The 71,712-nt window shown below is 45.2% G+C and overlaps 1 protein-coding gene across 5 annotated transcripts; it reads right to left on the bottom strand.

The window, feature by feature from the left end:
- Positions 1-14,210: 14,210 nt before the first annotated feature.
- BLVRA (biliverdin reductase A) lies at positions 14,211-58,455 on the bottom strand. Of its 5 annotated transcripts, XM_023226416.1 has the most exons (9): positions 54,014-54,052; positions 49,598-49,696; positions 45,535-45,567; positions 34,028-34,149; positions 30,735-30,854; positions 29,296-29,393; positions 21,301-21,408; positions 17,727-17,898; positions 14,211-14,576 (listed from the first exon to the last, which is right to left on the bottom strand). In XM_023226416.1, the coding sequence occupies exons 3-9, from the start codon at positions 45,544-45,546 to the stop codon at positions 14,318-14,320; spliced, it is 891 nt and encodes a 296-aa protein (XP_023082184.1). In that variant the 5' UTR covers positions 45,547-45,567; positions 49,598-49,696; positions 54,014-54,052; the 3' UTR covers positions 14,211-14,317. The 5 variants fall into 5 exon arrangements, with proteins under 5 accessions (XP_023082184.1, XP_023082182.1, XP_023082183.1 ...); XM_023226414.1 differs by lacking the exons at positions 49,598-49,696; positions 54,014-54,052 and adding an exon at positions 58,328-58,455; XM_023226415.1 differs by lacking the exon at positions 49,598-49,696 and having other exon boundaries at positions 54,034-54,095.
- Positions 58,456-71,712: the final 13,257 nt, after the last annotated feature.

The raw sequence follows: 71,712 nt of genomic DNA, 5'->3' as shown, positions 1-71,712 counted from the left end.
TGGGCAAGGCAAAGAACAGATAGTCACCCCAGAGACAGGCCTGTTTAGCCTCCTTTAGGGCTCATTGAATGTGACCAGACAAATAAGGAGGGTTCTCTGAGTTGGGCCTGCTGGACTTCCATCAGCAACTCCTTCTGAGATCCCTTTCACATGTACAAACACACACAAAGACGAGATGGATAGAACGTCTTCCAAAGCAGATCCCTAACCAAGAACTCCAAGAGTATCCCTTCCAAACTATCCTCCTATTCTCCATCTGAGAAACCTTGAAATCTTTCTGATTGAGGAGAAGTCTCCCAAACCAGGACTCTTCCGACTAGTTAGAAAGAGTCAACTGAGACCCCCACAGGAGCCGAACAGACATCCCTCAATGGGGCTACAGACACAGAGACCCCAGGGTGGAGCCACAAACAGATGTCCCACAATAGAGCTACAGACACCCCACCATAGGGCTACAGAACCAGTCAGGAGAAGGGAGGCGGCATTGGCAGTGCCTAGGATACTCACCAATCCAGACACCTCGCAATGGGGCTACATACAGACATCCACCATGGGGCTAGAGACAGACACCTCATGATAGGGCTACAGTTAAGGGATGTCTCCCCAGGACTATTACTCCATTGCAATTAAACCCATGCACATTGGGTTGGCAGCACCCTGCCAGTAGAGAGAGTACCAGAGACAGCCCCCAGTCCAAGAGAACTAGGTGGCTGCTTGGGCTTGCTTCTGGATCCATCGCTGGAGGGGGGCCACTGAACCATGGGCAGGCAGCCACACAGGCAATGCTGGGACCAGGTGGTTTTAAGACTTTCCTGTTTCTTAGTAGCTCATTCTTATTCCACAACTAAAAAAAAGAAAAAAGAAAAAATCAAGAAAAGCTGGGTTTAGAGAATTTAAGGTACCTCTTACATTCAGGGAAAGTGCTGGCCTCAGATGTGGCTGTACACAGGGCTTCTGCACATGCTAGTCCCTCTACCTGGACTGCTCTCCCCATCCCTTGCCCACCAGCACCTGCTGAAACTCATCAATCTTCAGGTTTTAGCACATTCTTTAGGGAAGTCTCCCGACTTGCCTAGAAAAAACTCTCCCTAGTTTAAGCCTTTAAAAATCTCTTTGTAGGCCAGGCATGGTGGCTCATGCCTGTAATCTCAGCACTTTGGGATGCCAAGGTGGGACAATCACTTGAGCCCAGGAGTTTGAGACTATCTCTATAAAAAACAATTAGCTGGGGTGGCCTATAGTCCTAGCTACTTGGGAGGCTGAGGCAGGAGGATTGCTTGAGCCCACAAATTTGAGGTTACAGTGAGCTGAGATCACTCCACTGCACTCCAGCCTGTGCAGAAGTTTAGCTCTCTTGGGCCTCTTACTCCCTTTACACCTCCATCTCCAATGTTTCAACTAATTGACTGGGTTATCAAGGGATTTTCTAAAAACAAGCCTTTTCTGGAGGAACTCAGGTGTCATTGACTAAAGTGTAATACTTAAAAATTTTTGACTTGATTCCTTGAGGTGGAGGATCATGAAGTATATTTTTGGGATTTCAAGGTCCAATAAGGAACATTTTTTTCTCTCCTCCCAATTTTGGGGACCAATTAAGCTATAGATGCAAGAGAGAGAGAGAGAGAGATGAAGTTTTAAAAAATAGTTTTATGGTAAAGTTGGTTGGGGAATGTGGGGATCTGCAGCCAAATAGGTTTGGCTCTGTCTTAGGGTAACTCTGTCTTAGGGTAATGCAGAGCACCCGATCCTGTCGCTGTTTGGGACGCCACTTGTAACCTGCAACTTATGGCTGGAAAGTCCAGAGTGAGTTTAAGGTTGTAAAAGTTCTTTAATAAATAAACAGAGTAACCTTAGCTCTCTGGGGCTAGTAAACTGAGATTGAGTGACTGAATCATGTGGTCTCTACTAGACAGACGCTTTTCCATCTTTACCAGACCTATCAGTCAACAGTGTTAAAGCATTAAGTATGGGGGAGTGCAATACCACTTCAATTTGCCTTTTACTTAAAGGAATCCTGATTATATCAGGGTCATAACTTAGCAATTGACTGCATTAATCATTAAGATGGCAAGCTGAAATAAGTAACAAGAAGTTGAAAAAGAAAATCTGAAAGCATCTCTAGAAGCAGAGACTTAAATAATAAACTTTAACCATGTGCTTAAAGCCACAGGCAGAGTAGCTTAAATCTTGTAATTGAGTTTTCAGGCTGGCCAAGTTTATGGAGTTTAATCTGGCAAACAGTCTTGAAAACAGTGACTCACTAGCTGGGGAACTCAATTTAGAAGTCTTAGCAAGTACAAATCAAAGACTATCTGTAATCAGTGGGTTAAGATAGTCATTCATGCATAAGTTTTCACTACACTTACATACAACTTTTTTCACTTTCTGAGAAGGACACAACATTTTTACCTTCTAATTTAACTGTAGCAGGATGAGCTGCAGACAAAACCCCTCAGACACTGAGTTAAAGAAGGAAGGGCTTTATTTGACTGGGAGCATTGGCAAGACTCACATCTCAAAAACCGAGCTCCCTGAGTGAGCAATTCCTGTCCCTCTTAAGGGTTCACAACTCTAAGGGGGTCCATGTGAGAGGGTCGTGATTGATTGAGCAAGCAGGGGGTATGTGACTGGAGGCTGCATGTACCAGTAATTAGAACAGAACAGAACAGGATAGGGATTTTCACAGTGCTTTTCTATACAATGTCTGTAATCTATACTGTAATCTATAGATAACATAACTGATTAGGTCAGGGGTCGATCTTTAACTCCCAGGCCCAGGGTATGGCGCTGGGCTGTCTGCCTGTGGATTTCATTTCTGCCTTTTAGTTTTTACTTCTTTCTTTGGAGGCAGAAATTGGGCATAAGACAATATGAGGGGTGGTTTCCTCCCTTATTCCCCCTCTTTGAGAAGTTCACTCGTTAGTGGGAGTTCTCACTTTCATTCTCATTACTCATGTCTTCTTGCAAGACAAATCGATAGTGATTCATATAGTACACTTGTGCTAAAGCATTTTGGTGAACTAAGGTAGCGATGAAGCTTTTTATCATTTGAGGAAGTACAGGTAGCAAACAAGGGAGCAGTAAGCAGGTTCCTATTACTATTATGACTCCTATTATAATAGCTTTAAATCCTCCTAGTGCTGGGAACCATTTTCCAAACGTGGCCCCAGGATCAAATCCATGCCACACTTGCATGGACACATGTGCCAGTTTTGTCATATCTCTAACTATGTCTTCAACTACTTTCCCTTGATCAACTATGTGTAGACAGCAATTAGTAAGGTTAAATTTCCTACAGACCCCTCCTTCAGCTGCTAGCAAGTAGTTGAGAGTCAATCTATTTTGATAGATAGCATTTCTCATCTGAGTTTCTTGCTGGGCCAGAATAGTCAAGGCTCTGCCGGTCTTGTTAGTGATTATTTCTAAGAGAGCTTGTAACCGTATGATTCGGTTGAGCATGTAAATGGGGGTCCGGTATCCTCACGAGCAGTCTTGTGCCCAAGTACCAGGCCCATAATATTGTATGATTCTCAGGGGGCCATTCATCATCTTTCCAGTTTCCTATAGCTATGCTGCTCTTTTTGTGGGAAGCATAGACAGGGAAGCCCAGGAGTTTGCCTGTCTTTATGGGCAATAGGAAGAAAGATGGTTTAATAGTGCCAATAACATAACTACCTGCTCACTGGTTGGGTAATTTGGTGTAAGCTATATGCCCACATATCCAGTATAATCCAGTGGGGGCTGTCCAGTCCCGGTGGGACTCCAGGTGGGTCCACACGGTTTGCAACTTTGGGAATTTACTAAATGGATGTTTCTTAGTGTGGTTTGAACTCCACTAGGTGGCTGTGTTTGTAGTATTATTATACAATTTTTTCCCAAGGCAGCTGAGTCTTCCCACAGGAAGGGTGAAGTCCTTCCCCACTCTTGCTACACAGTATTGTCTAATGATTGAGGCTTTTAGGACCCAGAAGTTATCAGGGTGATTCTTTTAAGCCAGCAATTCATCAGGAACTGGGACCGTAGGTACTAATTCTCAGGCTTCCCATGGCCATTGATCTCCCATTACAGTTCCTCCACATACATAACGTGAAGTGACATTGAGAGACCGGGCTACATGCTCAGCTAATTGCAAAAAACAAATTTATTGTTTTTCCTGGAATTTCTGGTATTGGCACATTCAGTTCATTGTAGAAGGTTTGAAATACTGGCTCAGCAGAGCGTTTATAAACTTTTCCTCAAACCACGATATTTACTCAAGGATCTAGTCCAGTCCCATCGATTCCTAGGGTTACACACTCCCCTTTTTTCCAGCAAGGATCAAGGGGGTTGGTTATTACTAGTTTTAAGGGGTTACACTGACCACTGGTACAGGAAAGGCCACTTTTCCCTTTCTGAAGGTGGACAGGATCCTTTTCATTTTTTATCCAGTAGCCTAAATGATACAAGACCAGTATCCACATTTATTTCCACACAGTCCTAATTCATGACAAATGTACTTATTTTCTGCCATATAGCCTTTTTCCGAATTAAGAGAACTACATTTTATTTCTAACTTATTACTATTAATGACAGCACAGGCATTAAAAAGGTGACTTGTTTGGGCACCCCTTTTTCTTTTGTTTTGGCTAACACTTTACTCATATCATTTATGCGCCCCCACCAGTCCTCAGTCCTTAGTCTTATTTCAAAAACTGTGGTCATGGGAGGTTCAGATGGGTCATAATACACATCCAGTTGGTCATTTCCTGGGCTACATACCTTGTATAGAAAAGCATTATACAAACAAATTCTTTTTAGAGTCCTGGTAAACTTATAACCATAAAATAATGAGACTGTAGCAACTTTTTGTCTTACCTGAGTGACTTGATGTATACACTGGGAATAGTCCTCAGTCTGAGAAAGGTCAATTGAAGTCCTTACTGTACAAGTTCACATTTTAAGGAAAATGAGTCCCGCAATGAGTTTTCTCATACTTTGGCTGTGCGTGGACCAGTCAGCTTCTGGGTGTGACTGGAGCAGGGCTTGTTGTCTTCTTCAGAGTCACTTTGCAGGGGTTGGCAAAGCTGCTCCCTCCCATGTACCGCTCACAGTCTACTGATGTTCAAGGATGGCCTCGGAGGTTGGGCCCACTAGGATAAACTGAGTCCAATACTTCTACACAGTTGTATTCAACTGGGCTCTCTGATACTGGCAGCAAGGTGGCAGGGTTTAGGGTGTTGCAAACTTTAATGGTTGTGCAGGGATTTTCACATAGCAAGCTTTGGTACTTGGTTAATCTAGCATTTGTTAGCCAATGATGTCCTCTGGTATTCATCAGAGTTACCACAGCATGGGGTCCTTTATATTCAGGTTTTTCCCAAGGGTTAGTTTATCTGCTTCTTGTGCTAACAGGGCCATTGCTGCCAGGGCCCTTAGATATGGGGGCCAGCCTTTGGAAACCCTGTCTAGTTGTTTTGAGAGATAGGCCACTGGCCTTGGCCAGGGCCCCACAGTCTGGGTTAAAACTCCAACTGCCATTTTTTCTCTTTCTGACACACAGTGTAAAGGGTTTTGTCAGGTCAAGTAGCCCCAGGGCTGGGGCCGACATTAGTTTTTCTTTTAACTTATGAAAAGCTTGTTGCTGTTGGTTGTAATAGATGTAGTTTATCCAATTTATATTTTTATTAACTGTCACCCACCAAAGTATTGACTCAAATCCTGCAGCTATTTGATTTCAAGTTTTAAATTGATCTGGTATTCCCTGTGGTACTCCAATTGCGTCTAAATAGACGTGAGAGTTGAAAGACCCATAAAGGGCTTCTCGCTTTACGATGTCTTATTTTTCCTCCCTCTGGTTGATGAAATGCCAGGGTGAAAGGGATAGCCAATTGGACTAAAGCACAAGTGCCACTCCAGTTATTCAGCAGAGTGCCCAGTAAAGGTCCACCATGATACTGATTTGTTTTTCTAAGACCACCAGCACAGGCACAAAAGAACCAGCGAGTAGGCAAGGGTAGGAGCAAAACTGCAAATTTATTTTTGGTCACCTAGCTTCAGGGAAGAAGGTGGGTAGGGAGAGGTCTGTCAGCCTCCAGCAAAGGAAGCCAACAGAGTCACCCGGTGGAGCTCTCGGGCGGAGTTCCTAATGCAGTCCCGATAGGAGTGGGGGGGCTGGGAAGTCCATGCGGCGGGCTCGCTGGGAGCGGCTTTTCTGGGAGTGGGAGGGCAATAGGCGGGGCACGGGCGTGTCGGGGGGCGTTCCACAGGTGTGACCAGGTAAATCTTGGTCTCTTCGGATTGATGTCACCTGGCACATGCCCAGTTGGATTGCACCTTCCTGGGCGCTGGCTGCATTTTTGCATGCGCGGGAAAAGTTGGTGATGAAGAACCCGGAAGTGCGCCATCCTGCCTCCGTTCATCCAAACAAATACCACCACACATCCGCTCGGGGATGAACAAGGGCTGACTGATTGATAAGCTCTTGAAAATTCTTAAGCTCACTGTATCCCTTCAGGTCTCCAAGGAATGCTGAGTTTCCTCCCTGTCGTGAGAGACACGAAGTAAACTTAGTGTTGGGAGATGGAGGGTGGATGGCCCTTTGGGGCTGACCTGCAGGGTGCCAGACTTTGGGATATAACAGAGAGAACTTGGCATGACTTATTACTCCAGGCTGTAGAATCCTGGAAAAGAGTTACCATGCAGTCCACGCCTGGTCAACTGGAGGACCACCTTAGTAGAAAGGGGACAGTCTGGGCCTCTGGCCTGCCATGTGCACAAGCATAACAATTGCTTTTGTTTAACATGTGGATGGAATATTTGATCCATTCCAACCTGGCATTTGCATCTTGGTATCCTGTCTTAATTGCCAAAGTTTGTTTTAAGTCTTTAACTTCTATGATTCTCTAGTAAAATGAATGTATTATTTTAGGAAATTACAACAACCAGTTGGGGCAGTCCATCCTTGATCTTTAGTGATCCACAGAATGTTGGACCAATTACGGCATAAAAACTCTACAATGGGGAGCAAGATTCCTGGTTGACACTGCAGTCTTTATTGAAATTTCCCTGGATTAAATTGTTCTAATTTACTAATGCCCAGTCTGAGGAGAGTCAGGAGGGCTAGAGGTACTTTTCTGAAGTAGAGAGCTGTCTTTGACTTGGCAAGACCCCACAGGGTATAACAAGACAAGCATTAAATGCAATCGTTTGAGGCAAAATTGACTTGGTTATGTTAATAACTAGATAGTCAGCAATAGAGTGAGGAAAGAAGAAAGACTAATAGAATAGATGAAAGAGAGTTAAATTTTTCTTAGCTTTAGTTTGGTAGGGTTTTCCCCTGGGACTATGGCACAAAACTCTGGAGGGGGTGGCGCTTTCTTGACTTGGTTGTGATGAGTCCATCCTTTCTTTGGTATAGGAACAGCAGTCTCCGTGGTTAGCAGCACAAGGTAGGGTCCTCCCTAGGCTGGCTCAAGTTTCCTTTCTTTTCACCCTTTGATGAGACCGTGATCTTCAGGCTGGTGCTGGTTTACCAGAAATTCTAGGGGTGGTAACTGTGCTAAAAGACTTTTAGTTTTGAGGGAAAGGGAAGTGGAAGATAAACCCAAGTATATAATTTCTAGGAAATTGACCTTTTGTTTTAAATGTGGGGACATCAGCAGTGGACTTTATAGTCCTTGGTGCCTTTCTACTGAGAAATTTCCTTCAGCACCTATTTTTATTAGTCTTTGGACCAAAGAAGCCAAATACTATTTTATATTTGACAATGCTTCCTGTATGGTTTTTATACTAAATAAACTAAATTTAACCTTTATATTAGTGTGTTAGTTTTAATAAAACTTTGTGTACATATTTATTCAGTTTTTAATGTCAGACCATAAGGTAAGATTTTTATAGACTCTTTTTAACCTTTTATAATATTTGTTAAAGAGCAGGTCAGTGCTTTAAGAAAAATCTGTTGTGTTTTTACTTTAATGTCCAGTTCACAGAAAAACTGGATGATACCTCTTTAACTTTAGCTAATATGTTTACACACGACATTTTCTTTACAACTAATGTTTTAAAACTTGCTTAAACCTTTAAAACAATAATTTTTTAACCTTTTAATGTAGGTAAAAATTTACATTCTTATGCCTCCTTATAATCCTTCTACCAAAGGTATATTTTACTTTCCTTATACACCTTACATATAAACTGGTTTTTTGTTTTTTTTTCCCAATAGTTTTACATTCTGGGGGCCTAGTTACTTTTAAATTATACAACATTTCTTGCATAAATTCTTTTTTTATAACATTTTTCTCTTTCACAACTTTCGCAGACAATTCTTTGACATGCCTCAACTTTTTGATTTATTACATACATTTCTTTTTTTAAACAACCAGTTAATTTATTTCAGGACAAGAATTTATCATATAACACTTTTTTTTTACATCAATTCTGCCCCCGCCTTTTTTTTTCAAAGATGATAACCATTCTTTTCCAAAGCGAACTTCCTTTATGTCTGTGGACTAGACTGTCTAAGGCCACAAGATTAGAAGTTACTATAATACACGTTACACTGTTAACTTTTGGCAAGCTTTACTTTTGTTGAAAACCTTTTAAATTTGGGATTTTAATTATCCTTTGCTATTAATAAGAACTTGTTTTGTCCAAATTAACTTCGAATTGGTATAGATGGCTTTATTTTTTTTCCTTTAATTACCTGGGAGGAACCATCCTTCATCCTGTCCTGAAGGGAGTTCCTCCTAGGTCTGGTGGGACCTTTGTATGGTAATTAAGATTTAGGAAAACTTCTGGGTTAAGGGAATTTTCAGTGGTTAACGTTAAATCATCCTTTTTTTTTTTGACTTAGGATAGTTCTGAACTGGTGAGGTGCGCTCACAACGAGGTTTCCTCTAAAAGCTATTTTTCTACTTTGTTCTGCTAGGAAAGCAGTTGCCGCTACAGATTAAATGCGTTGGAGCCACCTATACTGGGTTAAGGATTTTTTATAGGAAAGCTATGGGGTTGTAAGTGGCCTCAGTGCTTTTGGGCTACGCCCTTGTTTACACTGACAACAAGGTGGTATTGGAGTGTTATAGGGTCATGGAGAAGACCTTCAATTATCAATTATAGGTTTTTAATGTACCGTGGCTTTTAAAGGAATAGGGTACACTGGTTTCTCTTTACTACTTCTATCTCTCTCTTTCTCTGACTTTGTCTCTTTCTCTCTCTGACTTCCTCTTTGTGTCTCTTCCTGTCTCTCTGTCTCTCTCTTTCTCTCTCTGACTCCCTCTTTGTCTGTCTCTCTTTCTCTCTGTCTCTCTTTCCCCTCTCTCTCTTTCTCTCCCCGCTACTTTCCTCTCTGCTGTTCTTTCCCTGCCTCTGCCAGCCATGTATGCTACTGTTCTCCCCTCTCCTTCCCCTTCCCCTAGGGGAGGGACCAGCAGGAGTGGAGCTCCTCTTTCTTCCCCTGAAAAGAGGATGCTCAAGATGGACATTAACTCAATCCAAATTTATAACTGAGGTCCTTTGATTTGGTCAATTTGGTCTGCCACTCCGTAAGGGTCATCTAGTAGCGGTTTAAGCTCCTTTTTAAAATTCTAGCCTTCTGAACTTGTTAAGGGAGCGTTTACAAAGTCAATTCCGCCCCACCCCCCTTGTGGTACCTCTTTCAAAGGGAAGAGGGTCAGGGCTGAACCCTTAGATACGGAGGGAAATGGGAAATTCTGAATATCCTTTTTTACATTGTTCTGCCTCACACTGGAGTCCTTTTAGAGAGGGGTATTTCGGTTGGGAGGGAACAGGCTGGTGGGACGGTAATTCCCAAGAGTCAGGGTTATAAGGAGGAGGGATAACGTGAGTAGAGGGAGGGATTTGGAACAGGATCTGAGGCAGTAGTGGCTGTCTGAGGGGAAAGATTGTGGACACTGAACGGGAAAAGATGGTCTAGGGGATCCTGTGCGCTGGAATTTTTAGGCATGAGAACTGGCTCTCTGACTTTTCATTTTAAGGTGCCAAATTGGGTTCTTCCCTATTTGTTTTTAGGGGCAAAAGGAGAGCAGGTCCTTGCCTCCAGCAAAGGGCATAGCCTAATTCTTCTTGAGATACTGGACTTTTATCATTAACATATAGGATTAGAAGCTGACACATTACATCCTCATTTGACCCAAACTTTGGCCAGAAGATCGAGGATTTGAGGGTGGGTCCCTGAGTCCAAATAAAACAGCAATATTTTTATCATTTGTTGCTTTTTCCTATGTTTTGTCCTTTCATTATCCTTCCAGTATTTTAACATGAGACCTAGGGGGCTACCCAGGGGGATATCTTTGTTACCATCTTTATTTCTCTTGCTCCCTGTCTTGCTTGGGGTATTTCCCATCTTGATGGTTTTGGGGTAAGGTTCAAGGTTCAATTTCCCTTACTGGAAACTTCTTGCCTTTTGGGGTGAGGCTCAGTTTCCCCCACTGGAAATTTCTTGCCTTTTGGGGTGAGGCTCAATTTCCCCCACTGGAAATTTCTTGCCTTTTCTACTACTGGGGTTTGTGTGAGGTTCAACACCCCCCCCCCAACAATGGGGATGTCTTGCCTCTTTTTAACCTCTATGCCTCCCTGACCAAGGAGTACTTCATTGCCCCCTCCCGACCCCTCCCGCGGCTTTCTTACCTTGGCCCCGACCACCAAGGAAATACTTTACTGGTTCCCATAGTATCTTTTCCTCGGTCCATGCACAGACTTGCATGGCCGTTATGGAGGATCTTTTAAGCTACCTTGCTGGCCAGTTTCTTTCCACGTTGCTGAGAGCTCTGGTTATTCGTTGCACTGGGTGGGTCCTAATTTCTCACCCTTAAGGCCACCACAAAGGGGTGGAGCGTGCCTCCTCATGAGAGAGGAGCTGAGACCACCCCTGGAGGGGAATGTAATCACAGGCAAGCCCCCCAATTGTTATAAGTGAAATTTTGGTGCCGCAAAAGAAATAGCACTAGAATATAACATTTTCGTTTTAATTCTCAGCAAGTCAATGTACTCCTATAGAAGGGTGCGCCCTTACAGATGGAGCAATGGTGAGCACACACTCAGACAAGGGAGGGGAAGGGGGTCTTATCCCTGATGCACATGGCCCCTGCTGCTGTGTCATTCCCCTATTGGCTAGGGTTAGACCACACAGGCTAAATTTACTCCAGTTGGCTAAAGAGAGTGACGGGGGTGAGTGGTTTGGTGGGAAAAATGGTTATGGCAGAGCAGGAAATTGGAATGAGTCAGGGTGGAGCAGGTAATCGGAATGAGTCAGGGTGGAACAGGTAATTGAAAAAGGTTGCTTTACAAGGAAGTTAAGTTTAAAAGTAGAAGGCAAAGAATTGAACATACTGACACTGATTCTTTGAAGAGAAATTTAGAACTCATATCTAACAGACTGATGGCTGTGGCATATCCTCTGTCCTTTTTCCTATCTATTGGAGGAGGAGGCTTAGGTCAGACCTTCGTTTCCTGTTATTTTGACCTGGTGATATTGGGGTTGGGGGAAGAGGAGGTGATAAGGCAGGTGACATTTTCTCCTCCTTCCTCTTTTTAGGCTCTTCTGTGTGTAACTGAGCCAGGGCTGCTCTAATTAAAGCCCATAACATTAAAGATTTTACTGGGACTTGCCTTTGCACCTGATGTTGTTTAAGATTTCTCCCCACTTGTTCCCAGAGTTCTACATCTAGCATTCCTTCCTCTGGGAACCATGGGCTTTGTACTCTGTTACTGACCACGTTAGTTTTTAATTCCTTCAACAACTGAAATTCTAGTGTGGTGTGTTTGTGAATAAACTGCTGTGGATTATTTGGATCAGGCCTTACGGAAATAGGAAAAGCGCAAGGTCCTAGGGGCTCTCCAGGTGTGACAGCAGAGTGTAAAATTCTTTGTATTGGGGTTTCTATTTCTAGAAGGAGGCGGTACGGATGTTTCTGCAATTGGAGGAGGCAGTATAGGCCAATTTGTATCCTCCCTCTCCTGTTTTTTATTTTCAGTTGGAGCTGTTGGTGGGACAACAGATTCTTTCAGATTTTTAGATTCAGCCTGCTGTCCCACAGAATAATGAGGAGATAATGGCAGCAGTACGAACTAAACTCTAAGTGGAGAAAACAGAAGAATCAACTAAGACTTTTTTGATGGGCCTGTTTTAATCCTTCTCCTGCTTTGTCCCAATTTTCCACATCAAGAGTGCCTGCCTGTGGAAACCACGGGTTATGCGTAATAACCTTTTATGGCTCCTGCAGGAGGTTAGTTTGTGTCTGCGAATTAACCTGAACTCCAGACTGTCTCAACAGAACTTTAAGCAACTGCACATAACGTTTTTCTTCAATAGACAAATTCTTCCCCTTATTACCCTGATTCAGAAAACTTCCTATTTCCAGTATTTCTTTAAAGCACTGCTCCCAGTACCTCTTTATGGCACTGATCAGTACCTTTTTAGGGCACTGACCTTCTATCTGCTGCCGCAGACTCGTTTCAGGGTCCCCATTCGCCTTGTCAATTTCAGTTCCTCTGCTCCAGCAGAACTTCTTCATTCATGTCCTCGAAGTCCTGTGTTTTCAGATACCACTATGCAGAGCACCTGATCCTGTTGCTGTTTGGGGCGCCACTTGTAATCTGCATAGACCTTGGGGGACTGAACAAAGGGGGGCGAATGTGGGAACAAAAGACAAGAGACAAAAGAGTGTATTTGGAAGAAGGGGTCAGGGGCATCTTGCCTCTAGTGGACAAGGGCCCTGAGCTTTACACAGCCCTCTGTATTTATTAGGCAAAAGAGATAAAGTGGGAGGATGGTTGTCGGGTAATTGTTGGTCAGTCGTTTGGTTCACAGCAGGCTTGCGGGACTGCATCCTTTGAATAATAGGCACTAGATTTCTCAATAGATAACTTCCAGGAGCCTGGCGCCAGAGTGATGTCCCTCAGCAAACCTTTTGGTGGCAAGGCAGTGTGAGTTTGCCCACATCCTGCATTCACGATAAACAGTTTGCTGTTTGATCATATAGCCTCCAGCGGAATGCTGAGTTGGTCACATCCCATGGGCCTTTGGCTCCCTGCAGAGTAACTCTGTCTTAGGATAACTCTTAGGCTCCACCTTAGGGTAACTCTGTCTTAGGTTAACTCTTAGGCTCTGTCTTAGGGTAACTCTTAGGCTCTGTCTTAGGGTAACTGCCCTGTCTTAGGGTAACTCAATCACAGCTGCAGGTCATCTACTTGCAGAGGAGGCGGCTGCCTCAGTCATCTGCCACATGGACAAGCTCGGGTGCATCCTAAGGATATCGGTTCAGAGGGAGAGGGTGGCTGGGTGTCACGTGCTTAGTCCCTCTTCCAGCTTCACCAGACAGGCACTGTGTCACTGCTGCCACAGGGAGAGGGGCTGAGGGGCAAAGGGCACCGCTGTGTTGACTCTTGCCTGGAGACACAAGGCCCTCCTGGAGGATCCCCCCAACACTTAGGAGCATTAGTACAGTGGGATTAAGGGCTTTTTTTTTTTTCCTTCAAATTTGACAGAGGGATAGATTGCTGAGGAATACATTTGGATTATTTCCTTCTGTGACACTCTGAAAGAACTGTGACTGGGGCATGGGGTGCCACTTTCAGAGGCAGAAGTGCTTAGGAAATGCCACAGTGGCACATGGCCTGTGTGGGCTCCAGCAGCAGCAGCAACCCCCAGGATAGAGAGGGCAGCTGAGAACACAAGAGTAGAAAGGCAGTGACTCCATCATCTCAGAGGGTTCTGTTCAAACAACATTTTCTAGTATACAGTGAAAAGAGACCTGGTGCCAGGCATGGTGGCTCATGCCTGTAATCCCAGCACTTTGGGAGGCGCTGAGGCAGGTGTATTACCTGAGGTTGGGAGTTCGAGCGAGACCAGCCTGGCCAATGTGGCGAAACCTCATCTCTACTAAAAATACAAACATTAGCCAGGCGTGGTGGCATGTGCCTGTAATCCTCAGCTCCTTGGGAGGCTGAGGCAGGAGAACTGCTTGAACCCAGGACGTGGAAGCTGCAGTGAACCGAGATGGTGCCACTACACTCAGCTTGGGTGACAGAGTGAGACTAGGTCTCAAATAAAAAAAAAGTCTGCTAGTACACATCTCATAGGGCTGTTAGGAGGAGTAAGTGAAATCAGACTTACAAAGCATTTAGTTTAGCTCAATCAACGAGTTCATTCTCGCCTTGTCCCCACTGCATAGCCCCTAACCCCAAATATCCCAACACAGCTCATAACAATAAGATTCTTGTTTCCCCAACATGTTTAATTGTAAGAATAGAGATAATGGTCAACTCTTGAGAAGAACCAAACTCTGGTGCCATCTTGGAAGTGCTGCATCACCTCCTTTTCTTACTTCCTTGAACAGCAATATTTCTGGATTTCTTCTGCAAGCCCCAGGCAGTGCAGGATGCGTTTCTTTTCAGCAGCCAGTTCCTTCTCAGAGAACTGGCCCAAGAGTTTCTGGACAAATATATTTTGATCTTTCAGAAATATGTTCTTATTCACTCCTACATTTGGCACATTCTCCAGGGACCCAGACTTGAAATGGAAGCTTAAATATCTGTTTCGTTTTAGACCAGGCCCTTTTTCTTCAATCCATGACAGTGGACTGCAAAGACAGAAGACAAAAGAATCATGTTAGAGATTACATAAGAGCACAAGTGGGTGCTTGCTGGCACCAGACTGCCTGGTAACAGGTCCTTGTCAGGTACCCATCCTCCTTGCAGTCATCGCCTCCCAGAGGCTGTGGGTGACTGTGTCAACCTCACAACCAAAAGGTCTTTCATTTAATTTTGCCATCAAGCAGGGGAATTCCTTCAGTGACTTTTTTTTTTTCTTTTTTTTCTGGGATGGAGCCTTGTTCTGTTGCCCAGGCTGGAGCACAGTGGTGCAGTCTTGGCTCACTACAACCTCTGCCTTCTGGGTTCAAGCAATTTTCCTGCCTCAGCCTCCCAAGTAGCTGGGATTACAGGCACCTGCCACCACGTCTGGCTACTTTTAAAAAAATATTTTTAGTAGAGATGGGGTTTTGCCACGTCAGCCAGCTAGTCTTGAATTCCTGACCTCAGGTAACCCACCTGCCTTGGCCTCCCAAATTGCTGGGATTACAGGCGTGAGCCACTGCGCCTGGCCTCCCATGACTAGTTTTAAAAGCTCATAGTACAGTCTAGCAAATGTTCTAGGAGATGGTAACAAAGATTAATTTTAATGCAATTTATTCAGTGCTTTATTTTGACACTGAATAAAAATAAACTTGAGGTATTCTACATAGTCTTCCTAAGAAAATTTCTCATGTCCTTTTTTGTTTTTTGAGATGTTTGCTCTTGTTGCCCAGGCTGGAGTGCAGTGGTGTAGTCTTGGCTCACTGCAACCTTTGCCTCCAGGTTCAAGCGATTCTCCTGCCTCAGGCTCCCCAGTAGCTGGGTTTACAGGCACCTGCCACCATGCTTGGCTAATTTTTGTATTGTTAGTAGAGATGAGGTTTCACTATGTTGGCCAGGCTGGTCTTGAACTCTTGACTTCAGGTGATCCAACTGCCTTAGCCTCCCAAAGTGCTGGGATTACAGGCGTGAGCCACCGTTTCCAGCCTCTCGTGTCCTTATAAATAATATGGAATCTTGGGATTTGAGGGAATGCAGAATGTCAAGATCTTTCTTGTAACTCAATTTTCTTACTAGTAAAAATAAGTAATGGTAATAAGTATACAGCTTTACCTATCCTGCTGTGACACTGTGAGATAAAAATGCAATTTGTGGCCAGGTGTGGAGGCTGATGTGGGTGGATCGTTTGAGCCCAGGAGTTTAAGACTGGCCTAGACAATATGGCAAAAATCCATCTTACCCCAAAATACGAAAATCAGCCAGTCTCATAACCTGGTCTCAAAATAAAAAAATAAGTAGATAAAAAACTTTTTTAAAATGCAGTTTGGGACATGGAAAGTACTATGATTTTAAGAAGTTATTATTATATTATATTAACTGCTCTCTGTCCCAACCCCTCATCTGATACTTGCCTCTCCTGTGCAAAAATGAGAGTCAGGGCTGGGTGCAGTGGCTCACGTGTGTAATCCCAGCATTTTGAGAGGCCAAGGCGAGCAAATCACTTGAGGTCAGGAGTTTGAGACCATCCTGGCCAACATGGTGAAACCTCATCTCTACTAACAATACGAAAATGAGCCAGGCATGGTGGCAGGCGCCTGTAATCCCAGCTACTCGGGAGGCTGAGGCAGGAGAATTGCTTGAACCTGGGAGGTGGAGGTTGCAGTGAGCTGAGATCGCACCACCGCACTCTAGTCTGGGTGACAGAGCGAGACTCTGTCTCATTAAAAAAAAAAAAAAAAAAAAAGAGAGTCAGCCTCTGCCTCCCCCACATCTTGCTTCCTCATTGACTCCTACTCAACTTCAAGACCAAAAACAAGGCACTGCCTCTCGTCAGAAGCATGAGCTGACCTAGTACAGGTTCCCCTTCCCTGTGCTCCTACAGCACCTTACAATATCTTTACCTCTAATTACGGGGTACTACAACTGTCTGTGTACAGGTCTGACCATGGCTGCAATCCTAACACTCACATGGCCACACTAGAGCCTGGGCCACCACTGTCGGTCATTCCATAGGCAGCACTGCTGAGTTCCACGTGCTTTCCCTTCATCTGCAAGGCCTCTCTGCCTTTTCCTAACGAAGAAGAAACTCCTCAAAATGGACTAGATCAGGCTTCATTCTGGGACTCAAATTCTTTTTTCTTTTTAAAATACCCAACATCTGCTTCTTTTACTACCACCTCTCTGGAAAGGCATCTAGAAACACTCTAAATTCCTTACTGTTCTAAATAATTTACAGAGCCCAGGTGCTTTGGGAGGAAAATTATGAATGTGTTTTTGTTAAAAAAGACTTGGTATCAGAAATAAGTCAGAACGTTTTGGGAACAGTGTGACAGGGTGACGGGATGCTGAAGCTGAAGCACAGAACCTCACACTCTGGCTCCACCGAGGGGTGAATGTGTGGCCCTGCAGGGAACATGAACAGTGTTAATGGCAGAGTCTAGGTGGATGGGTGTTTACTGAAAATTTCTTTCAACTTCACAATATGCCTGAAAACTTTCATAGAAAACACTGGAAAAAAATCAGGTCACAGAGTTAACATAATTTCTTTTTCTTTCTTTTTTTTTTTTTCAAGGAGTCTTGCTCTGTTGTCCAGGCTGAAATGCAGTGGCCTGTTCTCAGCTCACTGCAGCCTCTGCCTCCCAGGTTCAAGCAATTCTGCCTCAGCCTGCCAAATAGCTGGGACTACAGGCGTGCGCCAACACACCCGGTTAATTTTTGCATTTTTAGTAGAGACGGGGTTTCACCATGTTGGCCAGGCTGGTCTCAAATTCCTGACCTCAGGTGATAAACCACCACCCTTGGCCTCCCCAAGTGCTCTGGCCTGAGCCACCATGCCCAGCCAAGTTAACGTAATTTCCACTACTAAATCTGCTATGAATTACTTGTGTGACTTAGGCAAGCAACCTGCTGGCATTCTGTAAGCCTCTGTCTACTGACTGGCAGATGGGATTATGTTTGCCTTCTTTACCCCACAGGGCTGCTGAGAGGATAAGATGAGGCAACACAAGTGCGATCTCAGCACTCCATCTGCAGAAGTAGACAGCCTTTCTGGAGCTGGGAGTGAGGGTCTAGCCCCAGGGGGCTCCCTTTGGATCATACTTGCGAATGTATTAGGATGTCCTTAAATTTCCTCCTCCTCATGGCTTCTCATGACTTACCCTTTCTTCTCTGTCTCCAGACACACTGTCATTTTCATATACTGATCTTCCTTTCGCTCTTCCAAAGTGGCAGACACAAGAGAAAGCTCTCCAAAGAGGGAGACCAGCCAGGTCAGGCGAGAGATGCCGCTGAATGCAGGGAAGCCAAACCGCTCTTCTTCCAATGGGCCAGCTGTGGGAAATCACAAATGTTGTGGGAACTGGGAAGCAAGAATGCCAGGTGGTGAGGAGGACCCTGGGCCGGGGCTGACGGGGATGTGAAAAGGTGTGGCTGAGTGATCAGCACAATGGGACCTTGCCTTATGTGGTAGGCGGGCAAGGTGATTAATGATACTGATGAAAACTCAGGTGGCTGAATTTAAACTCTATCATAAAAGCATCTCTGTCTTTTCCTGTTTATTAAATTCAGTTTTAGTAAAACATTCTACTGGAAACAGCAGTCAATCCAGCCAAACAGGATAATAAAAAAGTTTCAGGCTTCTAATATATATATCTAGGTACCCATATGTAGATACACATACATACACACACACACACACACACACAAAACACGTACCTACATATACATACATATGTATCCTTTTTAATTAATGATTTAAAGTAGTCTGGTAAAAGTAGAAGAATCAAGATATTTTAGCCCCACAAGCCTGTATTCTTATAACTACCCAATGTGTAAGTGGCAATAAGGTGTGAAGGTATGGAGAAAATGGTAATACCTTTGAGCTATTTCAATATCAAGAAAATTGATACAATGTTAAATGTTTTCTTAGTCTTCCTAATCTTGTGAACAAAAAAGTATACTCAAAAGAGTACTGGGGCCAGGTGTGGTAGCTCATGCCTGTAGTCCCAGCGCTTTGGGAGACCAAGGTGGGTGGATCACTTGAGGTCAGGAGTTTGAGACTAGCCTGGCCAACATGGCAAACCCCATCTCTACTAAAAAAAAATACAAAAATTACCCAGGCATGGTGACAGGTGATGGTAACAGCTGCTCGGGAGACTGAGGCAGGAGAATCACTTGAGCCTGGGAGGTGGAGGTTGCAGTAAGCCTAAAAAGGCCGAGTACAGTAGCTCATGCCTATAATACCAGCACTTTGGGATGCCAAGGCTGGCAGATAGCTTGTGCCCAAGAGTTCAGGACCAGCCTAGGCAACATAGCAAGACTCTGTCTCTACAAAAAACACACACAAAATTAGGCAGGTGTGGTGGTGCACACCTGTTTCCCCAGCTACTCAGGAGGCTAAGGTGGGAGGATCATCTGGGCCTGAGGAGTTCGAGGCTGCAGTGAGCCATAACTGTACCACTGCATTCCAGCCTGGATGACAGAGTGACACCCTATCTCAAAAAAAAAAAATATATATATATATATAAAAGAGTATTGGTGTGAGAAATCCATTTGGTCAAGATACTGCTCTTGTCTGCCTCCAGCCAAAATCTTAAACATAACCTAAGTTTAAAAGACTTCATATCTGTTACATTACATTATAAACAAAACATTTCTAATGGCCTTGATATTCACTGGAAACAATGACTAATAACAATGAGTATATTCTTTTTTTTTTTTTTTTTGAGGCGGAGTCTCGCTCTGTCGCCCGGACTGAAGTGCAGTGGCCGGATCTCAGCTCACTGCAAGCTCCGCCTCCTGGGTTTATGCCATTCTCCTGCCTCAGCCTCCCGAGTAGCTGGGACTACAGGCACCCGCCACCTCGCCCGGCTAGTTTTTGTATTTTTAGTAGAGACGGTGTTTCACCGTGTTAGCCAGGATGGTCTCGATCTCCTGACCTCGTGATCCGCCCGTCTCGGCCTCCCAAAGTGCTGGGATTACAGGCTTGAGCCACCGCGCCCAGCCAACAATGAGTATATTCTTAAAAAGTAATGTTATATATAAATCCAAACAAAAATTAAAATTTTCATAGACAATATGGTTTGAAATCACTAGGGCCTAAGTATCAAACTTACAAAATAAAAAGACTTCCCCAGGACTGGTTACTGTCTGCTCTAGTTCTTTTTTGTTTTTTTTTTTCATTTGTTTGTTTTTGAGACAGAGTCTCGTTGTCACCTAGGCTGTGCAGTGGTGTGATCTCGGCTCACTACAACCTCTGTCTCCTGGGTTAAAGCGATTTTCTTGCCTCAGCCTTTCAAGTAGCTGAGATTACAGGTGCATGCCACCATGTCCGACTAATTTTTGTATGTTTTTAGTAAAGATGGTGTTTCACCATGTTGGTCAGACTGGTCTCGAACTCCTGACCTCAGGTGATCCACCTGCCTCAGCCTCCCAAAGCGCTGGAATCACAGGCATGAGCCACTGTGCCCAGCCTAGTTCTTCGGACAGAATACTAAGCAGCCACCCACAACAGTTCCAGCCACTTAGAGAGCTGAGCTCCAATCCAGCTCTGTCTCATGACCGCTACATTGCCTCTGTGAAGTCACTCATGTCTTTGAGCTTCAGTTTATCTGTATAATGGGGGTAGTGAATACCACTTTATAGGATTGTCATATGGATTAAGATAATGCATATCACATACTTAATACGGTTTCTTGTACAAATTAATGGTTTGTACTCACATTACCATTTTCAGGGATGAAGACAGATTTTGAAATGAGGTTCCACTATGTATCAGTGGCTTTACTATGCAAAAATGCAAGGCCATGTCCCCCAGGGTCTCCTTTCTGTAATGAAAGCCCTCAGGAATGGTGGCTGTGGTGCCCAACGATATAGCCAGAGAAGGAGCCCATCTGAAAGTGACCACAAGAGCAAGAGCTTCCTGCATGCCCATTTCCTATTGCTAACGGAGTTGCTCAAAGAGTGACCAACATCAAGTAAACAGCTACATATACAGCAGATCAGATACTGTGGTCAGCTGGGTACGGTGGCTCATGCTTGTAATCCCAGCACTTTGGGAGGTCAAGACAGGCAGATCACTTGAGCCCAGGAGTTTGAGACCAGGCTGGGCAACATAGAGAGACACTGTTTACAAAAATTTTTAAATTAGCTGGGTGTTGTGGCGCACACCTGTGGTTCCAGCTACTTGGAAGTCTGAGGTGGGAGGACTGCTTGAGCCTGGGAGATTGAGGCTACAGTGAGCTATGACTGCACCACTGCACTCCAGCCTGGGCAACAGAGTAAGACCTTGGCAAAAAAAAAAATATATATATATTGTGGTTGCCGCCAACATCCTTATAACTTGCTAGAGGAGGAAGGGAACTCTTCATATTATATTTGCTTTGCAAGGAAGTATAAAAATGTTCTCCTCTCAACGAAGTATAAAAATGTTCTCCTCTCCGAGCACCTACCTCTCAGTCCTTTTAAAAGAGTTTTAATGTACAACTTCCTGTTGAAAAACAATCTCCAACTAGTTAATAGATTGGGACAGAGCATAAACAAGCTTGAGATTTCTAATCTACTCTTTACCCAAGGGCCACCAAGCAATTAAATCCCATCTGGGAAAATTAAATTGGCCCTGAGTCAGACAGTCTTGAGCAGAAATGAATACAAGCTCCTATACTAGAGAGCCAGGAAAGAATCTGGCTGGTCTTTGGACCTCACACGTGACCTGTGATCCCACCTAGCACTGACCTGTGAAGAGGAGTGACCCTTTCAGCAGGTCTTTCCCCACCACTTCTTTTTTCAGGAATGCAAATTCCTCCATCAAGAGTTCAACATGCTCCTCGTGCAAGACTTTTCCTGTAACGACAAAAACGGAATAAAATGGGCAGTTGTCAGTTGTGTCTCGGTGTGCATCCCAGAGTGTACTCTGTCATCCCCTAACACAGGACAGGAAGCACTGATAAGTGCCCTGGGCACACAGCCAGGATTGCCTCCCTACCACTGTCACCCACCCCAGCTGAAGAGGCTGCCACTTCTAAGCTTACAACAGAAATGAATGAAATGAAGGCCAGGCACAGTAGCTCACACCTGTAATCCCAGTACTTTGGGAGGCCAAGGCTGGCGGATCACCTGAGGTCAGGAGTTCCAGACCAGCCTGGCCAACATGGTGAAACCTTGTCTTTATTAAAAATACAAAAATTACCCAGGTGTGGTGGTGGGCACCAGTAAGCCCAGCTACTTGGGAGGCTGAGGCAGGAGAATCACTAGAACCTGGGAGGCGGAAGTTGCAGTTAGCCAAGATGGCATCACTGCACTCCAGCCTGGGCGACACAATGAGACCCCATTTCAAAAAGAAAAAGAAAAAAAGAGAAATTAATGAAATGAAAATCTGAGAAATGAAATGAAAATCTAAGAGAACAATATGGTATCTACCCACGTCCAAAGGCAAGATGAGATCAGTGATGTATCTGTGGGCCGGGAGAGAGTTAGCTGCTGTTCTAGACATAAAAATCTAACAGAGTGAGAACGTGGACAGGCATGATGGCTCATGCCTGTAATCCCAGCACTTTGGGAGGCCAAGGCAAGTGGATTGCCTAAGCTCAGGAGTTTGAGACCAGCCTGGGCAACATGGCAAAACCTGGCCTCTACAAAAAATACAAAAATTTAGCTGGGTATGGTGGCATGCACCTGTAGTCCCAGCTACTTGGGAGGCTGCACTGGGAAGATCACTTGAACCTGGGAGGTGGACATTGCAGTGAGCCAAGATCGTGCCACTGCACTCCAGTCTGTCTCAAAAAAGAAAAAAATTAATAAAACAAAATAAATTTTGGATTATAAAAGAAAGCTGTTAACAATTTTTTTTGCTCTATAAAATTTTTTTCATTTCTAGGCCAGAAGCTTCCTAAAGCACCAGAACTATTTTGTGATTAAGTACAAAGTGTGGTTATGATCTACAGTTTCACTGAAACAGAAATCTGGGCCAGTGGGAGATTCTCCTGGGACAGTTGCCTTTGTCTCACCCAGCTTCATAGCAAATGCTGCCAAATGCTCTGGGCTTGTCCTGCACCTCAGGAGCGAGGAGGATGTCTGTCGCAGGAGTCTCCAGAAATGTCAGGTGTGTGGGAGGATGGGGTCCTTCCCACCCACTCCCTAAGATGTGAATGTGGCAAAGAGAACTTCTTGTGATAAGTAGAAGCTTTCTGGCACAAAATGGCTTTGCAACAACTAAATGGCACAAAATGCTTCGCAATAAGTAGGTAGTTTCGCCCACCGCCTCCCACCCCCACTGCCATGAAACTCTGGGGAACATGTTGTATTTTCCCCAGCACTATGTAACAGTCTCTGTGTTTCCATATCCATGGTTATTAAAGAAACTATGAATTTTTCAACTGTGTCTTTGGTTGTTTTTCTGTCATTCACTCAATGCCTGACTGTGATAAACACACATGGTAACCACAGTACACACACACATCCGTATCCATATATTCCCAGGTCTGTTCACTGAAAGGGCTTACAGAGATAGCCCAAAGCCATAAGCACACCCAGTGTCCAATCTTGCCATCAAAACGTTACTAGCCATTGGAGAACTGACTAATTCCAAGGCTGAGACAGAGAAAGTACAAGATGAGCCTTAACCACTTTGTGCCAGAAAGCAAGAATTCAAAGAATAATGGAAACATAACAAAATGACAAGGGAGCTGGCAGGAAGAGGTTCCCCCACTGAGCAGATCTGGAACAATGTGGACATCAATATGAATAATAAAAAGTAACAACAACTGAATAGAGAAACAAAGCCATGAGTTCCTACTGACATAAAATAATAAATGAATATCAGAAAGTGTGATGAGAATGGGTATTTAACTAGTTATAAACTACCTTCTCACAAAATAATCACTGATTACAAAGGGAAAAAAAGTAACTTTCAGTGGAAAAGCCCGTCAGATACCACCTAATGAAGTTATATCATTAGTAATTAGATGAACTGATAAAGGATGTTACCTGACAGAACACAATGTGAAAAACAGCATCATTTCCTTTTTTTTGGTGTGTGTGAGATGGAGTCTCGCTCTGTCACCCAGGTTGGAGTACAGTGATGTGATCTCGGCTCACTGCAACCTCTGCCTCCCGGGTTCAAGAAATTCTCCTGCCTCAGCCTCCCGAGTAGCTGGAATTACAGGTGCCCACATCATGCCTGGCTAATTTTGTTGGTATTTTTAGTAGAGACGGTTTCACAGTGTTGGCTAGGCTGGTTTTGAACTCCTGACCTCAAGTAATTCCTGGCCTTGGCCTCCCAAAGTGCTAGGATTACAGGCATGAGCCACTGTGCCTGGCCGCTTCCATAATATTTCTGTGAAAGATGCATACCCCATCTAATCATGAAGAAACATCAGATATATTCAAATTTAGGGACATTTTACACAATAACTAACTGTAATATTTATAATTGTTAAGAAAAGACGGAGAAACTGTCTAGAATGAAGGATACTAAAAGTGACATGTCAACAAAAGATAATACATGATTTTGAACTCAGTCATTTTGCCATAAAGAATGTTATTGGGACAACTGGTGAAATTTGAATGAGGCTTGAGGATTAGATTGTTGTAATGTACCAGTGCCGATTTCCAGATTTTGATGGTTGTATGTGGTTGCATGCATACCTCAGAGATTTGCATGTTTCATTCCAGACCACCACAATAAAGTGAATATTGCAATAAAGGGAGTCACATGAATATTTTAGTTTCTCGGTGCATATACAAGTTATGTTTATACTATATAGTAGTTTGTTAAGTATGTGATAACACCATGTTTAGGAAAACAATGTATATACCTTAATTTAAAAATACATTATTGAGCTGGGCATGGTGGCCTATGCCTGTAATTCCTGCACTTTGGGAAGCTCAGGCGGGTGGATCACTTGAGGCCAGGAGTTCGAGACCAGCCTGGCCAACATGGTGAAACCCCATCTCGGCTAAAAATAGAAAAATTAGCTGTGCGTGGTGGTGTGCACCTATAATCCCAGTTACTCAGATGGCTGAGGCACAAGAATCATTTGAACCCAGGAGGTGGAGGTTGCAGTGAACCGAGATTGCGCCACTGCACTCAAGCCTAGGCAACAGGGCAAGACTGTCTTAAAAAACCAAAAAATAAAAACAAACAAAAAATGCTACCATCTGATCCTCCATCTTTTTGCTGGAGGAAAGTCTTGCTTCCGTGTTGATGGCTGCTGACTGATGTGGTTGTGGATTTGATTTGCATTTCTATAAGGATTAGTGGTATTGAGCATCTTTCCATATGATTGTTTACCGTCTATATAATTTCTTCAGAAAAATGTCTATCCAAGTCCTTTGCCCATTTTAAAATCAGTTTATTTGGTTTGTTTGTTGTTGTTGAGTTGTAGAGTTCTTTAGACATTCTGGATATTGATTTCTTATCAAAGATAAGATTTGCAGATATCTTCACTCATTACGGAGACTGCTTTTTCACCCGGATGATTGCTTCCTTTGAGGCACAGAAGGTTTTAAGTTTGATTAGTCCATTTGTCTGTTTTTGCTTTTTTTGCCTGTATTTTTGATGTTGTATGTAAGACATTATTGCCAAATCCAATGTCATGATGCTTTCCCATGTTTTCTTCTAACAATATTATAGTTTTAGGTCTTAAATTTAGTTCTTTAATTCATTTGAGTGATTTTTAAATGTGGCGTAAGGTAAGTGTCCAACTTCATTCTTTTGCATGTGGATATCCTGTTTTCCTGGGACCACTTTTTGAAGACACTGAAACACTTGGTAGAATTCTCCAGTGAAGCCATTTGGTTTTAGGCTTTTCTTTATTGGGAGGTGTTTAATTACTGATTCAATCTCCTTACTAGTTATAAATCCGTTCAGATTTTTGTTTCTTCATGATTCAGTCTTAGTAGGTTATATGCTACTAGGTATTTATCCCTTTCTAGGTTATCCGATTGTTGGAGTTATATAACAATTGTATAACTGCTCATTGTAGTCTCATAACCCTTTTTATTTCAGCAGCATTGGCTGTAAAGTCTCCTCTTTCACTTCTGACTTTAGTTTGAGTCTTTACTTTTTTTTTTCTTTTTTTTTGTGGAGACAGAGTGTCGCTCTGTTGCCCAGGCTGGAGTGCAGTGGTGCACAGTCTCTGCTCACTGCAAGCTCTGCCTCCTGGGTTCACGCCATTCTCCTGCCTCAGCCTCCCAAGTAGCTGGGACTATAGGCGCCCGCCACCATGCCCAGCTAATTTTTTGTATTTTTTTTTTTTTTAGCAGAGACAGGGTTTCACCACGTTAGCCAGGATGGTCTCGATCTCCTGACCTCGGATCCGCCCGCCTCGGCCTCCCAAAGTGCTGGGATTACAGGCATGAGCCACCGTGCCTGGCCTTTTTATTTTTTTGTGAGACAGAGTCTCGCTCTGTTGCCCAGGCTAGATGGAGTGCAGTGGTGCAATCTCAGCTCACCACAACCTCCGCTCACCACAACCTCCACTTCCCGGGTTCAAGTGATTCTCCTGCCTCTGCCTCCTGAGTAGCTGGGACTATAGGCATGTGCCACCATGCCTGGCTAATTTTTGTATTTTTAGTAGAGACGGGGTTTCACTATTTTGGCCAGGCTGGTCTTGAACTCTTGACCTCGTGATCTGCCCTCCTTGGCCTCCTAAAGTGCTGGGATTACAGGCGTGAGCCACTGTGCCCAGCTGACTGTTTTTTTCTTAATCTGCTAAAATTCTGTCAATTTTATGGATTTTTTTCAAAAAAACCAACACTTGGTTTTGTTGTTTTTTTTTTTTCTATTGCTTTTCTACTCTATTTTATTTATGTTCTAATATTTACTTGCTTTTTTCTGCTAATTTTCTATTGAGTTTGCTCTTCTTTTCCTAGTCCCTTGAAATGTAAAGTTAGGATGTTGATTTGAGATCTTTCTTCTTGTTTAATGTAAGCATTTACAACTATCCACTTCTCTCTTAGTACTGCTTTCATTACATCTCATCAGTTTTGTATTGTTTTGTTTGAACAGAGTCTCGCTCTGTCGCCCAGGCTGGAGTGCAGTGGTGCGATCTCCCTCACTGCAACCTCTGCCTCCTGGGTTCCAGCAACTGTCCTGCCTCAGCCTCCCTAGTAGCTGGGACTACATGTGTGTGCCACCACACCCGGCTAATTTTTGTATTTTTAGTAGAGATGGGGTTTCAGCATGTTGGCCAGGTTGGTCTTGAACTACTGACCTCAGGTGATTCACCCGCCTTGGCCTCCCAAAGTGCTGAGATTACAGGCACAATCTATATTATTTATTTATTTATTTATGTATTTAATTTTTGAGATGAAGTCTCACTCTGTTGCCCAGGCTAAAGTGCAATGGCGCAATCTTGGCTCACTGCAACCTTCACCTTCTGCATTCAAGCTATTCTCGTGCCTTAGCCTCTGGAGTAGCTGGGATTACAGGTACACGCCACCAGGCCCAGCTAATTTTTGTATTATTATTAGAGATGGAGTTTCACCATGTTGTCCAGGCTCGTCTTGAAATCCTGACCTCAGGTGATCCACCAGCCTCAGCCTCCCAAAGTGCTGGGATGACAGGCATGAGCCACCACACCCGACTGCACAATCTATTTTAAACTGCTAACAACTTAACTTCAAATACAAAATTCTTCACATACAAAATTCTACTCCTTTATATCTCCTAACCCCCATTTGTTATTAATGTTACCAATTACATCTTTTTATATTATACATCCATTAACATAGATTTGTATTTTTGTTTTTGTCTTTTAAATTCTATACCAGCATTTAAAATGATATTTATTTATTTATTTAGAGATAGAATTTCACAGTGTTACCCAGGCTGGAGTGCAGTCACACCATCTCAGCTCACTGCAACCTCCGCCTCCCAGGTTCAAGCAATTCTCCTGCCTTAGCCTCCTGAGTAGTTGGGACTACAGACATGTGCCACCACACCCAGCTAATTTTTTTATTTTTAGTAGAGATGGGGTTTCACCATGTTGGCCAGGATGGTCTCGAACTCCTGACCTCAAATGATCTGCTTGCCTAGGCCTCCCCAATTCCTGGGATTACAGGCTTGAGCCACTGCACCTGGCCTAAAGTGATTTATATGTCAACATTAGAATACTACAGAAGTCTGTATTTGTCTTTATATTTACCTTTACCAGAGAGCAATATTTTTGTGTTGCTGTCTAGTGTTTTCTTTAACTTGAAAGACCTCCTTTAGCATTTCCTGTAGGGCAGGTCTAGTAGTGATCAACTCACTTGGTTTTTGTTTGTCTGGGTAAGTCTTTTAAATAATTTTTATTTTTATTTTTGAGACAGGGTCTCACTCTGTTGTCCAGACTAGACTGCTGTGGCCCGATCATGGTTCACTGCAGCCTCAACCTCCCAAGGTTCAAGTGAACTTTTAAGTAGCTGGGACTACAGGGGTGCACCACCACACCCAGCTAATTTTCGTATTTTCAGTAGAGATGGGGTTTCGCCATGTTGCCCAGGCTGGTCTCAAACTCCTGGGCTCAAATAATCTACCCATCAGAGCCTCCCAAAGTGCTGGGATTATAGGTGTGAGCCACTGTGCCCAGCTGAGTCTTTTTTTTTTCTTCTTGTAATTAAAAATTTTGTACGCCGGGTGCGGTGGCTCATGCCAGCACTTTGGGAGGCCAAGGTGGGTGGATCATGAGGTCAGGAGTTCGAGACCATTCTGGCCAACATCGTGAAACCCCACCTCTACTAAAAATACAAAAATCAGCTGGGCATGGTGGTGGGCGCCTGTAATCCCAGCTACTCAGGAGGCTGAGGAAGGAGAATTCTTGGAACCCAGGAGGCGGAGGTTGCAGTGAGCTGAGATGGTGCCATTGAACTCCAGCCTGGGTGACACAGCAAGACTCTGTCCTCCACCAAAGAAAAAAAAAAAAGTTGTAAAAGATTTTTGTAGAAACAGGGTCTTATTATGTTGCCCAGGGTTGTCCTGAGTTCCTTGGCCTCCCAAAGTGTTGGGATGACAGGCATGAGCCACTGCGCCTGGTTTGGGAAAGTCTTAATTTCTCCCTTCTGGAGGGTAGTATGGCTTAGGGGAACAAATGTGAACTTAAGAGCCCAGTAGGATTTGATTCAAATCTCTACCTCCTGTTTAGTAGTCATGTCATTAGCTTTGTGATCTGGCACAAATTAACTTCTTTGAACCATGTTTTTCTATACAGAATCTAGAGAAAATATATACCTCCAAGGGTTTCTAGAAGAATTAAGCAAAATGACATATGAAATGCTTAGCAGAGTTTCTAAGTTCCTAGCATATACTAAATATTTAATAAATGGTTGTTCCTGTTTAGAAACAACAAAAACTACCAACTATGCAAGTAAGACAATCAGTTTCTCTGATTTGAGTATTTTTAGGATATCCCAGCATTTAGCAATAATAAGTATCACATGAATAAAGCCAAAATAATATCATGACATAAGCATAGGTGAAAACTAATTCATATTTTTTCCTTAGAGTGAGTAAAACAAGCTGATAAGCTTTAACCAAAAGTTTCCCACCCATTCTTCTGCCCTCCACCATGTATGCTTACAGTGTTGGGGTGAGGAGGCAGTTGGGAGCCCACAGTGCCAGTGTAGCCAGGAGGAGACATCTGAAATGGGGTTAAGGTTTAAAGGCATAAAGATGATATCACAGAAATCCTGGAGGCAGAAACTCTTGGTAAGAGGGTCTGTATTCCAGACAGACAGAGTGTACATTACCTTTCTGCTCAGCCAGCTCCCACAGTTCCTGAGCAGCCGCCAACGACAGTGTCATGGGGTATTCCACAAGGACGTGCTTGCCAGCATTAAGGAACTGCCTTTGGTACACGAGACAAATACAGAGAAAGAACACTTTGAATAAGCTTCACTAAAATGCTCTGCATAATAGAGAGCAGAATGTTATAAAGGCCTGAGAGTTTCTGTGTGTGAATGTGTCATGAGTGGGGGTAGGAGTCAGTGCCACGGGATATGGAGGAAGAACTGTATCCCACATTGTTTTCTACTATCCTGTGACAGAATGACTTTCTAGTTATGTGTTAATTTGAACATTCAACCATTCATTTATTCAACTAAGTACTATTTACCAATTACTCTGGAGGAGAAATAAAGACACATTAACAAATAAATTTCCTATTACCACATGGTAGCTATAAAGGCTACAAAACCCACGGCAGCTAGCTTTGCCTGAGGCAGTCTGAAAAGATTTCACTAAGGACCTGTGAATTGGGTCTCAAAGTATGAGCAGACATTTTCCAGGTGCAACATGATGAGCATATTTCACTGTGAGCACCGTATGTTGGGGCTTGGGCATTTGTGGGGCTTTGTTCAAATGACAAATTTCAGTGTGGCAGGGGAGTGGGCTACAGACCATGGAAGATAATAATGTCAGAAAAGTAGCTGGGAGCCTGACCGTGAAGGACCTAGAATTCTGTGCTCAGCAGTTCAGATTTCATTCTGTGGATACCAGGGTACAAATATTTATAAGCATGGGACTTATGACAGAATCACTTTTCTTAACGGAATACACTCTAGTGCCAGAAAAGGTTAAGGAAAGCCAAGGAAAGGTGTTTTTGTCCACTCTAGAGCTAGACTGATAAAGAGGAAGCATCTTACCCGTGGGAACAGCATGGTGGGAGCAGCTGTAAGAACCTAGAAGGAAGCTAGACTGAGGAAGGCAGCTAGCACTTCCCTGTTAGCTGCCAGGTCCTGAGGGTTAAAGGAACTCTGTTATTTTATGACATTGAAAGTACAAAGGAGAAAACGTTGGAAGCTGATCCAAACTGAGAAAGGAGTATAATTCACCAAGGATGCTGGCTCCACATCCTAAACTGTCTGGTGAGAAGAAGGAGGCCACTGCTGTTAAAAACTACTCTCGATGGGTTTTTACAGAGAAATAAAACATTTTAATTCTGAATGTTTCTAATGTTTCAAATTACACATACTAAATACTAATTTTACTATTTTTTCATTTCCTTATATATTTAGACCCAACAATAAGAATTTCTTAATGTTTTGACATTTCTGTGATTGGTCACGGAGCAACTGTAATTTTCTCATTGACTCTTCTGACACCTTTGCAGGGTGTTTTAGCTTGCCTGCTCATTTTTCCAGTACTGAACTGCTGTGTAAGGCAAGGACTGCCTGTGTGGAAAACCCACCTGATGTAGTCCTCATGGCTGGAGCTCTCACTGCAGATATAGGCAACCTCCACTTCTTGGCTGGAAAGAGCATCCTCCAAAGAAATCTGCTGGACTCCATCAATGCTTCCAAGCTCCCTTCTATTTCAGAGTAACAGAGAAATGGAACTCAGTGGTAGACAGAAGAAAGGAGTACCATCCTTCTCCCCTCCTCCCAACAAGGTCCTGGTGACCCGCTGCCAGAAATGAAGGAATGAGTTTCTTCTCTCCCACTTCCAGGTTGTTTTCCATTGTGGAGTGAGAAAAATAGCCTCAGGGTTCAAGTCAGGGGATCTGGCACTGAGTGCCAACAGTACCATTCACAGCTTGTATGACCTGAGAGAGTCTTGAATTACTTCATCTCTAAAATAAAAGAAACAGCTGGGCGCAGTGGCTCAAGCCTGTAATCCTAGCACTTTGGGAGGCTGAGGCGGGTGGATCACTTGAGGTCAGGAGTTCAAGACCAGCCTGGCCAACATGGTGAAACCCTGTCTCTACAAAAAATACAAAAGTTAGCCAAGCGTGGTGGCGAACGCCTGTAATCCCAGCTACTTGGGAGACTGAGGCAGGAGAATCACTTCCATCCGGGAGATGGAGGTTGCAGTGAGCTGAGACTGCGCCACAGCACTCCAGCCTGGGTGACAGAGCAAGACTCCTCAAACATAATGTAAGACAAAAATAAAAGGAACAATCTACTTTTATCTCATGAGAAGTGATCTCTATGGTCACTTCCAGTTCCAAGCACTTGGCCAAACATTGTGACTACCAAACCTAATCCAAATCCAATACACTAACACATTTAGGGTGCAAGCTGGCATACGACTTCAAGCTCCTTTATAGCTAAGCTAACGAAGCCCAGCAGTATGTACGCATACGTGTGTGTGTGTGTGTGTGTGTGTGTCTTCCTCCCTCTGGCAGACTGAGCTCATTGGAAGGTGAGGAATTTGTTCTCCACGATTTCTCCTACAGTGCCTAGCACATAATAGACAGTGATAGCCTTGACTAACCAGGAGCAGAGGCAGGAGGGCAACCCAAGGCCTTCTGACTCTTCTAGAGCATGGGGGAGCTGCAGTGTTCTAAGAGCCAAAGCCCCAGCAGTCCATACACCGCCCAGTGCAGTGGCTGGGGCAGGAGAGTAGCCCTCTAAGGGTGGCAGTCATGGGAGAATGTGGGACAGCCAGCAAGCAGGAGGCCCTCAGCCAGCTCAGAGCTCCAGCTGAGCTGCAGCGGGCAGAAAGCATTTGGGGACATTTAGTTCCCAAAAAGTATTATGTTAGGTTTCTTCTAATGGGGCCACCCAAACTAAATTGCTCAATTTCAGCAATACTTATTGTTTGCCTATTATGTACTAGGCACTGTAGGAGAAATCATGGAGAACAAATGAAAATCCTTGCCTTTCAATGAGCTCAGTCTGCTAGAGGAAACTTACACACACACACACATACACACACACACACATGTGTACATACCACCACCACAAGACTACCAGGAGAAATGTGGTGCTTGGAAGTAGGAGGTGGAGACTCAGGGAGGGAAAGGAATACACCAGAAAAGGCTTCCTGAGGAGGTGGTAGAACTTAGCAGGTAGGTCAGGGGGAAGGGTATGTGAAGAGGGAAACTGTGTGAGTACTGGCAGGGCTGTCATGCAGGGGTGTGACCTGGCCATCCTCCCACACAACCTGGGTAGTGTACCTGTTCCCACTGAACTGATCTGGAAGCCAACTGGCAGAGGACTGGGGCTTAAGGGAAAAGGAGAGGTCCCACTTCAGCCTTGAACCCAAGTGCTGTGCATGGTTCCAGCTCCAGACAGGGGTGTGAGGGGGGTTACTGTGCTGCCTCATCTTAACTTTGCTCTCCCATTTGTGTGCAGCTCCCTTGGGATCTTATGGGGAGGAGAAGCCTGGTCAAGGGCAGATTCTAGCACTTCTGGGTCTCCCTGGTGCCCCAAAGCCCATTTTAAATCCTTAAAAGTGGGGCCACGTTCTGAGACAGGCAGGAAGAGGATGGCCCCATGAACGAAAACATGAAAAAACTTCTGCATGGACCATCACAATCATTACTTACGCTTTGTGTAAATATTTATCTGATGTCTCCAAAGCACTAGAAAAAGAGTTGCCTAACTTGTTCACTGCCATGTCTCCAGGCCCAGCCCAGTGCCTGCACCTAGCCCACAATTAAAATGGATAAATGATGTTACACAGGATTAGTCTGATGCCTGTATCTAGTTCACGATTAATATTGACAAATGATGTTATACATGGTGAGTGGTGTGTGTGTGTGTGTGTACGTGTGTATAGGGGTGAGCGGAAGAGCTCAGCATGGGGCAGGGAAAAAGAAACAAGGTGGTAAGTTTGATTCTGACTGGAGATAAATGAATCCTTAAAGAAAAGCGGGAGGCTGGGTGTGGTGGCTCATGCCTGTAATCTCAGGACTTTGGGAGGCTGAGGCAGGAGGAACACTTGACCCCAGGAGTTTGAGACCAGTCTAGGCAACATAGGGAGAAACTGTCTCTACAAAAAAAAAAAAAAAAAATTAGTCAGGCATGGTGGTGTGTGTCTGTAGTCCCAGCTACTCAGGAGGCTGAGGCAGGAGGATCACTTGAGCCCAGAAGGTCAAGACTGCAGTGAGCTGTGATTGCACCATTGCACTGCAGGTTGGGTGACAGAGTGAGACCCTGTCTCAAAAAAAAAAAAAAAAAAAAGTGAGGCTCAAAATTACCAATGGGAAAAGAACACATGGTGTTTAAAAGATGGGCTTTGGAAACAGACTTCTGCTCAACTTCAGTTCTTAGACTTTCCAGCTGTGTGACCTCAGGCAGATTACTTAACCTTTCCGTGGTTCAGCCTCCTTATCTGTAAACTGGGGGGTTGATAACGCTACCTAGAAGGAAATATCACATGTAGAGCCCAGAACCACCTAGGACGGCTGTCATGATGACTATGTCAGGATTCCCTGGTGCACACCGAAAGCCTTTCAGGCCAAAGCCCCATACATATGTTGGCTGTGCCCCTTCTCTGTCAGCCTTGAGCTCACCCTCCTGCCTCTGTCTTCCAGTCTCCCCAGGCCAACCTACTGTGCATCCCAGCTGCAGGCCCGGCAAGCTTCAGTTCCCAGACCCATCCCAACCTGAGATCTCGTGGGGCTGACCCTAAACACAATTCTCGGTCAGGAGATGGCTCTCCCTGCCCTGGGTCTGAAAAATCTCCATGTCCTGCAGCTAATCTGCCTCACTGGGCTTTCCACAAATTGTGAAGCACAAAGAGAGTGTGAGCCACCTGGACACAAAGCCAATCAGGTTCAGGAATGCTGAGGAAGGGTGTGGATTCCGCAAGTCCCTCATCCGCACGGAGCCGGCTCTGCCAACACCAACCACCACCACGCCAAACTTCCTCTTGGGCTGAAACACAAGGGACCAAGGTGGAGTTTGAAAACACTGAAGCCATTGAGCAGAAAACAGCAAAATAAAGGAGCCGGCAGGGTCCCGATGAGCAAGACGGAAGCCAGCCCAGAACACACAGGAAGCCAGGATGGGATGAGACAGTCCCCGAAATGGTGGCTTGGAGAGAAGTCAGTCCCGCCAAAACCTGTTCCTGAAGGTGCTCCACCATGTCTTTAGGTTGAAAACCTTCCGAGCACCCACAGAAAGTGTTCCCCCAATTTGGCTCTCCACTTCTACTGCCCTATCTCCAATAATGAGGGAGCTTTCCTCATTAAGCCAGACCCAGCCCATGGCCTGGTACTTCTGCCCTCCCTGGGTCCCTCCTCCAGTAGACATGTGAATCTGATACTGCTGGGAGTCATTCAGAGGGCACAGCTTCTTCATCAGATGCTGGCAGAGGAGGCAAATGGGCAAACCATGATTGGTCACCTTACTCAGCGTGGGAACCACAGGCTTTTACTCTTCACTACAGCCTTCTGAGTTCCACATTTAAGAAACTGTGGTATCTTAAATATTATTTAAATGCACTGCTGGAGTCTGTATGTGAACAGTATTACAGTGAAAAATCAAACCGACTTTTAAGTTATACAGCAACTCAGTATAATAAAAACTGATAAAAATTATCTCCATGCACTGGGTGTGGTGGCTCACGCCTGTAATCCCAGCACTTTGGGAGGCCGAGGCAGGTGGATCACTTGAGGTCAGGAGTTAGAGATCAGCCTGGCCAACATGGAGAAACCTCGTCTCTACTAAAAATACAAAAATTAGCAGGACGTGGTGGCAGGTGCCTGTAATCCCAGCTACTTGGGATGCTGAGGCAGGAGAAGTGCTTGAACCTGGGAGGCAGAGATTGCAGTAACCCAAGCCTGGGGGATAAAGAGAGAAACTATCTCAAAAAAAAAAAAAAAAAAAAAAAAAAAAATTATCTGTATGCATTCCTTAAACTCACTTCTTGGATGCCTTGGAGCATAGAAACATGAATGTCATCTCAGATTTGCCCCTTTTCTTCACCTTTGTACCCAGTTGTCACCATTTCCCACTGACTCTGCCCCTCTTCCTATGCCCACGGCTCTTGTCTTCTTCCAGGATTTCTTCCAAATGTTTGGGGATTTGCCAAATGTTTTCCTATTATTGATTTCTCATTTAATCCCACTGTGGTTAGAGAACATTCTTTAAATGATTTCAATCCTTTTAGATTTATTGAGAGATTTGATGATCCTTGATGTGGTCTATCTTGGTTAATGTTCTGAGCACATGTGAAAAGAATTTGTATTCTACTATTGTTGGGTGAAGTGTTCTATAAGTCTGTTAGATCAAGTTGGTTGATTGTATTGTTTAGTTCTTCCGTATCCTTCCTCATTTTCTCTCTCCTTGCTCTAGCAATTATTGAGGGTATTGAAATCTCTGAATATAATTGTATGTAACTGTGTATTTCTTCTTTCAGTTCTATCAGTTTTGACCCACATATTTCAAAACTCTGTTATTAGATATATGCATGTTTAGGATGGTTATGTCTTTTTTATTAATTGACCCCTTTATCTTTCTAAAATGACCATTTTTATTCCTGGTAATATTTTTTGCCCTATAATTTATTTTGTCTGATATTAACAAACCATTCCCAATTTCTATTGATCAGTGTTAGCATAATACATTTTTTCCCCAACCTTTCACATTTAATCTATATGTGTTTTCATATCTATAGTTAGTTCCTTGTAGGCAGCATACAGTTAGGTCTTACTTTTTTTTTTTTTTTACACAATTTAACAATCTCTGCCTTTTAGTTGAAATGTTTAGACAATTTACATTGTGATTATTGATATGGTTGGGTTTCCATCCAAATTCTATAGAAATCTTGCTATTTGTTCAATCTGTTCTTTTCCCCCTCTTTTCCTGCCTTATTTTGGATTAATTAGAATATTTATTATGATTCCATTTTATCCCATTTATTGGCTATTAGCTGTAACTCTTTTTCAGAAGTTAAGGGTTTTATATTATATATTTTACTACCACAGTCTACTTTAAAGTAATATTATGTGCTATTCCACATATACTATAAATAACCTGACAACAGTCCACTTCCATTTCTTTTCTCCTAGACCTTGTACTGTTGCTATATAATTCAATATTGAAGCAAGAGATTCTCCAGAGCTTGCCCAGAAGCCAAGATGTCTGGAAAGGATCTCAGCCTCTTTCAGCCTGCAGCTTGGGAAGAGTGATTCACAGAGCCTGACTGCCCACTGCTGCTAATCCGTACACCAGCCTTGGCTCACACATCTGACTGGAACTGTCTCCTATGAGTAACTGCCTCTCTTTATTCAGCCTTGCAAGTTTCCTGGGAGTGCTTCTAACAAGCGGACTTCACACATAAAAGGGGACTCTGGGAGACCTAGTTCCTGGCCTCTCTTCTGGAAGTCAGGGAAGAGTACGGTAAGGAGTGGCCACAGTGCCCAACTGACAATTGACAATTTCACCAAGTAAGTCCTTTTTGGGTTACAAGTCTAGCTTTTTTCTTCTTTTTTTTTTTCCCATAATTTCTAATTACCAAAAAGCAGTAAGACAGCCTCTGGAGAAATCTGTATAGTCAAAACACATATTCATGATAAAATATTAATATCTGTTTCCCTTTCAATCAAGAAAAGAAGACTAGCAATCCCCTTATCAGGTTAAATATTTATAGCATTCTTAAGGTTACCAAATTACTACATTCCAGATAATAACCAGGATATGCTTCTACCAGCTTAAAAAAAAGCCACAAGGTTAAGAAACAGCTCTATTATCTATAAATAAGCCAAACTGCTTTTTAAGATTTCATTAGTTAATGATACACACAAACTTGCATACAAAACCTGGCTTGCACAGTGTGTCAGTCTAAATTATAAACTGCTTTAGGATTTGGTTTCAATATTATTGCCTTGCAAAACTGACACACAGGGACAAGATATGGGTGAAAGGCCAGGTGCAGGGGCTCAGGTCTGTAAACCCAGCACTCCAGGAGGCTGAGGTGGGTGGATCACTTGAGGTCAGGAGTTCCAGACTTGCCTGACCAACATAGTGAAACCCTGCCTCTGCTAAAAATACAGAAAATTAGCCAGGTATGGTGGTGGCAGGCACCTGTAACCCCAGCTACTTGGTAGCCTGAGGCAGGAGAATCGCTTAAACCGGGGAGGCAGGGGTTGCGGTGAGCCAAGATTGCGCTACTGCACTCCAGCCTGGGTGACAGAGCAACACTTCATCTCGAAAAAAAAAAAAAAAAAGATATGAGGGAAAACACTGGTATCTTAATAGTCAAGCTCCTCTTAGGGAAAGAGCTTTATTTTTGAGAAAAATCAGTTGTTAGGCCTTTTAATGTGAGCCTCTTCATTTTACGTGAGGGATCTTGAAGGTGCGTTCTGAAGGGAAACTGCAAATCAGAGATGGCTAGACCACTCTGTAGTAGCAACTAAAACTTTGGGGCTAGAAACCAATAGGAGGCAGAGGAAAGGGGAAAGTGCGTGCAGGTTAGCAAAAGGCTGAAATCTGCAGAGAAGGGAGCCAGTGAGAAATGCCCAGAAAAGGAGGGAGCAATGGACTTCTAGAAACCAGGACACCTACATTTCCATTTTCAGTTGTCTGCTGTGCCCTGCTATCCTGAACCTTTGGGAAGATGCCACTACAAACAGCCCCATAGAGGTGGTATTTAAGGAATGAAGAAGAGGAGCAGTTTTGAGACAGCAGAAAATGACACATAAGCACAGCAAAGTGACTAAAACACTCACTCAGGTCCAAATCACAGTCACAGAATGAACTTGCGCCCCCACCCTTGGACTCAGAGAAGCTGGTGTTTGGCACTCCAGACACAAAAATGGAGTTCACAGAAAGTTAGGAATGTGCTCTGCCAACTTAGAAAAAAAATTTTTTTGAGATAAAGAGGGTAGAAGAAAAATGTAAAATCACTGTAGAAAAACTTCAAGGTGTGAGGCATGAGGGCAGGTGCTGAAAAGGTGGAAGGAGAGTCTAGGCAGTCAGACAGAACAAGCTAGTCATTTTCATCCACTATTTGCAAGAATTAAAAAGAAGTTTGACAACTCATTGGTTGGCCTGGGAAAACAGGCATGTTCATATGTTGCAGGAGGGAGAGAAAAACCTAATTTATGGAGAGCAACTTGGAAATACTTACTACAAATTAAAATGCAAATGCCCTTTGCTCTGGTAAATCCAATTGTAAGAATGTGTCCTACAGAGCTACACAAGTCAAGTGACTTAGGCTTACTGCAGCCTTGCTTATAACAAGCAAAAGATGGAAACAGTCTATATGTCATTATAACAGACTGGCTATGAAAGTTACGATAGACTTGTGAAATAGAGTATTACACGGCTATATAAAAAAAAAAAAGAACAAGGAAGCCCTTTATGTATTGAAAGGGACTGGTCTCCAGGATAGATTATCAGGTGAAAGCAGCAAAGGACAGGCTAGTGTGCACTGTATGCTACAGTCTGTGTAGTAACAGGAGGGGTGGCAGCCAAAGAGAAAACATACTGTATATGTTTAGGATCTCTTTGAAAGAACAGCCCAGAAACCTGTAATGCTGAAACTGGCGACAAGCTCTTGCTGGGAACACGAAAAACAGAGTGGCTGGGAAACAGGGATAGGAGGGAAGAGGGCTTCTCATAGAAAATCTTTTTCCCTTTTCTTCTTCTTTAAAGTTTAGAATCGCACAAATGTAGTCATTATCTAAAATATAAACAACCACTGAAAACAGACATAAATATCAGAGGGTTGCTCCAAGAAGTTGAGAACTCTGCAGTGTACAGCGCCTTGGCTCACTCCTACCTCCCTTCCTCGGGCTCCCTCTACAGTGCTCAGCATCCTCTGCTGCCCCTGTCCCTGCCCTGCCCCATCCAATGACCCCAAGTGCTCCTGACTCCTCTCACCCCTCCTGGCCCTGCTGCAATTGGTTTTCACTCCCATGCCTCCCTGCTTCACCATGGGTCATCCAAGACCTTCTCGTCACCACATTCAAGGGCTTCTCAGCCACATGCTCCTGGACTTCAGACATGGACAACCCTTACCTGGACCTTCTTCAAACTCACTCCTTCCTTTCTTCTCTCACCTCATGCCACCAAGGTTTTCTTTTCACATTTCACTTTCTTTCTTCATTTTGCCCAAGAGGTATATATTTCCCAAAGCTCAATCCTCATCCCTCTATTCTTCTCTCTCCCCCATATCCCCAGAGTATGGGGGTCCCTCATTCTCAGGGTTTCCATGACCACCTCTATGTCAAAGACCACAAGCATCCTGAGCTGTGGGCCATCCTCTCTTCCAAGCCGCGTTCCCAAGACATTTCAACCTGGTTGTCCCACTGCACCCTGGATCTTCATGCTCTGTGCTAAACTCCAATTATCCACCCTTCCTGACGGGCTGTCCTCTGAACCTGTGGGCAAAAGCCAGTAGCTCTAGGAATCCTGGCAGCACCCAGTTTTTTTTTTTTTTTTTTTGAGATGGAGTCTTGCTCTGTCGCCCAGGCTGGAGTGCAGTGGTGCAATCTTGGCTCACTGCAAACTCCACTTCCCAGGTTCATGCCATTCTCCTGCCTCAGCCTCCTGAGTAGCTGGGACTACAGGTGCCTGCACCACGCCCGGCTAATTTTTTTTGTATTTTTTAGTAGAGACAGGGTTTCACCATGTTAGCCAGGATGGTCTCGATCTCCTGACCTCATGATCCGCCTGCCTTGGCCTCCCAAAGTGCTGGGATTACAGGCGTGAGCCACCACGCTCGGCCAACACCCAGTTTTTTTTTTTTTTTTTGAGACGGATCTCGCTCTGTCCCCCAGGCTGGAGTGCAGTGGCCGGATCTCAGCTCACTGCAAGCTCCGCCTCCCGGGTTCACACCATTCTCCTGCCTCAGCCTCCCGGAGTAGCTGGGACTACAGGCGCCCGCTACCTCGCCCGGCTAGTTTTTGTATTTTTTTAGTAGAGATGGGATTTCACCGTGTTAGCCAGGATGGTCTCCATCTCCTGACCTCGTGATCCGCCCATCTCGGCCTCCCAAAGTGCTGGGATTACAGGCTTGAGCCACCGCGCCCGGCCACACCCAGTTTTAAATGCTTGGAGTGATTCCTGCATTTAACAAACATCCTGAGATCAAAGGCTAACTGTGGCGGATGGTCCTTCTGTGCTTTCTCCCTCCAGCCAGTCTTCAGGCCACAACAAGTTTTGCTTGAAAATTTCTGTCATATGATTTCTTTCCTCTACATTTTCACTGACCCTCCCAAGCTGTGGATTGCATTAGATTACTTAACAGTCTCTGAATCATCCTATCATTTAGTCAACAGACATTTAGTGAAGATAAGCTATGCATGATGCATCAAGCCAGATGCCATGGGGATGCTAAGATGAGCGAGGAACCCCGACAGCTACAGTCAAAGCAGGAGGGGAAGGTAATAAAAGAAAAGATACATAAAGCGCAATATAAATTCATAAGAGGGAGGTATGACTTCTCGAGAGAGGACTCTGAGAAAACTGTGCAGTACAAAGGACATTTGAACTGGATGGACGGGATTAGCTGGATACAGACAAGAACAAAGGCATTAATGGGTCAAAAACATTGGGGCTTAGATCTCCATTATGCCCCTTAACCCTCTGTGACTTAGAGCAATTGACTTCTGGGTTGCTGTGTAGCAGATTAACTATGTATGTTGAACATGCAGAAAAATGAAGAATGAGATATAAATGATATAAAATGCAATTATGTACATTAAAAGTATATCAGGCTGGGCACCGTGGCTCACGCCTGTAATCCCAGCACTTTGGGAGGTCGAGACAGGTAGGTCACTTGAGGTCAGGAGTTCAAGACCAGCCTGGCCAACATGGCAAAACTCTGTCTCTACTGAAAAAACAAAAATTAGCTGGTGTGGTGGCCCACTCCTGTAATCCCAGCTACTCAGGAGGCTGAGGCTGGAGAATTGCTTGAAACGGGAGGCGGAGGTTGCAGTGAGCTGAGATCGCACCACTGCATTCTAGCCTGGGCGACAAGGGTAACACTGTTTCAGGAAAAAATAAAAGTATATCGCACAGGAGGTGATATATGTTGCCAGGGGTCAGTAGCAAGGGGAGGTTGTGGCTATAAAGGGGCAACAGAAGGGGATGTTTTGGGGTGAGGCTCTGCATCCTGACATCCTGGGATGATGGTTATGCATGTGTTTTAACAGGTAAACCTGTACACCAATAAAAAGAGGCAATTTTACTGCATATAAATGTTTTTGTTTGTTTGTTTGTTTGTTTTCTGAGGCAGTCTCGCTCTGTAGCCCAGGCTGGAGTGCAATGGCACGATCTTGGCTCACTGCAACCTCTGCCTCCTGGGTTCAAGTGATTCTCCTGCCTCAGCCTCCCGAGTAACTGGGATTACAGGCATGTGCCACCACGCCTGACTAATTTTTGTATTTTTAGTAGAGATGGGGTTTTGCCATGTTGGCCAGGCTAGTCTCAAACTCCTGACCTCAGGTGATCCGCCTGCCTCAGCCTTCCAAAGTGCTGGGATTATAGGCATAAGCCACGGCGCCCAGCTTACTGTATATAAATTTAGAAGGTATTTGCACAAAAACAAAATTTTTCATGAACATACATAAATAAAAAAGGAAAAACACTTAATTCATTAGAATAGTTGTCTCTGGCAGAGTGAGAATGGGGATGGAGAAAAAAGGAATAAAAAATAAGTAAGTCTGAGAGCAGAGCCTTGCACAGCGCAACAGAGGCAATGTGTCAGGAACTGGGCGTGTAGACCATCCCTGTGCCTGAGGTCTCTTCCCCCTGCCTTCCAAAAGGGAGAGGGAATGGCCTAGAGGAGAGTGAGGAAAGTAAAGGAGAAGAAAAGAATTAGTGAGGAAGTGATGAGGAGGCAGGAAGTAGGGTAAGGAAGGGACAGACTGGAAAGTTATGGTGGTCCCAATTAGTGGTAAGTTCCATGAGCATGAGTACCACACTTACATTTTTACCATTACAGCCATCAAGCCAGGTCTAGAGTCTGGCACAGTGTGGTGTCACATAAATTTTGGTGACTACATCAAGGCAGTAACAGGATTTACAGCCTTGGTCACTGGCTGCTGGCGTGTGGGAACAGTGAGGGGACTGGAGCACCGGGCCGATGGATGGCCCTTCAAGGAGGAGCAGATTTGGGGCAAGTGAAAGCAGCAAGTCCAGCCTGAGTTATAGGCTTGGGGTCCCTGTGGCAGCTCTGACTGAGATGAGTGACAGGCTGCTGGACGTACATGTCCAGAGCTGAGGAGGTACCTGTGTGAACAGATCCATCTGGGACTTTCCCAAACACACAACTGACAAGAAAAGCTGTGGGAGCAGATGAGCTCCCAGGGCAGCAGGCAGGGCGCTGGGAAACAGACTCCCAAGGAGTAGGGAGAAGAGGAGCCTAAGAGAGACTCTGAGAAGTTGTCTGAGAAACAGGAAGAAACCCTGGGGTATCAAGGGGACATTTCAAGAAAAGTGTGGTGAATAGTGTCAAATGCTTACGCAAAAAGTTTCTGCCAAATTTGGTCATGTGGGGCTCACTGGTACCTTCCCCTGAGAAGTAGAGCAGTGAGAACACAGTCAGACTGCAGTGGGAGTGGACAGAAAAGAGAAGGGAGAAGGCGGTCTGACACTGAGGGACAGATGTGTAAGGAACAGCCAGGCACAGTGGTTCATGCCTGTAATCCCAGCACTTTGGGAGGCTGAGACGGGAGGATCACTCGAGGTCAGGAGTTTAAGACCAGCCTGGCCAACATAGTGAAACCCCATCTCTACTAAAAATACAAAAATTACCCAGGCATGGTGGTGCTCCTGTAATCCCAGCTACTCGGTAGGCGGAAGTGGGAGAATCGCATGAACCCGGGAGGCAGAGGTTGCAGTGAGCAGAGATCACGCCACTGTACTCCAGGCTGGGTGACTGAGTGAGGCTCTATATCAAAAAAAAAAAAAAAAAAATATATATATATATATAGATAGATAGATAGATAGATAGATAGATAGATAGATAGATATAGATATATGTGTGTGTGTGTGTTGTGTGTGTGTGTAAGGAACAGCAAAGGAGGACCCAAGTCTAGGAATGTTCTTACAAGGTTAAGAGGAAAAGCCATCAAAGAGGACAGAAGAGATCACTGATGACTGATGGAACTGCTCCTGGACCAGGGTGTATAAGCTTAATATTAATGCAAAGCTTCTATTGTTTCTTTAGAACTTAAAAGATCCTAAGAATTAGAGCAAGCCACAGGGTGAGCCACAGGGGCCTTCAGATAAGGAGGTCAAAGGCACAAGAAAGTGGTTACCAGAAGTCAGCCCCAAGCGGAGCAGGGCTGGTCGAGATAATATAATAATAGGGAGACTTACTTTTGGCTATTTTCCATTCTGTAGTCTGAGTTTTGTGATATGAACATGTATCTACATTATTACAAGATAAATTTTTATAAAATTTGCAGAGATCATCATTGACCCTGACAAGACTCATTTCAGTACATAATATGGGAAAAGAAACCAGACTGCAACAGGCTGAGAATGACCCAGGGAAGAGAAAATGGAGAAATTAACTGCAGGTATCTTTTTCGAGAAGCCTGCCTTGCAGGGGATGAGAAAGATAGGATAACAGTCACTTGACAAGATGTGAGGTGTTGTTTTGTTCTGAAGAAAGCATTTTGAAATATTGATGAGGAAGAGGTAGTGGGAATTAGGTTAATGATGCAGATGGCAAAGGAGATAACTGAGGAGCCGGCACAAGGTCTGAGCAGGCAGGAATGTGCAGTTTCAGAGCAGGAGAAGGGTACACCATCACCAGGTGATATGGTTATGCTTTGTGTCCCCACCCAAATCTCGTCTTGAATTGTAATCCCCATAATCCCCGTATGTCAAGGGAGGAGCCAAGTGGAAGTAACTGAATCACGGGGGCGGTTTATATAGCATGATTTATAGCAGTTCTTTATAGCAGCATGAAAATGGACCAGGAATGTCTCATACCAGAGAGGGATACATACCCCTTTCTCCTTTCCATACCCAGTCCTGGGGCATGGGGGAAGCTGCTCCAGGATGGGCCTGAGTAGTTGAAGCCAAACACAAAATCCCTGCTCCTCAGACACACTATGGTCCAGGACCTGATTCTGGCCAATAAGACCAAAGGTGGCATTTGATGGGGCTTCAAAAAAAGGCTCCCACTCCCCTGAAGGAGTGGCCGGAAGCCACTTCTTCGTGCTGATGAAAGGGAATGCAAACATGTGTGGCCCCAACTGCCACTGCAGCCATCCTGCTGCCACGTGGGCACCTGCCCTAGGATGCAACCAACAGCTGGATGGAGAGCAGAGAGGTGAAAAGCTCCTGGATCCCTGAGGAGGTCACTGAGCCGCAGGATCGACCAGCCCTGAAGCCTGCCCTTCACCTGGACTTCAGGAAAAAGGCACATTAACTCAGGCTTTCTGGTGTTCACAACCTGGAACTCTCTCACTGACAAGCATCCCTTGCACTGTGACAGGAGGAATAGGACTAATGGAGAGGCAGGAATGGAGGGAGATGATGTCAGATGGAATGTTTACATTTTCCTCTGTAAAATGAAAAGGGATCCTGATGCTAAGAGTGAGGGGGACCTTCGAGGAGGACAGAGCTTAGGGAGAGGGATGAAACCTGGAGCTGGGGGTTCAGGACACTGGCAAGGAGCTGCCTAGAGTGACGGGCCTGGTGGGTGGTGCTGAGCACCAGATAAGGACGCTGAGACATCTGCCAGCTGCAAACAGCACAAGGCTGTGCCACTCACCAAAGACCCCCCCTCTTGTGGGGACGGGCTCTGTGTTTGCCGTGTGGATGGACAGGACAAGTGGGAAAAGCATAGTGGGCATCAGCACAGCAGTGGTTGAAGTGATGAACCCCAAGGTCTAGGCTCCACTTGGAAGGGAGTGAACAGAGGAAGGGGCTGATGGATAAAACAAAAGGAAAAAACAAAGGGATGAGGAGCTAGACATCTCCACGCATCAAAGAACTGGAAGTGAGAGCACCAAGGAGACAATGCAGAGAAAGTGTTTCCAGAATAACACAAAGCAGGGATCTGGGCCCAGCAACCTCCATGCCCCACTACTAGCCAGAGCTAGGAGTGTTGTTTCAAGATTAGCTGCAGTGGGTAAGTTCGAATGAAGCCAGACAGACACAGATAAGAACTCAGAGAGGGGCCTAGTTCTTCCTGCGTCACTCAGAACCACGTGTACATCAGTAGACTAGAGGGGAAGTGTTCTCAAGTTTGTGCTGATGTTTCTGAAAGGGAATGGAGACCCTGCAAAGGAGAAATGAAGGACACAGTAAGAAAAGCATCCCTTAAACTGGTCTTTGTAAAGAACTCACCTCTGTATTCATCTTGGTCTCTTCCTTCGGTCACTGTAAAGACAAAAGCAGAAGTTCAGGTCCCTGGTGGCACCTGCCCAAACTCCATGCAAACACTCCCCTTTGCCACCCCACGCTCCCCCACTGCTTCCTGTCCCATCGGTCTCATCTTCCCCAAATGCCTTCACCACCTGTGCCTTCCAGCAAGGATATCCAGGCCAGTGTCTATTCTGGCCTGGTGACAGCTGACTTCCCTGGGATTGACATCCTTAGAGAAGGGCATTTCCAAGCCCAGGTCCATCTCCTACATTGGAAGAGCAGCTGCAATTGGGATGCCTCCATGGGAAGGATGCACTTCCCAAAACTGGTGCTTGAAGAGGACAGCTTTTTATCTGGCTTTTTAAATGGGGACAAGCAAGGCAATAAGAAATACACACTTTTCTTTTCTTCTTAGCTGAGTTTCCAGAGGACTGCAATTTAATATGTTCAAAGAACAGTTCAAGAAGCCACTCTGGACCCTCAGCACTAAGACAAAGGAAAGAGGGGGCAAACAGGTGAGCAGGAAGGAGGGGTGACAAGAGGAGATGAGGGGAGACCACAGAGTGAAGGAAAAGAAAGACAGCAACAGCACGGCTTAACAGGGGTCCTCAACTTCAATGTACCCCTAGGATTCTTGTTGAAAATATGTATTTCTGGGTTTCACTCTCAGATTCTGATTTGGAAGGCCAAGAGTGGAGGGGAGGCCACGAATCTGCATTTTCACCAAGCATCCAGGTAAATGCACACAGACAGTCAGGAGCCACACCTGGAGAAACACTGGAATGTCAGTAGAACAGAGGCCTGTAAAGATTAACTTTTCCCCTCACTTGTGTTAGAGCTACTAGAATTGCCACTGTATTTTAACTAAAACTGGGCAGGCAAGGGCAGGCAAATGGATAACCAGAGGTGATGAAAAATGCACTACAGATGCCTCTCCAGCCCCTCCACCTGCATAGGCAGTCCAGGAAGCCAATGCCGATGACCACTTCTAGCTTGCAGAGGGCAGAGGGCCTCTCAAAAGGGAAGGCTGTGGCAACCCCTGCCCTTGGACCCAGCACAGCATTTGATCTTATTCTCTTTGGTTAAGCACAGGGATGAGAACCATGAATGACAGTGAAATAAGCACTCCCATTCCAAAACAAACAAAACCAAACCTTGGCAACCTTAAGATTACCTGGGGAAAGATGCGTGGGTGATCGTGTGGGCTTTGTGTTGAAAATAGCCTGCTTTTTGGGCTGGACACTGTGCTCACTGTGCCTGTAATCCCAGCACTTTGGGAGGACAAGGAAGGCAGATCATCTGAGGTCAGGAGTTCCAGGCCAGCCTGGCCAACATGGTGAAACCCTGTCTCCACTAAAAATACAAAAACTTAGCCAGGCGTGGTGGCGTATGCCTGTAATCCCACCTACTCGGGAGGCTGAGGCAGAAGAATTGCTTGAACCTGGGAGGCGGAGGCTGCAGTGAGCCAAGATCGAGCCACTGCACTTCCAGCCTGGGCAACAGAGTAAGACTCTGTCTCAAAGGAAAAAAAAAAGAAAATAGCCTGCTTTCGGCAACTCCCCTCCCTTCTCTCTTACCATTGCTCCTTCCTGCTTTGAGAACGGGTCTCATGACCCAACCTGGCCAGCACACATGATGTCTTTCCTTTTGCAGTCTGGAGCCTTTTTACATCTCCTGAAAAAAAATCTGAAAAAGGGAACCTACTAGAAGAAAAACTCCAAAAAGCAGAATGTGACAAAGAAAGTGGACTTTCTTCTCAGATCCTGGGGAGGCTATGTAGGTGTGATGTCTTTTTATACATGAAATATCTCAGAAAGGCCAGGCACAGTAGCTCATGCCTGTAATCCCAGCACTGTGGGAGGCTGAGGTGGCAGGATCACTCGAGCCCAGGAGTCCAAGACCAGCTTGGGCAACATGGCGAGACCCTGTCTTTACTTTAAAAAGTAGCCAGGCATCATGGCATACGCCTATAGTCCTAGCTACTTGGGAGGCTGAGGCAGGAGGATTGCTTGAGCCCAGGAATTTGAGGCTGCAGTGAGCTATGATCATGCCACTGCACTCTAGCCTAAAGTGATAGTGACATGAGTCACTGACATGTCACACGTCACCTCTGTCACTCACAGGATGAGAGAGACCCTATCTCTTTTTTTCCCCCCAAACTATTTTATACCCAGATGAGAGACCCTGTCTCATTAAAAAAAAAAAAAAAAAAAATCTCAGAAGGATAACTAAGACACTGAGAGCTGACCCGCAGGCGGTGGGTGGGGTGGGAGCACCAGCACTAAGTGGCGGATGCCTGAAGACACAGCAACAGAGGGTCCCCAGAAAGCACACTCTGCTCGCCCTCCCCTGGCTACCTGGAGGCCCCACAGAGATGCCCTCCCCAACACCCTACTGTGCTTTACTTCTGTTTTTAAGAACTTTCGTTCAAGTCTCCCTTGGAGGTTGCACATGAGTGACAGAGTCACATAACAGAACACCCAAATGTGAGGAGGATGAGAACAGATGTGAACCTCTCTGGGTCAGCTAGTTCATACACATTAACCCTAATCCTCAGAACCCTGACAAACAACAACAACAACAACAAAAAGTAGTATTAATTCCATTTTACAGATGAAGTGCCTGGAGTTCAGGGAGGGTAAAGCACCCTGCCTCACAGCCAAGGCACTACAGCACTGCCCTGCAGTTTCCAGACTTCCTGGTTCTAGACCCAAACCCCAGGCTGTGCCAGAGGCCTCGACAGGTCCTGTCTTACATTCACCCAGAGAGCTTCCATGCTAAACAGGAGACCTGGTGTCCAGTCCTGTCAGTCCTGAACTACCCAAGCAACTATGACAGTCAAACAGGTTATAGGCTGTAGGCTGAATGGCTGGACTTCATCTCTAAGGTCTGCTCCAGCTCTAAATTGATCTATGGTTTCCAGACAAGGAAATTCAGGTAACTTTTATAACAGACAGAATGATACCCTCAGTCATGATCACAGAATGTAAATTATGATTATAGCAAGAAGGCCTAGCTGACTGACAGATCAAAATGTTTGCCAGAGTGTGTTGGTTAAAGTGTGGTCAGGAATACACTCTGACATTATAGGGGGACTAAAAGTGGGTAGCATCTCTGTGGAAGGCAGTGTAGCAATAACTCTTAAAATTCCAATCTGACCTAGCAATTCTACTGCTTCCTATTTCTGTCTCCAGCCCCCAAACTACATTCAGAAGAAACTGCCCTAAGTCCTTTGACCTTGAAGAAATCTCACTACTACTTGCTTTTTCTTTCTTTTTTTTTTGTAATTAACATATGTATTTATAACTAATTTAACTTTTCCAAATTCTCATTTGCAAATGAGATTTAAATAGTTAAAACTGAATATACAAACCAACATATTAGGAGGATCAAAATTTACACTACTCAAACGTGACTCCTTAAGACTGACTTTAACATGTTCTTTCAACTTTATTCAAATCAGATGTCCCCCCTCCAGCATATATCATTTTAAAAAATGAATTTAATGCTATCAGAAGGTGATGTTCACTTTAATCCTGTTTGCCTTCACACCACTGTTGTGAGTCTTCATTCCAGGCCACATACATAAAGAGGGCCAGCACCACATGGCCGCCGACCACTGCAACAATAGCAGCATAAAAATATCTGTCCCTATTGGACATCCCAAGGGTGCCTTCAAATATGTAAGATTTAGTTGTGAAATATAACCCAATAGGAACGGTGATCATTAAAGCTGTGAAGAACAGGAATGTCTTCACTGTAGATGCTAATGAGCTTTCTTTTCCGAACTTAGGAGACTGCAGTGCGTTCAATGCTGCTTTATCCGGGCACTCCACGGTATAACTGTGCTGGCACAGGCACTCGGTGGCAGGCTACTTGCTTTTCCATTCTAATGAGATCTTAAAGGAAAATTTTCCTACAAAAGTGGTCTACAAAACATTACTTATGAACTTTATTGTTTTCCTACATAATCTGGGGAAAGCAAAACAAAAGAAAACAAACGAAAGGATGTGGACAGATGCATATGCATGAGAAAGAAGCCTACCTGGAACTCGTACACTGGGCATCAGGGGTGTACAGCTAGAATAAATGGCATTGCTGTTTCTTTATTTTTCAGGGTCAGGGTTTCGTTCTTTAACCCAGACTGGAAAGAAGTGGCATGCATGATCACAGCTCACTGCAACCTTGAACTCCTGGGTTCAAGTGAACCTCCTGCCTCAGCCTCCCAAAGTTCTGAGACTGCAGGCATGAGCCACTGCACCTGGCCACACTGCTGTTTTTAAAGCACATGCAGTTGGGGTACCCCAACTCGTTGTTCACAGAGCTTTGGGTGACTGGCAGGACCTGCCAATGTCACATAACTGTAAAGGACAGACAGATCCTTTCTGTGCTGTTTCCCCTTCTGCTTTCAACTTCCCCTTATAATAAGATGCACTGTCAGGAGAGGCAGCAATCTCAGGCCAAGCAAGATCTGGCTCCACCTTCCAACTCTCTGCCTGCCCATCACACAGCTCCCTCTCCTTTCCTCCCCATCATCTGGCCAGGACTAGTTAAACATCATCTGGCCAGGACTAGTTAAACACTGAACAGAATCCAGGAGGAACTTTATTCTGTATTTTAATATATCTTAAAATATCTAAGACCTAATCCTGTAACAAAAAGGTTTTGGTTTGTTTAATTTTTCTTTTTTATTTAAATGTCAAAGGTTTAGTATTTAAATGGTCAAACACAGAAACATTCTGTTTTCTAACTTTTAGTATTATGCTGAGAAATATTTTCTCAAAACACTTAAATATATTTTTATTTTCTTATAGATTTTTAACTTTTTTTTTTTTTCTTGAGACAGTTTCACTCTTGTCACCCAAGCTGGAGTGCAATGGTGCGATCTTGGCTCACTGCAACCTCTGCCTCCCAGGTTCAAGCCATTCTCCCACCTCAGCCTCCTGAGTAGCTGGGATTACAGGCGCCCGCCACCACACCACCACGCTAATTTTTATATTTTTAGTAGAAATGGGGTTCCACCATGTTGGCCAGGCTGGTCTGGAACTCCTGACCTCAGGTGACCCACCCACCTGGGCCTCCCAAAAAGGTGGGATTACAGGCATAAGCCACCACGCCTGGTCTTAACTTTTCTTTATTTACATTTTTATTTTTAAATCAAATCTAAATAGTATTTTGGTATATGGCAAGAGATAAGGCTGTAAATTTACATTTCTCCAAATAGTTGTTCCTACATTATTTATTGAATATTTAATCCTTTCCCCCAGTGACTCCACACTTAAATTTTTATGAATACAGTTATTCTTTTTTTTCATTTTTTCTGCTGTGCCACAGACCTCTAGTCCCATGGTTATAACATACTGTTTACATGATTGTGGCTTTACAGTGTTTCAATACCTGGTAATTCAAATTCTCTCATTAATCTTGTTCAGTATTATATATTCTTACTTGCCTAGACCTCCATATTAATTTTAGAACATCTTACCAAGTTAAAAAATTCCACTGGGACTGTGACTATGATTGCATCAAATTTATACATTAAATTGGGGTGAATTAATAAGCCTTCCCATCCAGAAACATGGTATGCCTTTCTAAGAGCAGCCACTTTAAAAATAAATAAATAGGCCGTGTGTGGAGGCTCATGCCTGTAATCCCAGCACTTTGGGAGGCCGAGGCAGGCGGATCACTTGAGGTCAGTTCAAGATGAGCCTGGCCAACACGGTGAAACCATGTCTCTACTAAAATTACAAAAATTAGCAGGGGGTGGTGACATGAGCCTGTAATACCAGCTATTTGGGAGGCTGAGACATGAGAATTGCTTGAACCTGGGAGGCAGATGTTGCAGTGAGCCGTGATCACGCCACTGCACTCCAGCTTGGACGACAGAGCAAGACTCTGTCTCTAAATAAACAATTTAAAAAGAAGAATCTTGAGTTAATTCCTGAATTATTGCATAATGACAAATAACAGCTCAGGCTGTAGTGGCTCACTAGGAAGTTGAAAGAAAAAAGTCAACACTTTTGCAGAAACAACTTGCCTGAAGCAATTTAAAGCAGGTTTCTCCTCCCCCCATATCTATTGCAGCCGGTCTGCAAAACAGTCTTGGTGTTTGAGCCTTTATTTGCTTTGACTACAAAACACAATGGACTCAGGTGCACAGAGATGAATTGTCTCTCTAGGAGATGAAGAGCCAGCCTGTGACCCCAGAGAACAGAGTTCTAGACCTGGCTTGGCACCAGGTGATCAAGAGCAGGGCACAGGGTCTCTTGTGCCTTAGTTTCTGTACCTTGAAATAGAAGAGGGGGCAGATGAACTTAGATGACCCTTATGTTCTCTTTCTGTGCTAACATGGTATCACTTTAACCCACTTTAATTCTTTTTTTGGGGGGGATTGGGGGGTTCTCTTTCGGTTTAACTTTCTTAGTGTCTGGCTTGGTTAACTGAAGGTTTTTAGCTTCTCTTCTGCTCCACAAGCAAACTAGGTTGAGGCTCAGGTTGCAGCCATTAAGGCCCCAGGCACAAAAGTGCTGTACAGATAGGGCTTCTCCTTGGTACTCTGCCAAAGAGAAGCCACTCTCTTCCCCGCCCCACTTTTTCAGCCCCCATCTGCTCTATGTCCCTTCTGTTCCTCCTCCTCACCACTTCAAAAGCTTCTACCTTTTACTGAAAGTGATCTTAATATAACAGGAGAGAAATGAGATGAAGTCAATGACTTTCATTAAGCCTAGTGTATTTAAACTTGGAAGGGCATAATCATGTTTGAAAAGAGCTGCTTATTAACTCAAATAATTGCAGAACAATGTGCAACTCGATTTCAAAATAGGGTTGAGAGCAGAACTTTCTGGAGTCCCATACATGTTTTTGGGCACTGACCCCCACCAGAAGGTCCAGGTCGTAACTATGTTCCCTTACTGTTGAAAGATGAGCTCTGCCCAGCCAAGTACAACAGGAACTGCGTACACAGGCACAACTCACAAGTGCAGGGGTGGGAGAGGGGTGGGCAGGGGAAGGAATACAAATCTTCCACATAGCCAAAACATGTGTGGGTCTAACTTTTGTTCCTAACATTTTAAAAGCTCAATAATTATGCTTTCAAAGATCTCTAGAGAGAACATCTTCAGCAGATCAAGATTTTTTACAAGCAAGATTTCACAATGTGTTATCTGCATCCTCAATATTAATTACATAAATAATTTTATTCTCTACACTGACTCTATCATGTTCTTTCACTGTTTTGTTTTCCCTCAGATTTTTTAAGGTGCTCCAAGTTCTCAGATTTCAGGTGAAGAACTTCAAGGTCTTTTCAAAGTCTGAGGTTTTCTGAGTTTATCAAAGAGAAATAGCTAAGTTACAAGAAAAATCATTACGTATAAATGTGAGTTATATTGTAGTGAGCTGAGATCTGGCCACTGCACTCTAGCCTGGGCCACAGAGCGAGACTCCGTCTCAAAAAAAAAAAAAAAAAATTTCAACTATTCACTCAGGCATCAGCAAATATTCGTTTTAGCACAACAAACAGCACACATGAGTTGAAATAGGGTGGACAAAAAAAAACCTAAAGAAATCCTGTAGCACCTAAAAAGAGAATGACACGACATCATAGCATGAAACAGAGCCAAGGGTTAAAAGCAGCAGTGGCCCATGGGTGTGCAGTATGTGCTTTGTTTTTCAAAAACATTTTTTGCCTATTTCCTTTTATTCCCACAATATCCCTAAGAAGTAGAGCTCCCCCAACCTTCATTCTGCAGAGGCAGAAAGACATTGGATCCCTTGCTGATGGTGATCCCTGGTGGTCCCTCCAATGGCCTCATCAGGCAGGCTGACTGTACTCTTAGCGTCCACCTGGGTTTAGCCAGTGGAGAAGATCGGCAGGCAAGGAACAGAAAGAGAGAGGCTGGGGGTACTTGTGCTCCCCCTGCCCATCCCCCAGGCTGCTGCTCTGGCAGTGGCTGCATTCTGTGATGGCCACAGCAGCTCTGGATGGGGGTGGCTCCTCCAGCAGTACTCTAGCCCCCTCCTCCCAGCTCTGGTCTCCTCCCTACCCCTTCAAACCAGAGTGGGGGTGGTGCCCACTGAAGCTGTTTCCTGTGTGCCTCACCATCACTTGTTGATTCCTCCAATCTTGCCCACTCTTCTTTAAAAATTCTCCTTAAAATTCCTTTCATTTTTATGCTTTTCACTGTTGGGATCCCAACTGATAAACCTGGTGGTATATGACTTTGCAGCATCCCTGGCCTTTCCCCACTAGATGCCAGTGGCATATACACTTTTCCCCGCAGCATGACAATCAGAAATGTCAGTAAGAACTACTGGGTTAAGGGCTGGGTGCGGTGGCTTATGCCTGTAATCCCGGGACTTTGGGAGGCCGAGGCGGGCACAGGACAGATCACAAGGTCAAGAGATCCAGACCATCCTGGACAACATGGTGAAACCCCATCTCTACTAAAAATACAAAAATTACCTGGACATGGTGGCACGCACCTGTAGTCCCAGCTACTCAGGAGGCTGAGGCAGGAGAATGGCCTGAACCCAGGAGGCAGAGGTTGCAATGAGCTGAGATCATCCCACTGCATGCCAGCCTGGGTGACAGAGCAAGACTCCATCTCAAAAACAAACAAACAAACAAAAAACAAAAAACAACTACTGGGTTAATGGAAATCACTAAATTATTGCTGACAAAGCTCTAGAGTTTCACATTCCAATTTGCACGTGGGAGAGATGCAAAACCTCACAGTAAATTAATAGCACAGCCAGGACTAAACAGCTTCCTTGGCTTACATTATGTTTCCCTTTTGATTTCAGTCTCTCTCCCACATGCAAATTGGAATCTGAAACTCTAGAGCTTTGTCAGCAATAAATTACTGATTTTCATTAACCCAGTAGTTCTCACTGACATTTCTGATTGTTGTACTCAGGGCAAAAGGGTATGTGCCATTGGCATCTAGTAGGGAAAGGCCACAGATGCTTCAAAACATCCTGTGATTCACAGGACACCTTCCTACCCCCACTACACACACACAACGAAGAGTTATCCAGCCCAAAATGTCAACAATGCCAGAGTTGAAAAAGTCTGGATTACTCATCATGCAGAATGAACTACAGCTGTGACCTTCCTCCTTGTTCCCGAAGTATGGGGAAGGATTAGGGAGAGGGTGACCCTCTCAGGTGGGGCCACCTGCTAGCCTCAGAGGTCTAAGGGTAAAGGTAAAAGCAACTCTTGCCCTGGAGGGAGTTGGATACTTTGGAATCTATCGAGAAAAATATAATAGCTATATGGGACACAAGTCTGGAAATACAGACATCACAATATTACCAGTAATTACATCTCTGAGTGGTGAAACTTTTAGTGACTACTTTCTTTTTGCTTATTTATCTAAACTTTTCTATAAAGGTTAGTTGGCATAATTATTCAAAACTCTAAAAAACATTACAAATTATGCCACTTTCACTGACTGCATCCCTCCTAGCCCCAATTCCTTAACTGAACAGACTTTCACAGGGCAATGACATATCAAGGTGCTCTGATAATGAAGCCCACAGAAAATTTTCCCTATAGCTGAGAATCAGGAAAGGTTCTGCTGCCTTCAAGGCCATTAACATTTGGGGGATCAATGAATGAATGAATGAATGAAGTTGCTATGTCTGTTTTACTTTCAAATGACAAGAACCATGTAACTGACCAAGTTTACCTTTCTAGAAACAAATTTGGGACTCAACTACAAAAATATAGGCCTGCACTGACCTATAAGGGAGCCACTAGACAGAGTGGCTATTGGAATGTAAATTAATTAAATATAGCACATTTTCATAATCACAGAAAATTCTATTGGATAGCACTGAAATACTTTATTCTTTTTTTCCCTGCAATAGTTTCTTGTACTTATACTTTCTCTCATCTCAATTCCTGGCCATATTTATCTTCTATTTATTTGTTACTATTCTATGTGATTTTGTTGCAAATAACCTTAATTCCTTTGTGCATCAATTTGGGGCATTGTACTTTTGAAATATCAGTGTGTATATATATATCACTGTTCCTGAGAGTTCGACCTTCCTTTCTGACTGTAAGGCAGATCTAGCAGTTCATGTAATGTAGCTAGTTGCTCACAGCTCAAAGACTGAAGAGAGGTCGGGTGAAGTGGCTCACGCCTGTAAATCCTAGCACGTTGGGGAGGCCGAGGTGGGTGGATTACTTGAGGGTAGGAGTTCGAGACCAACCTAGCCAACAAGGCAAAACCCTGTCTCTCCTAAAAATTTTAAAATTAGCTGGTCATGGTGGTGCGTTCCTGTAATCCCAGCTACAGGAAGCTGAGGAACGAGAATCACTTGAACCCAGGAGGCAGAAGTCGCAGTGAGCCAAGATGGCGCCACTGCACTCCAGCTTGGGCAATACAGTGAGACTCTGTCTCAAAAAACAAACAAACAAAAAGACTCAAGAGAACATTGTCAGGAACTAAGCTCCCCTGTCACAAAGGCACTACATTTTTTTTTTTTTAAATAAACAAAAAGGTATACACTGTCCATTAATGAAAAGTTTCACTATTTGATTAAAGCTTAATTTGAAGCTGAGTCATGAAATGTCTTTTTCAAATTCCAAAATATATGGCTATCAACTTATTTCTAAAATCTTAAATATATGATTTATGACAAAAAACAAACTACTGATATATATATGATCATGTCATCAGAGTCCTGGATACGCCAAAGAGAATCAGAAATGAAAACGCACGCAGCTCCTGCACGGTGGGATTCCCTGTCAGCCCACGGTTCTGGTGGAGTGTCGCCTCTACATAGAAGTCTGTGCAATTTTGAGTATTTTACCAGATTTTCAGTTCTATAAAAAATGACTGGGAGTAATAAGTAGTGTAGATCAAAAACTAAATACAATTAGAACAAAGATGAAAATTAACAGATGTGGCCCAAAGTGGCAAATCTTTGACTTTAATCAGATGCTAACTGGATAGGCAGGGGGTACAAAGAATAAAAAAGTAAAGATCGGCCGGGCGCAGTGGCTCACGCCACGCCTGTTATAATCCCAGCACTTTGGGAGGCCAAGGCGGGTAGATCACCTCAGGTCAGGAGAATAGCTTGAACCCAGTAGGCGGAGGTTACAGTGAGCCAAGATCGTGCCACTGTACTCCAGCCTGGGGACAGGGCGAGACTCTGTCTCAAAACAAACAAACAAACACAGTAAAGATTACATATGAAATGTGGGAGCCGGGCACGGTGGCTCAAGCCTGTAATCCCAGCACTTTGGGAGGCCAAGGCGGGTGGATCACGAGGTCAGGAGATCGAGACCATCCTGGTCTACACGGTGAAACCCCGTCTCTACTGAAAATACAAAAAACTAGCCGGGCGAGATGGCGGGCGCCTGTAGTCCCAGCTACTCGGGAGGCTGAGGCAGGAGAATGGCGTGAACCCGGGAGGCGGAGCTTGTAGTGAGCCGAGATCACGCCACTGCACTCCAGCCTGGGCGACAGAGCGAGACTCCGTCTCAAAAAAAAAAAAAAAAAAAAAAAAGAAATGTGGGAAAACACACTGAGAATTATTCCTTAAAAAGGTCAAGTATAATTAGAGACCCTTTTGTAATTTTTAGCTCCCTGGCTACAGAATCTCCCTTCTGATACTTTGTTTAACATTTGACTTAAGTTTGTTTTTCTGGAATGCATACCGTTAAGGGAAGGATGAACATATTTATCAATACAATCTTTTGGGAAATAATTAGCAATATGCCAATACCTTTATTTCCATAATTTTAATATCGTCTTGGAAATCGCACCATAGAAATTACATTAATGATGGAAACTTTCAACACAGTATTGCTTGCTTTGTAGGTGGTGATGATGACAACTAACATTTACCGAATCCTTCCCATGCTGAAAACCCTATTGTAAGCTATTTATGTTCGATAAGTCACTTATTCTTCACGGCTATCCTACCAAGTAAGCATTATGATTAGCCCCACTTTTACAGGTGAGAAAAATCGAGGCACCAAGAGGTTGGTTAACGTGCCCAAGATCAGATCGCACAGCGGTATAATAGGATGGTAAACTCCTATCATATAATGAACGTTAAGTGGAAAAAATAGTATCCAAAACTGTAAGTCTGATGTCGCAAACTCTTTTTATAATTTAAGTAGTTTATAAATACCTTCATTATTAGCCATATTTCTGAGCACTTCGTATGTAGAGTGCACTTTACAGAACACTGTCATGTAACCCTCACACCGTCTATGAAATAAGTGATAGTTTCCAGTTTCCAAAGACGAAAGCGGGGCTTGGAGAGGCCAAGTACCTAGCGCGGCGCCTCAGGGTTAGCCCCCGCGGAGCAGACCCCAGGACCAGCAGGGCATCCCAGGCTGGCCCCGGCCGAGCTCGCGGCCCTGCGGTGGCTACGCCCGGGCCCAGCCGCTCGCGCTCCTGGAGCCGCCGGACTACCGGCACGCGGACGCCGAGCCTGCCCTCTTGGGTCTACATTAAAACCGAAACTACGGGCAGTCTTAACCGAAATGGGGACTTAATTTTTCAGACTGTCTTTTGTGTAGTTGAGAAAGCCCCTCGCCGGGACCAGCGCTGCTGGGCCTCTGACCGCGTCCTCACTCCGGGCCCGGGCGGGGCGGGGCAGGCGGCGCCCAAGGTGCGTCCCGGCTCTGGCGGCCGCGGGCCCGGGCCTCCTGCGGGCCTGGGGCTTCAAGCTCAGGCCCAAGCGCTTTGTGGAAGCCGCGCGCGACCCCCGCTCCCCTGCGCGCGACCCCCGTTCCCCGCGCGCGCCTCACCTGACGCGGGCACCGCTCTCCGTGCAGCCTCCGGGCGCCACTGGCTTTGCGGACCGGGGCGGGATCCCAGCTCCGATTGGCTGCCCCGCTGGGGGGCGGGGGCCCAGACGCGGGATGGCGGAGACCGGGAGAGGACTGGAGGCGGAGGGGAAGGGAGTGGACGGGAAGGGGAGGGAGGGTCCCGGCCTCGTGCAGTCGTGCGTGAGATCCCGGCCTCTGTGCCCTGGGCCTGGTGCCTGGGGTCGTAAGAACCGTCCGTGCGCCTGACCTTTTCTCTGCACCCAGCTTGGTGGCGAGGGGTGGGTGGTAGGTGCTCGCCGACCGGAGGGCGTATGGAAGTGGCTGGGCCCCTCACGGTGTGCCTGGCCCCGGCGTTGGGGGGTCGGGGGGGTGTCACATCTCTCTCATCCGGCCCCCACTCACCACGTAGAACCCACTGGGTCCCTTTGGTATTGGTGGCCCCGGGCCGACTGAACAGGCGCGGAGGCTTACTTGAGTCCTTCCTGTAAATGTGAGAAGCGGTGCGGGGGGCCGGGGAGGGGGGGGAATATTCCAGGAGGCCGGTGTCTGCGATGCCCTGTTCCTGGGTAGCTAGGAAGTGAACGTGGTCTAGGGAACTGCCTGGGCTCTTATCCACCTGGGAATGGGCTTGTTGGGGATCCTGATGCGGGAGAAGCCAGGGAGCTTCTAGCCTAGTGGGGCTGAGGGGAAACCAGGGGAGGGGTGGATTAGGCTGAAGGAAAGAGATCTCTTTGGTCTTGAAGGCAGCGTTCTGATGGGTAAGGTTGACCGGCATTTTCCCCAACCAAGAGTTCTATTTATTCCATGACCTGACAAGCCTGTTTAAGTGAGGTTTTGTTGAGTGCGGAGAGAGAAGGCTTGGCTTTGAATTTTTATCTCCAGGAGGGACCTGTCTCCTGAACTCCATACTCCTCTATCCAGGTGCCTACTTATTTCCTCTTGGATCTCTAAAATACATTTCAGTCTCAACACATCCAAATCTGTGCCCCTGATCTCTTCTCCATAGCATCACCATCTCGATGGCAACTCCATCTTCCAGCTGTCAAGGCCAGGAACCTTGCTGTTATCTGGCACTCACCTTTCTCTCACATCCCACCTCCAGGGCCCAAAAATTCTGTTGGTTGAATCTCCCTAGCATACCCAGAGCCTGACCACGTCTTACCTCTGCCTCCATCATCTCCTACGTGGTCATGACAGTGGTCTCTTCCCTGGTCTCCCTGCAGCCTGTCCCCATACAGCAGCCAGAGTGACCTTAAAACAAAGCCAGATCAAATTCCTCCTCTGCCCAAAACCTTCCCAGTGGTTTCCCAAACTCTGAGTAAAAGCAAAAGCCCTGCCTGATCTGCTCCTCTGTTACCCTGCAACCTCATATGCTACTGCCTCTGCACTGGCTTACTCTGCTCCAGTCATTCTGGCCTCTGTGCTATTTCTTATGCAAAGCAGACAGGGCTCTGCTGCAGGGTCTTTGCACGGGCTGGTGTCTGTTTGGAATGCTCGACTACTTCTCACTCTTCCTGATCTTTGCTCAAATGCTGCCTCATTGAGAACTACCCTAATCACTCCATTCAAAATTGCCACCTGCCCTGCTCCTGAGTGACTTATTTATTTAGCTCCTGACTGAATTTGTTTATTTAGCTTATTGTTCGTTATCTGTCTCTTCCACCCACCTGCTGCTGCCCCTTGGGCCATGATATGTCCTTTCTCAGAAAAATAACTGCCACTAATGAGGTACTGTATTTTCACTGGCAAGGCCTAGGACATAAGCCAAATTCTGGGGTCTGATTGTGTTGTCACTTTAAATAAACCACAAGAGGAAAGAGTGATTCCCCAAAAGGACATGCTGAGTGCTACTGCTAGGAGAAGGGATGCTGGCTAGGCAAAACCACAGATGTTCACTTGCTGAGTCAGACCAGTACACCCAGAGGAGCTTTGGGAAAACCTGTGAGAGGGGCCCTCCATGTCCTTGAGAGCAGAATTTAAGGATGAGACCTCTAACCCCCTCACTTTCTGGTAACAATGTGTTATGAATGCATTGATTTATTTATCTTATCCTTCTAAAGTCTAGTTTTGTATTCAGTTTCTACTTTTTTGAATAAGAGCTTCCCATTCTACAAAGTGGTGACCCTCTTCGACCTGAAGAGCTCTGTGGGAGGTTGGGGGGACAGTAAGACTGCTGTAGGCCACAAGTGACAGAAACCCCATCCAAACAGGTTAACAGTTAGGAGTATTAAGGCTCCAGCTCCATTTCTGTGTCATTCTCTTGGCTCTTTTTCCCCTATGTGTAACAAGATATGAAAATACAGATTTTGATTAGGACAACAAGATACACTGATGTGAAATTCTAGGAACAGATCTCTAAGGATCTAAGAAGGAATCAGGCGGGGGAGCCACCTGTAATCACAACACTTTAGGAGGCCTAGGCAGGCAGATTGCTTGAGGCCAGCCTGGGCAACATGGCAAAACCCTGTCCCTACTAAAAACACAAAAAGTAGCCAGGTATGATGGTACATGCCTATACTCCCAGCTACTCTGGGAGGGAGGCTGAAGCATGAGAATCATTTGAACCCGGGAGGCAGAGGTTACAGTGAGCCAAGATAGCACTGCTGCACTGTAGGCTGGGCGACAGAGTGAGACTCCATATAAAAATAAATAAATAATAAAAATAAAAAAATCAAATAAATAGATAAAAAGAAGGAATTGGAGAGTGGAAGGAGGGTTTGGTGAAGAAATCTCTGACAGAGGCCAGGTGCGGTGGCTCACGCCTGTAATCCCAGCACTTTGGGAGGCCGAGGCAGGCAGATCACTTGAGATCAGGAGTTTGAGATCAGTCTGGGCAACATGGTGAAACCCCCTCTCCACTAGAAATACAAAAATTAGCCGGGCACAGTGGGGCGTACCTGCATAGTTCTAACTACTCAGGAGGCTGATGCAGGAGAATTGCTTGAACCTGAGAGGCAGAGGTTGCAGTGAGCTGAGATCTCCGCATCTCACTCCAGCCTGGGCAACAGAACCAGACTCCATGTCTGAAAAAGAAAAAAAGGGGCAGGCGCCCTGGCTCACACCTGTAATCCCAGCAGTTTGGGAGGCCGAGGGGGGCAGATCACCTGAGGTCAGGAGTTCAGGACCAGCCTGGCCAATATGGTGAAACCCCATCTCTACTAAAACTACAAAAAAAAAAAAAAAAAAAATTTAGCCAGGCATGGTGGCACGTGCCTGTAATCCCAGCTACTCAGGAGGCTGAGGCAGGAGAATGGCTTGAACCTGGGAGGCAGAGGTTGCAGTGAGCCAAGATCGTGCTATTGCACTGCAGCCTGGGCGACAAGAGCGAGACTCCGTATCAAAGAAAAAAAAAAAAAGACCGGGCGTGGTGACTCACGCCTGTAATCCCACCACTTTGGGAGGCTGAGGCAGGAGGATCACCATTTCGGGAGATTGAGACCATCCTGGCTAACACGGAGAAACCCCGTCTCTACTAAAAATACAAAATATTAGACGGGCGTGGTGGCGGGCGCCTGTAGTCCCAGCTACTCGGGAGGCTGAGGCAGGAGAATGGTGTGAACCTGGGAGGCGGAGCTTGCAGTGAGCCGAGATCGCGCCCCTAAACTCCAGTCTGGGCGACAGAGAGAGACTCCATCTCAAAAAAAAAAAAAAAAAAAAAAAAAAAAAAGGAAAAGAAAAAACGAAGAAAAGAAATCTCTGACAGAGCTTTTGCGGTGCTGTGAGTTTACTTCCTCCCCACTGAGGGAAGCTTCGGGCAGCTCATTTCCTTCACTTCATGCCTACAGGCTTCCAGCCATTTGGGGGAGCTTGTCAAGTATGTTGGTGCACAAGGAGACTCTCTGGTCACTTACTGCCCACCTGAAAAAGGCAGGCAGTGGTCGGCTGTCAGCCCACTCATGCAGAGGCGTCCCAGGATGTATTTGTGTTTCCCATGGATCAGATATGGGCCATGCAGGAGACCGTGCCCTTGGATCCCGTCCAGTAAGGCTACCTGGAAGGGCAGGAAGCTGGTGGTGAATGCCGGATATGTAGAGGTGAGGAGGAAGTCACAGTACATATACCCAGGGATAATCACTGGAGAGAGGTCTGGCATGGTCATCTCCAAAGAATTGATGAACACTACAGTCCAAAAAATAACATGTATTGTCATAGTCTATTTGGGCTACTATAACAAAGTACCTTGGACTGGGTAGTTTATAAACAGCAGAAATTTGTGGCTCTTAGTTCTAGCGGTTGGGAAGTCTAAGATCAAGGTGCCAGGAGATTCAGTGTCTGGTGAGGGCTCAGTCTGCTTCAAAGATAGTACTTTCTCACTGCATCTTACATGGTGCAAGGGGCAAGCCAGCTGTCTTCAACTTTTTTTTTTTTTTTTTTCCCTGAGATGGGGTCTCACCCTGTCACCCAGGCTGGAGTGCAGTGGCTCATCTCAGCTCACTTTAGTCTCTGCCTCCCGGTGGAACCTCCTGAGTAGCTGGGATTATAGGCGCATGCCACCACGCCCAGCTGATTTTTAATTTTTTTGTAGAGACAAGGGCTTGCTATACTGCCCGCATTATCTCGAACTCGTGCACTCAAGAGGTCCTCTGCCTTGGCCTCCCAAAGTGCTGAGATTACAGGTGTGAGCCACCACACTCAACCAAGATGTTGTAGTTTTGAAAGCATCTCAGGCAGAAGCAGGAGAGTGCAGTATCCAGCATATATTAGCTTATTTATGAAGCCCTCTGAGATGCCACCAGGGGAGGGGGCCACTGAGTAAGGTTCTGCAAGTACAGGTAGAAATAATTAGGAAAACATAAAAAAGGAGAATAAATGTAAATGTGAAATTATTTTAAATACAGGTGAGAGAGGTTTGAAAACATCAGAAAAATATATGTATCTTCTAAAATTTTGAATGTGAGGAACACACAGCAAAGGAAGGATTCCCACATTTTTCATTATAGCAGGAAAAAACAAAACAAAACCCATATACCCTTGACAGAGATGCATCTGGATCCCCTTTAAGATTTGAAGGAACGGCCTGGTGCGGTGGCTCACACCTGTAATCCCAGCACTTTGGGAAGCTGAGATGGGTGGATCACCTGAGGTTGGGAGTTTGAGACCAGCCTGACCAACATGGAGAAACCCCATCTCTACTAAAAATACAAAATTAGCCGGGCATGATGGTGCATGCCTGTAATCCCAGCTAGCTACTTGGTAGGCTGAGGCAGGAGAATTGCTTGAACCCGGGAGGCGGAGGTTGCAGTGAACTGAGATCGCACCATTGCACTCCAGCCTGGGCAAAAAGAGTGAAACTTTGTCTCAAAAAAAAAAAAAAAAAAAAATTTGAAGGAACTCTTCCTTCCTCAGAAGAGACTGCCCAGGAAAATCTTCCTGTTTTTGAAAAAGGAAGCAGTGATCTAAAATGCTATTTAAAATGTTTACCATAAAAACGATTCAACTATTTGTTTCATCATGTACCTCTCCACCCCTATTGACTTCCTCTGTAATCTGCAGTGGGATTTTTTTATTGACTCCTTTTATTGACCAGTATTTTATTTTTCTTCTGCAAAATGTGCTAATTCATGCCAATTACCCACAGCTCTAGGATGGCACACCCACTTTTTTTCCCACCACCTGGGTGATAGACTTACCAAGAGTCAGGGTAGTGAATGGACTACCCTGAGTGGAATTGCATCCCCCCAAAAAAGATACATTGAAGTCCTAACATTTAGTTCCTCAGAATGTGACTGTTTGTGGAGATAGGGTTGTTACAGAGGTAATCAAGTTAAAATGAGGTTATTAGGGGAGTCCTATCTAGTATGACTGGTGTCCTTATGAGAAGAGGAAAGTTGGATGCACAGACACTGTATTAGTCAGGATTCTCTAGAGGAACAGACCTAATAGGATATATATAGGAGTTTATTAAGGGGTATTGACTTACATGATTATAAGGTCCCACAATATGTACTATCTGCAAGCTGAGGAGCAAGGAAACCAGTCAGAGTCCCAAAGCTGAAGAACTTGGAATCCAATGTTCCAGGTAAGGAAGCATCCAGCACAGCAGAAAGATGTAGTCTGGGAGGCTAAGCCAGTCTAGTCTTTCCATGTTCCTCTGCCTGCTTTCATTCTGGCTCCACTGGTGGGTGATTAGATTGTGCCCACCCAGATTGAGGGAGGGTGACTGACTCTAGTCCACTGACTCAAATGTTAATCTCCTTTGGCAGCACGCTTACAGACATACTCAGGAACAATACTTTGCATCTTTCAATCTAATCAAGTTGACAATATTAACCATCACAGACACCCACACAAAGAAAATGGCCACATGAAGACAGAGAAATGGACTGATGCATCTACAAGTCAAGGAGTGCCAAAGACTGCCAGCAAATGACTTAAAGACAAGGAGAAGTAGCAAAAGAGCCTTCCCCTCCAGGTTGCAGATAAAGCGCAACCCTGCTGACACCTTGATTTCAGACTTCTGGCCTCCAGAGCTGAGACAATACATTTGTGTTGCTTTAAGCCACCTAGTTTGTGGAACTTTGTTGGGTGGCTCTACAAACTAATGCAGCCTATTTATGCCAATGCCAGTTATGTTTTTTATTGTAATTATATAATTTAAGTAAATATATAAGCTCATGAATTAATTTAAAAAGAAGTTGTTCCTAAGAAAATTAAGTTGAATGCTTTGGAAAGACTTGATAAAAGAGGATCATTTAAAAAACTGCTGTTGGATTAGAAGTGGGAAAGCAACTGTAAAATGCTGGAAGGAAAAAATATAAGGTTCTGCACTCAGAGTACTCTGAAAATATTTTAAAGTTCTCCTTTAAATAAATATTAGAAATCTTTGATGATGCTGGTGTGGGTCATGCAGAAACGATGATATGAAATTCTAGGCCAGGTGCCGTGGGTCATGCAGGAACGATGATACGAAATTCTAGGCCAGGTGCCATGGCTCACGCCTGTAATCTCAGCACTTAGTGGGAGGCCAAGACAGATGGATTGCTTGAATCCAGGAGTTCAAGACCAGCTTGGGCAACATAGCAAGACCTCGTCTCTACAAAAAATACAAAAATTAGCCAGGTGTGGTGGTGCATGTCTGTAGTCCCAGCTATTTGGGAGGCTGAGATGGGAGGATAGCTTGAGCCTGGGAGGTCAAGGCTGCAGTGAGCTGTGATCACGCCACTCCATTCCAGCCTGGGTGACAGAGTGAGAACCTCTCACCCACCCACACACACACACACACACACACACACACACGCCAACCTCTAATCATCAGTTACATATTCAAATAAATGCTTTGAATCTATGGAAAAGATTGACAACCAAATATATATTTATGTGTTTTAGTTTAAAGTACGTGAGGTATGTGTGTCATTTTTAAAATTTTATTTTAATAAAAAAATAGAGATAGGGTCTCACTATGTTGCCCAGGTTGGTCTTTTTTTTTTTTTTTTTGAGACGGAGTCTTGCTCTGTCGCCCAGGCTGGAGTGCAGTGGCCAGATCTCAGCTCACTGCAAGCTCCGCCTCCCGGGTTCATGCCATTCTCCTGCCTCAGCCTCCCGAGTAGCTGGAACTACAGGCGCCCGCCACCTCGCCCGGCTAGTTTTTTGTATTTTTTTTTTTTTAGTAGAGACGGGGTTTCACCATGTTAGCCAGGATGGTCTCGATCTCCTGACCTCGTGATCCGCCCGTCTTGGCCTCCCAAAGTGCTGCGATTACAGGCTTGAGCCACCGCACCCGGCCCCAGGGTGGTCTTGAACTCCTGGGCTCAAGCAGTCTTCTTGCCTCAGCCTCCCAGGGTGCAGGGATTACAGGCATGAGTCACTGCGCTCGGTGTGTGTATAATTTTTTTTTTTTTGAGACAGATTCTCACTCTGTTGCCCAGGCTGGAGTGAAATGGCATGATCTCGGCTCACTGCAACCTCTGCCTCCCAGGTTCAAGCAATTCTCTTGCCTCAGCCTCCTGAGTAGCTGGGACTACAGGCGAACACCGCCACACCCGGCTTTTGTGTGTGTGTGTGTTTTAGTAGAGATGGGGTTTCATGTGTTGCCCAGGCTGGTCTCGAACTCCTGAGCTCAGGCAGTCCACCCACCTCAGCCTCCCAAAGTGCTAGGATTACAGGCGTGAGCCACCACGCCTAGCCCGTGTAAGAATTTTTAAGTAATTCTTCATTTTGACTTTTGTGGTTAGCTGATCATCTATGTGCAGACTAAATGAGTAAGAGGGCCTCTATTGTGTTGTTTTGGGGGTTTCAGAACTAGACATGAGTTTGAAAGTTCGTTCAAGGAGCTGTGCATATTATGCACGGTATTAAATTTTTCTAAGTTTCAATTCCCTCATTTGTATAAAATGGGAATAATACCTACAACCCACAAGTGTTGTGAAATTAAGTGACACAATGAACTTAAAGGGTCTAGTAGTACTAGGGGTTTTTCCACTTAAAGTGGGAGAAAACTCAATCTACCATGGCTTAAACAAAAAGAGAATAAATTGATTTGTGACAATAACGAATTTCTAAGGGAGCCCTGGCTCCAGACACAGCTAGTCTAAGTCCTGTAAGTGACGTCGCAGAACCTGCTTTCTCTGTGTACATCTGTCAACTACTCCTTGTTGGCTCAATCCTTGGACACAATCTTTCTGGCAAGATGAGCATAGCAGGCATTTTTTTCCCCCCATATCTTCCTAAGTTCAAATTCAGTGGCAAAGAGTGCCTGCTGAAGCCCCTCTTGGAGCCCTGTAAAATGTTTTCTTGCTTCCCCTTCTGATATGGTTTGGATCTGTGTTCCCGCACAAATCTCATGTTGAATTGTAATCCCCAGTGTTGGAGGTGGGGCCTGGTAGGAGGCGATTAGATCATGGGGGCAGATTTTCCTCTTGGTGCTGGTAATGAGATCAGGTCGTTTAAAAGTGTGTGTCACCTCCCCCCACCCCACCTCTCTTGCTCCTGCTCTGGTGATGTAAGATGAGTCTGTTAACCCTTCCGCCATGATTATAAGTTTCATGAGGCCTTCCCAGAAGCCAAGCAGATGTCAGTGGCAGCGTCTGCTGCCATCACGCCAGCTGCAGCAGAGGCTGCACACTCCTTGGGGCTGGTGGGAGCCCCACCCCTTCTGAGTTGCGAAGGAAGCTCCCTGGGTCCCGCTGCAGCTGCCCAAACTGCAGCTGCAGACCCAGGCCTCCAGCTCTACCGAGCAGGCTGGAGCCATGCCCTCCTGGGTGGGGCTGCAGCGGCCCAAACCTCGGCTGTGGATCCAAGCCTCCCTGTGCTCTTGGTGGGGACCGTGAGCAGGTAGGATCTGCCCTCCCGGGTGCAGATGCAGCCTCCCGACCACAGTTGCAGACCTGGGCCTTCCACTCCAGGGAGCAGGCAAAAGCCGGGACAAACGAGACACCCACCCCTTCTGAGTTGGTGGGGCAAGAGCTCCTGGGGTACAGCCGTGGACTCCTTCCCAGGCGCAGGACCCAGGCATCTCTGCACCGTGCACCCCGCACTTAAACCTTAAGTTTAAGTCTAGGAAGAGCCCCCCAGCCTCCCTGCAGGCTGGGGGTGTCTGCTTCTGCTGCCTGGCCTCTCTTCTCTCCGGTGCCTGCTCTGATCTTGGAGAGGGGGTGGGGCTGAGCCTCAGGGCCATGAACGGCAGCGGGAGGCAGACAGATTCCTGGGTGGAAGGGGGCAGGTCCCTGGTAAGGCCCCTCCTTCAGGCCAGGGAGGGCCTGAAGCCTGGGGGCTGGGCTGCCAGTCCTGCAGACTGGAGTGGGGACTCGGTGCCTCTTCCGGCCGCCCATGTCCACCCATGGACCAATTGGCATGCACATCCTCCCCTCTGAGGTCCATAAAAGCCCTGGGTTCAGCCAGAGGAGGGCAGAGGGTGGGGAGTACAGAGAGAGTTGAAGGGACAGGACGATCAGCTGCAGAGAGGAGCCACCCTCTCTGTTGAGAGCTTCAGGGACCTGCAGATATGTCAGGACTACCAGCTGCAGAGAAAGTGACCCTCTCCAGGGCCCCCTCTCTGCTGAGAGCGGAACACTCCATGGGATGACCTCCCTACAGAGAGGAGCTATCCCCTGCCCCTCTCCTCTGAGCTGTTCTAACAGTTAATAAAGCTCATCTTCATCTTGTTTACCCTTCACTTATCTGCATATCTCGTTCTTCCTGGATGTAGGACAAGAACTTGGACAAGAACTTGGGCAAAGGTGCCATCGGCCACAGAGGTTTCTGGCCAGGAAATTGACACCCCAAAGATCCCATAACACCAGCATCATGCTTCCTGTACAGCCTGTGGAACCATGAGCCAATTAAACCTCTGTTCTTTGTAAATTATCCAGTCTCAGGTATTTCTTTATAGCAGTGCGGAAGAACAGACTAATACACCTTCATTCTGATTAGGCTACATAACTACCTCCAGGTTATTCAGTGTCCTAGAGGAAAGCATGATTTGATTTGGAGGGAGTAGGTCTCCACACAAAGCATGTGCACTGGGTGGGGCGAGGGAGTTCTCTCCAGAGAAACTGGAACGGTATTGAGAGCAAGGGAAGTGGATTCTGGGTAGCTAAAAACACTGATTGTTCATACACTAGCTCTGAGGGTGATGTCTAGTAAGAAATCAGCATTAGCTGACTCCCTGCAGTGTCTTTCACCCCAAACCCTTAACTCCAGCTTCCCTTTTGGCTTTAGTGAGAGCACCTTCTTTGTTAGGAGAGATGTTCCTGGCATTCCCCCAACTCTGCTATTCCCTTTGGTTTTATTTTATTTTATTTTATTTTATTTTATTTTATTTTAGATGGAGTCTTGCTCTGTTGCCCAGGCTGGAGTGCAGTGGCATGATCTCGGCTCACTGCAACCTCTGCCTCCCGGGTTCAAGCAATTCTCCTGCCTCAGCCTCCCAAGTAGCTGGGGTTACAGGCACCTGCCACCACACCAGGCTAATTTTTGTATTTTTAGTAGAGGTGAGGTTTCACCACATTGGCCAGGCTGGTTTCAAACTCCTGACCTCAGGTGATCTGCCCGCCTTGGCCTCCCAAAGTGCTAGGATTACAGGCGTGAGCCACTACACCTGGCCCCCTTTGGCTTTATTTAAATACTCAGCTGTGAACCCAGCTCATCTGCCAGGCCAGAATGTGGTGAATCTCCCCGCCTCCAGTCCTGCTCTTCCAACTGCCTGGCAATGTCCTTGGCTATTAGGGCCATTTTCAGCCCATCCCTCCCACCCACCACTCCAGTTCAGTTCAGTGCCTCCTTCAAGTTTCAAAGTTGCCTCTTAGTTTCAGGACATCAAGATGTGGTAAAGTATCAACTTCTTCATGAATCTATACATTTAATGCTTATCTTTGTTTTTTTTTTTGTCTTTTCGAACTTAAATTTTAATTTTTGTCTAAGCCACATATGGAAACTTAGCCATGTCCTATTATTTGCATTGGAAAACTTGACTTTGTCCACTTCTTTAAGTGTTTGTAGTGTAGTAGTTGTCCACCGAGTAAAGTTGGCTGTTCAATACAATACTGCAGTAAAAACAAGGAATCAACCCCAATATCTATTCTCCTGCTTTTGGTTCCCCAAATGTTGGCTGGACACAGGCTGCCCAGAATAGACCATGTTATACAGCCTCCTTTGCAGCAAAATATGGTTATGAGATTAAGTTCTAATCGAAAGTATGCAAACTGACATGACTTGTCCAATTTCCAAGGCATTCCCTTAAAAGACAAGAGTGTTCCCTCAGCTGCTCACATTTCCTTCCATTTTGGCTGGAATGTAGATCCAGTGGACATGGTGGCATGCTCTTTTGCCTTTGTGGAAGAGGGCGACACCCTAGAACAGGGAATGGCACATGTCTTCTATAAAGGGCCAGATGATAAATATTTTCAGCTTTATGGGACCCCCAGGCTCTGTCACAGCTGCTAACTCTTCTGTTGTAGGGGAAAGCAACCACAGACAATATGTAAACAATGGGCATGGCTGTGTTCTAGGAAAACTTTATTTACCAAAACAGGGAGTGGCTGAATTTTCTCTGTAGGCTACAGTTGACTGACCCCAAATCTAGAACACAATAAGGCAACAATATAAAAAAAAGTGGGGCCAGGTGCAGTGGCTCACGCCTGTAATCCCAGCGATTTGGGAGGCTGAGGTGGGCCAATCACTTGAGACCAGGAGTTGGAGACCAGCCTGGGCAACATGGTGAAACCCTGTCTCTATGAAAAAAATACAAACATTAGCCGGGTGTGGTGGTGCATGCCTCTAGTCCCAGCTACTTGGGAGACTGAGGCCAGAGGATCACTTGAGCCTGGGAGGTTGAGGTTACAGTGAGCTGAGATTGTTCCACTGCATTCCAGCCTGGACAACAGAGTGAGACCCTGTCTCAAAAAAGAAAAAAAGATAATAAAAAGCTTCTGGTCCCAACACTATCAAGGTATGAGGGGTAGGGGATAGTTAACTGGTCTTCTATAGAGAGATATCTTTTGTTTAAACCGCTGTATTTGGGGAATCATTGTTTCAGCAGCTGTCTCCTAATAATTTTTATTTTTTTAAATACCATCAAGCCAGAATCTTCTTACCTTTTTTTTTTTTTTTTTTTTTTTTGAGACAGAGTCTCACTCTGTCACCCAGGCTGGAGTGTGGCGGCGCAATCTCGGCTCACCACAACCTCTGCCTCCCGGTTCAAGTGATTCTCCTGCCTTAGCCTCCCAAGTAGCTGGGATTACAGGCGCCCACCACCACCCCCAGCTAATTTTTGTATCTTCAGTAGAGACAAGGTTTCACTATGTTGGCTGGGCTGGTCTCAAACTCCTGACCTCAGGTATTCCACCTGCCTTGGCCTCCCAAAGTGCTGGGATTACAAGCTATGAGCCACCACACCCAGCCTCTTCTTAACTTTTTGGACCACAAAGCTCAGTCCTTCTCTCTCATTCTCTGACTCTGTCCTCATAGGACCCTGTGAGGTTACAAACTAGCTGGACTACTAGAAATTCTCATGGAATCTACATAGCTCTCAGGCCACTCTTCCTGTTTTTTTTCTTTTACCAACAGACTTAGCTCAGTGTTTCTCAGTGTGTTGAAGTCTGGCTTCTACCTCTGTCCTCCACTGTAACTGAAGATCCCTACTGCCAGCATGGGCTTCCCAGGTGTCACTCCACTTAGCCTCTCCATTGCATCTACCATGGTGACCCCGTTCTGCAGCCCCTTCTCCCCATGGCCCTCTTCCTTCCTGCTTTCATGAACCTCTCCCCTATTGCGTTCTGTAGCACTAACCTATCCTGCCATGCTTCTTCCTCATACATCTCTGCCTAATTCAGCTTAGCCACTTTCATTAGTTATTCTTCCTCTGCCTAGCCCTTCATGTTGACAATATGGCCAGTTGCACCCTTGGTTCTCATTCAGTCCCCTCCTGG

The sequence above is a fragment of the Piliocolobus tephrosceles genome, chromosome 8, assembly GCF_002776525.5.
Source record: "Piliocolobus tephrosceles isolate RC106 chromosome 8, ASM277652v3, whole genome shotgun sequence".
Taxonomy (NCBI): Eukaryota; Metazoa; Chordata; class Mammalia; order Primates; family Cercopithecidae; genus Piliocolobus; species Piliocolobus tephrosceles.
Note: the sequence above shows the minus strand (reverse complement) of the source record. Positions and strands in the feature narration are given on the sequence as shown.

Excerpts from the sequence above, each read along its gene's own strand:
- BLVRA (XM_023226414.1), bottom strand. Across the intron at positions 30,855-34,027 it reads CTGATTGGCTTTGTGTCCAG|AAGGGAGCTTGGAAGCATTG; the intron begins GTGGCTCACACT and ends ACTCTGAAATAG. Across the intron at positions 17,899-21,300 it reads AGGGTCACTCCTCTTCACAG|CTGGCCCATTGGAAGAAGAG; the intron begins GTCAGTGCTAGG and ends GATTTCCCACAG.